General features: G+C 40.7%; 1 protein-coding gene across 2 annotated transcripts; it reads right to left on the bottom strand.

Annotated features, from left to right (window-relative positions):
• Nucleotides 1–28,472: 28,472 nt before the first annotated feature.
• On the bottom strand, nt 28,473–44,316 carry LOC148014871 (ribonucleoside-diphosphate reductase small chain-like). Of its 2 annotated transcripts, none has more exons than XM_087664941.1 (9): nt 44,059–44,316; nt 30,351–30,511; nt 30,192–30,240; nt 29,967–30,093; nt 29,669–29,734; nt 29,452–29,568; nt 29,267–29,342; nt 29,017–29,087; nt 28,473–28,914 (listed from the first exon to the last, which is right to left on the bottom strand). In XM_087664941.1, the coding sequence occupies exons 1-9, from the start codon at nt 44,177–44,179 to the stop codon at nt 28,800–28,802; spliced, it is 903 nt and encodes a 300-aa protein (XP_087521067.1). In that variant the 5' UTR covers nt 44,180–44,316; the 3' UTR covers nt 28,473–28,799. The 2 variants fall into 2 exon arrangements, with proteins under 2 accessions (XP_087521067.1, XP_087521066.1); XM_087664940.1 differs by having other exon boundaries at nt 29,180–29,342; nt 44,059–44,312.
• Nucleotides 44,317–72,089: the final 27,773 nt, after the last annotated feature.

Genomic DNA, 72,089 nt, shown 5'->3' with positions numbered 1-72,089 from the left:
CATATTCTTCAATAAAGCATCCATCTCTATTAAATCTCACCTACAGATTCTATTCTTCCATCTATCCAACTGACAAAAGATTCTTGGTTATTGTAGGTACATGCAATACATCATGCAGGCTCTTTTTCTTGCCATCAGGCATCAACAATAGAACAATTCATGGGTGCTGAATGTCATGTTGGGTGTCATCCCCAGTACACACATAACCATGTGAACCTACAACCATCTCATCAAACCATTCTCCATGGGGTGTCATATGATTTGAAGTCCCTGAATCAATGTACCATCTCTCATCTCTATTTTGTCTAGATGCATTCTTAGACACATGTTGCATGGCAAACAATCTGTCAACCTGCTCATCATGAGCACCACTAGAAGATGCATAGTGCCCATGTTGTTTGCCCTTTGCCTTCATATCTCCCTGCTTCTTGTAACAATCCTTTGCAATGTGTCCATATCTGCTGCAGTAGTGACAGTCTTTATCTCTGTTTGACTGATCATTTGACTGCCATGAACCAGATCCACCACCTTTATCATGGGGTGATCTCCCCCTACCTCTAAAGCCGCCAGATCCACGCTGGCCCTGTGTATTTGTGCCATGCCAGGCATTTTGCTTATGCTATCCATAAGCATTTCAAGTGTCTCCTCAACCTCGAAAAGAGCCACGGCCTCTGCCGCCTCTGCCATGCTGGCTAGAGTAAAGAACATCGTCTCTACTTTTTGAGACGTACTAGAACTTGTATTTAACCCAAGCTTAACTTCCTCATGCAGCAGCAAAGCAATTAGCTCATCCCAATTAGGGGATTCAGCTCTTATAGAAATAGATGTATCAAATGCTTTATACTCTTTGCCAAGTCCATTCAATGTCACTGCAATCATATCATCCTCAGACACTGAAGATCCAATGGTCCAAGCTGATCCACTATGTTCTTGATCTCTGTAGTGTAGGCCTGAAGGCTTCTGCCATTCCTAGACATGTTATTGAACTGTTGCTTTAGCTGAATCTTTCTTGCATGTGTTACATTTCCATAATTCTTCATGAGTATGTCCCATGCATCCTTTGGAAAATTACATCCAGTAATTTGTATAACCATAGCATCTGATATACATAAGAAAAACCAATGTAATGCCTTGCATGCTCTCTCAGTCCATAGCTTATGATCCCTATTCTATTGGATTCCTTTCATGTATTTCAGGTTCAGCCTCATCACATGTACATAAGTCCCAATAACCTCTGCCAACCAAAAAATTCTTCATACGGAACTTCCATAAAGTAAAATTTTTATTGTCCAACTTTTCTCCCACAATTTGAGTGATATTGTCAGTGCCTTGAGCATTTGCCATAGTTGTAGCTTAGGTATTCAGTGATGTATACAACCTGTAAGTATCTAACTCCTTTTCTTATAGTTCAGGACCAGTTTCTTGCTATTCAGGACAATTTCTTGCAATTCAAGGCAATTTTCATGACAACCTGCTTGTTGTAAACTGTATTCCAACAATGAAAAAACACAGTCAACTGAGCATAAACCAAGCTCAAATAAGTTCGAAACATTCTATGGTAGTGGCAAAACATCCCACCAACAAACTATGTCTATACAAGCATCAATGTTTGTACTGTATGCAAATAGCGGTGCCAAATACAACTAGCCCACTGCTATAACCAATAGTATTTTCTATGTTAAAACAAGAGTATTCAGACCTCAAAATAGTCCCAAAACATCTCATTCAGTTGCCACTCTATGCAGAGTCCAATCGGTCAGAATATATTGCATGTATGTTAAGTGAAGATGATAGGTATCCTTCTTGTAGACAATAACCAGTCAATACCCTACTATAACCAGCAACAAATCAATCCAAACTTTGGACTTTCAACACTCACAATATCACAAAAAGCATCTACTACTCAAGTGGTATGATTCAAGCATTTGTCAGTAGCAAATAAGCATCACAGATACTTCAACCTTATAGGTATATTGTTTTCAAATTCAGGACAGCAACCAGTTCACTATTTCCAGCCTGCAAATAAGCTCCAAAACTGAGCATTTAACACTCCAATATCATGCTTAATGCATGATAATAAGGGCAATCACCTGTTGTTTACTGTAGTAAACAGCCAGGCTGCACAGGTCTATGTTGAATATCTCCAAATCTGTGAGGAATTTGAAAAAACTTTCTTATGCAAAGTTATAGATCATGTTGAAACGATCAGGAATCGCAGGCCGTTTCTCCAAAAACCATTTCTGTAGCAAGACATAGCTTCTACAAAATAAAACGGGCTGCAGGCACGATCTCCTTTGATGATGTTTTCTTCAGATCTGATGTCTTGATGTCAACTGGCCATTGCCAAGCCTTCAAGTTTTGATACCATGTTGGAAGAGAGGGAGAGAGATAGAGTGGAGCGAAAGATGAGCCTTAGCTCATTGTTATTCTTCTTCCATTATTCTTTCATCATACTAACTGAAAGAAACTTACACACATAGGTATGACTAACCAAGACTAACTGTGGTTAAGTCACTAACTACACCGACTTATTGAATGTTACACACATGTACAACTGTATCCAACTAATGTTGGTCACACACATAAAGATAGACTGACTGAAGAGTAACAAGAGCTTGATATTCTAACATATGACCCCGCTTCCCATAATAATGACATGTTAGAGAGGACTTACAACTATAGGACTTATTGCAAGACTGCATATGAGATTGGGACCTCTATGAGTCTCTACCATGGTAATCATTATCATTCTTACCATCATGTCTACCCCTAACAAACAATGCATAAGAAGTATGGGAGGCATCTATATCCTTTTTGTTTATATTCCCTATGAGTAAAGCACACTCAACATCCTGGAGTTTCAAGCCATCCTTAGGTATATTAGCACACATGGCAATACAAAAAGTGTCCTATGACTTATGAAATATCATAAGCAAGAACAAGGGAGGTAGGTTACCCTTGAACTCAATGCCTTGAAAAGTCAATGGTTGAAAAAAAAAAATTATTCAAATATTTGGATATACCAGTCCCTTTCTTCATGTGAAGGTTCATAAGTTGTTTCAATCAATACATCTGTGATGCATGACTTTGCTTACCATAAAGATTACATATCATTTCCTATATCTATGAGGCATTATCCTCATATGCGACAACATTGAAGTAAACCTATTTAGACAATGATATTATAAGGGCGGACTTACATATCTCATCCAACTCATCCCAATCATCCTAATCCATGCCTTTGAGCTTTACACTCTTGGTTTTCAATGGCCCAACCTACTTCTTTTGAACTAGTAGTTGCCATATTTGCATCAAATCGAAGCTTGAGATAGGTAGGAGGTTTTGGGTTTTTAATCTTTGCAACAAGTAAGTAATTTGGTTTTTTGATGATTAGGCAAGTAGGAGGAACCATTTCAATGTATTACTTTCAATTTTTGTTGCATTTAAAGTAGGATAGGACCAAGAAAGCAAAGGAAAAAACTTTAGGGTTTCTGCTATGAAACAAGCCCAAAACAGGGCACAAACATGGACAAAATGAAAAAAAAGAGTGCTTAGACATGTTAGAATCACACGGGGAGTGACAGACTAGATTAAGGTTGGGTCTAACAAGGGATCCTGGGAAGCAAAAGGGAGACCTCATTTTCAGTTTTTGCACGAAGGAAGAGAGAGAGAGAGAGAGAGAGAGAGAGAGAGAGAGAGAGAGAGAGAGAGAGAGAGAGGGTGTGTGTGTGTGTGTGTCCCATGACTTATGAAATATCATAAGCAAGAACAAGGGAGGTAGGTTATCCTTGAACTCAATGCCTTGCAAAGTCGATGGTTGAAAACCAAATAAAATTCATTCAAATGTTTGGATATACTAGTCCCTTCCTTCATGTGAAGGTCCATAAGCTGTTTCAATCAATACATCTATGATGCATGACTTTGCTTACCATAAAGATTACATATCATTTCCTATATCTATGAGGCATTATCCTCAAATGTGACAACATTGAAGTAAACCTATTTAGACAAGGATATTATAAGGGCGGACTTACGTAGCTCATCCAACTCATCCCAATCATCCTAATCCATGCCTTTGAGCTTTACACTCTTGGTTTTCAATGGCCCAACCTACTTCTTTTGAACTAGTACTTGCCATATTTGCATTAAATCGAAGCTTGAGATAGGTAGGAGGTTTTGGGTTTTTAATCTTTGCAACAAGTAAGTAATTTGGTTTTTGATTATTAGGCAAGTAGGAGGAACCATTTCAATGTTTTACTTTATATTTTTGTTGCATTTAGAGTAGGATAGGACCAAGGCCCAAAACAGGGCACAAACTGGAAAAAACGAAAAAAAAGAGTGCTTAGACATATTAGAATCACACGGGGAGTGACATACTAGATTAAGGTTGGGTCTAACAAGGGTTTAAGATCCTGGGAAGCAAAGGGAGACCTCATTTTGAGTTTCTGCACACACACACACACACACACACACACACACACACACACACACACACACACACACACATATAGAGAGAGAGAAAGTGTCCTACGACTTATGAAATATCATAAGCAAGAACAAGGGAGGTAGGTTATCCTTGAACTCAATGCTTTGCAAAGTCAATGATTGAAAACCAAATAAAATTCATTCAAATGTTTGGATGTACTTGTCCCTTCCTTCATGTGAAGATCCATAAGTTGGTTCAATCAATACATCTGTGCTGCATGACTTTGCTGACCATAAAGATTACATATCATTTCCTATATCTATGAGGCATTATCCTCATATGCAACAACATTGAAGTAAACCTATTTAGACAATGATATTATAAGGGCGGACTTACATAGCTCATCCAACTCATCCCAATCCTAATCCATGCCTTTGAGCTTTACACTCTTGGTTTTCAATGGCCCAACCTACTTCTTTTGACTAGTACTTGCCATATTTGCATCAAATCGAAGCTTGAGATAGGTAGGAGGTTTTGGGTTTTTAATCTTTGCAACAAGTAAGTAATTTGGTTTTTTGATGATTAGGCAAGTAGGAGGAAGCATTTCAATGTTTTACTTTCGATTTTTGTTGCATTTAGAGTAGGATAGGACCAAGAAATCAAAGGAAAAAACTTTAGGGTTTTTGCTATGAAACAGGCCCAAACAGGGCACAAACATGGAAAAAATGAAAAAAAAGAGTGCTTAGACGTGTTAGAATCACATGGGGAGTGACAGATTAGATTAAGGTTGGGTCTAACAAGGGTTTAAGATCCTGGGAAGCAAAGGGAGACCTCATTTTCAGTTTCTGCACACACACACACACACACACACACACACACACACAGAAAGAGAGAGAAAGTGTCCTATGACTTATGAAATATCATAAGCATGAACAAGGGAGGTAGGTTATCCTTGAACTCAATGCCTTGCAAAGTCAATGGTTGAAAACCAAATAAAATTCATTGAAATGTTTGGATATACTAGTCCCTTCCTTCATGTGAAGGTCCATAAGTTGTTTCAATCAATACATCTGTGATGCATGACTTTGCTTACCATAAAGATTACATATCATTTCCTATATCTATGCGGCATTATCCTCATATGCAACAACATTGAAGTAAACCTATTTAGACAATGATATTATAAGGGCGGACTTATATAGCTCATCCCAATCATCCTAATCCATGCCTTTGAGCTTTACACTCTTGGTTTTCAATGGCTCAACCTACTTCTTTTGAACTAGTACTTGCCATATTTGCATCAAATCAAAGCTTGAGATAGGTAGGAGGTTTTTGGTTTTTAATCTTTGCAACAAGTAAGTAATTTGATTTTTTGATGATTAGGCAAGTAGGAGGAACCATTTCAACGTTTTACTTTCGATTTTTGTTGCATTTAGAGTAGGATAGGACCAAGAAATCAAAGGAAAAAACTTTAGGATTTCTGCTATGAAACAGGCCCAAACAGGGCACAAACATGGAAAAAATGAAAAAAAAGAGTGCTTAGACATGTTAGAATCACACGGGGAGTGACTGACTAGATTAAGGTTGGGTCTAACAAGGGTTTAAGATCTTGGGAAGCAAAGGGAGACCTCATTTTCAGTTTTTGCAAAGAGAGAGAGAGAGAGAGAGAGAGAGAGAGAGAGAGAGAGAGAGAGAGAGAGAGAGAGAGAGAACTTGAGAGCTTGTGAGAGACTTGGAGCTTCCAGTGCCATAAGAGTTGTTTCTTGGATCAGGTGTGTAGAAACTTTTTTGTGTATCCACCCTTGGATTTTGGAGAATCTTGCTTGTGGGCATAGCAAAAAATTATTGCAACGAAGCAATTTTCGTTGTCATTGTTTACATGCTGGTAGAATCAAACATGGTCCACACGAGTCCGCCAATTCCCAAAATTGGATGCTCGGACACCCTACACCTATCCAATTTTGAGAATTGGATGGACAACACTTAGAGAAACTTGACCTGTGTGATTGGACTCAGTGAAATCAGACTCGAACATGCCAAAATCGGACACCCCAACAATTGGACCACTACCACGCTTCTGATCTTGAGGATCGAACACTTGGACCAATGACCTTGTTCGATTTTGAAAATCGGACTCTTGGACCACCCTGTCTGATTTTGGCAATCGGACACACTCACATCAGACCAACCTATCTTGTTCGATCAGACATATCCTGTCCGATTTTGAGAATTAGACACTCCATAATCAAACCATTCATAATCGGACACATGTCAAATCGGACATTGTAGAATCGGATTCTATGGAATTAGACTAGATTTTGACATACCAAAATTGACAAATCTGGTGCGTTTGGGATAACAGAGAGTACAACCTGCAATAAGAGAATTCATCGAAAGCCTTATAGGAAAATTTAACCCTAGAAATCGTAGCCAAGTGAACAAGAATAGTGCTGACACTCATATCAGCATATTTAGCACACTTAGACCTGTAGGCTAACCAACAAACCCCATTTGACCCTAAGCAAGCTGAATGACAAGGGACAAACCCTAGAGACCAAAGGAAGCGGCTAGGAATTGAGCCTAGAGTCCCTTTAGACCGAATACGTAGACGAGAGTGCAAGAGCTGCAATTGTTACTTTATATCTGCACCCACATTGTTTTCCAACACTTGAAGTGCACTTAAGAAAAGTTGAAAGCCCGATTTCGCACAGTGCACGAAAGAGAACACACATACACACACTCCCCGAGTGAGTGTAACTTGAGGACTATCTGTAAATAATAAGGAATTCACTCCGACCTAACAATCTGAGCGAACCCACTAGTAGGAGAAGTCCTTGAAACGTAGTTGGGTGATTGAGAACCCCAAGTATTGGACCAAGTAGGGACACGACACAGGAGTCAGATGCTGCAAGGACCAACACCATTGGAGGAGTGGATCTACCCGACTTGATCAATCTCATCGACAACCTAGTCGAGCATGAGACCGCGAATACGATAGAGTTAAGCACTAACCACATACAAAGCGAAGCGATTAACCTAGGCAGTTTCCCGATAGAAATCCAACAGCTAGTCGCCAATTATGATCTACAGACTCGGACAAACCACCACGACTGATGAACGTCAAGTAGAAAGACAAGGAGGACATCAGAGACTATATCACCCATGTGCAGAGTCTCTTTAAGATAATCCCAACTGGTGAGTGACCCATTGAAAGAGCGGTCACCATAGTCTTCATCAACGGGATAAGAAGTGAGGAACTCTATAAGGTCTTGGCAAGCAATTCAACCTTGTAGCGAGATGCACTAGCTAGGGTCCTTTGACGAGGCGATTAGAGTGGATGACTAGCTCAAAGAGAGAAACTCTAAGAGCTCAACCCGAGAGGAGACTAACGCTAGAAACTCTAAGAGAGTTTCAACTTCAAGCGAAAAATTAGGCACAAGTACTCATGATAAAGGAAAGGGCACGGGACGCAAGAAGTTAGGAGCTAGCGGAGATGAAGACACAACTAGCCAAATTACAAGAAATGATGAGACGACCAACACGCCCTCACATCCAATGCGTGTATTGTGGTAGAAACCACTTGCTAGCCGAGTGTCAGGACCTGAGGTCCCGATCTTGCGCGAATTGTGGTAGGTCTTACCTAGTGAATAGACCGCAAAAGGTTTTCAGGAGGGAGCCCCATTGGCTCTCCTAGCACCTAATGATGCCAAAATGACCATTCCTGGGATGGAGATAAACCCCATAGGCATATCTAGACCACCTAGACCCTATGTAACCCACCTACCAAGCGACAATCCAGTCCACTATGTGGAGGAGCCGAAGGACAAAGAGCCTTACGTGCACCCCTATATATTGTATGATGAAGAGAGCAATGCAATCCTTATGGATTACCTACCTATACTGGTGATGGTGTTAGGTAGGGGTAGAGGGAGAGGCCTAGGGGGCAAACCCAAGAACTGATTTCTTATTGGAATTGTGGTCACCCACCAGGACACATCTCCTCATGCTGCCCCAAACAAGAGCAGACTAATCAAGAAGGACACACCCATCCTGTTGCATGTCATGACCCGCACACAAACAAAATAGGCTAGCCTAGACCCAATAACTTAGATGTAGCCTCAATCAGAAAGAAGAGCCATAGGCAAAGGAAAAAGAAAGCTGATGCAAAGGTCACGCTAAAAATCAAGAGTGCCACGATGCTACTTGCCGAAAAAAAGTGACAGATGCAGAAACAAAAACATTAGCTCCAAAGACAGTTGAGAAGGGGAGTGCAAAGGTCGTAGGGAGTATCCCAACATGAAGCACCAACTCAAGGCCATTTAAAAGGTCAAGGAGTGGGTGAAAGAAGACTAGGAGCACCTAAAGGATGCTGAGGCCATATTGGAAGATGAGATCGATGATCTCTCAGGTGGAAGCACACTAGCTTTGCCTCCACAACCAAAGTCGAGGGACGTGATTGTACCACAAGCAGTGCCACTTAAATAAATCCTACAGGCTTTGATTTTCTTCAACTATTAGAATGACCACTATTCACAAAGTACTTATAGTGGCCCCTCATAAGAAGTCATTGGTTTATCAAATGGATGCTAAATCAACATTCTTGAATGGAGACCTTAAGGAGGAGGTTTATATAGCTCAAGCACTAGGGTTTGAGACCCCCATACGGAGAACAAATTTTGTAAGTTGAAGAAAGCATTCTATGGGATAAAACAAGCCCCTAGAGCATGGTACTAGTAGATAGATAAATTCTTTTTAGGCATGAATTTCAAAAGATGTGCCTTAGATACTAATAACTGATAGTGATTGTCTTATATGTGGACAACCTTCTTATAGATGACTGTGAAGATACGATCCATTAGACTCGAAGAAAGGTTTTAAGCTCTAAGTTTGAAATGACAAACTTAGGGTAATTGCATTATTGTTTAGGGATTGAAGTCATGCAAAATCTTCAACTCTCAAACGAAGTATGCATGGGAGATCTTAAAAGCATTTTGTGTGATCAAGTGTAAGGAGATAGCTACACCTATGGAGGTCAATGTAAAGTTATCCATTGAGGATACATTAGCACTAGCAGACATTGGGAGGTACAAGCAATTGGTTGGCAGCCTCATCTACTTATGCAGCACCAAGCTAGATATCAATTTTGCTACTAGTGTTTTGAGCAAGTTCTCAAACAAACCATAAGAGAGTCATTGGAAAGTTAGGATGTGGGTACTTAGATACAAAGGAAACTCTTGACTATGGTTGAAGGGGATGCAATGGCAGTGGAGAAAAAGAAGAGGAAGATGCGGGAGAGAAGAGCACACACAATGTAGGTGTTTTCCAAAAGTATGTAGAAAACCTTATTGCACTATCATATATATATGAATAAAGAATATGGGTGGTCACTGTACACGGGTAGGCCCAAGGGCCTTTTACCCCAACAACCTCCCACTAAAACGCCAATGGGCTAGGTAGTGAAAAAACAAAGAAAAAAGAAAAGAGACAAGGTGAGGAATAATGACATCTCACCCAACTCACAATCGAAAAGTGAGCTGTGCAATAAGTAGGAACCTCTATGAAAGAAGAGTCAAGCATCCCCGAGTCCATGATATCCAGGAGATAAGCGATCCCGCAGCTCCATAAGCGGAGCAATCCAAGAATGCTTCTCATGAAGCAAGCACAACTCATGAGTGCAAGGCTGTGATGCATAAGAATCAAAGTAGCACATAGCATCAGCGTGGCACATAGGAGACAATTGAGAGCACATAGACTCTCCAAAGTCAATCATAGAAGAAGGGCCAGCATCCCGGTGGACACATGTCAAACAGGGTCTCAAGATAGTATGCGGCCTCAGTGAAGCGGAAGACTGACATACGGCTGTAGCATCAACCGCAAAGCACACTGAACGTACATCAAGAAGAGGCTTGAGAGATGTTTGCGTCTCATAAAAGAAAGCATGACGGCTGCAAATAACCTGTTGGGCATCCAAATCCCATAACCTGTAAGCCTGAAAGTCACCATCTCCATAACCAAGGAGGATACATCTGTGTGACATAGGCATATTTGGCATACATAAAAATGCATGGCAGCCAAACATCCTCAAGTAATCATAGGAGAGTCTCATTCTACTCCATGCCTCGTGTGGTGTAATACCATCCAAAGTCAAACAGGGTGTCCTATTAAGAAATTATATTGCCATCATAAGGGCCTCAACCCAAAAGCCATAAGATAACCCATCTGTGGTAAGCATAGAAGCAACCTTTCCTTGTAGAGTCAAGCACATGCCATGAGCAATTTGGTAATACTGTGGGCATAGGAAATCAATGCCAGATTGCTAACAATAGGATTGGAAGCTGGAGAGATAGCATGACTCTCATAATCCATCTACGCACCTAGAGCTACAACCAACAACATCCATAAACATGTCAAGCATAACTGCGACATCCTCAATCCGTACCAAGGGAAAAGCCCAAACACGGTGGGTAGCATGATCCACGAAGGTCATAAAATGCGAAGCTCCACCAAGTAACTGGGTAGGCATAGGTCCATAAACTGCACAATGGACAAGATCTAGAGGATCATGCCTCTTACGATTGCCATGAACCAAAGGGGCTTTGCAAGGACCATAAGTACAATCAGGAAAAGCATTAAGATCTGCATGTGACAAAGGAGGCAACATGGAGTCTGAATGAGACAAGATCTCCATCTCTTTGTGGTGCATATGGCCTAGGTGATAATGCCATAACAATGCATGTGGTATCCGGATAACTGCAGCCATAGAATCTCCCACATGAGAGACATGCATTGGGTAATGAGAACCAACCCTAGAACCTCTGGCCAAAACCAAGCAACCACAAAAGATCTTCCATGACCTATCCTAAAGAGAAATAGAGTAACCTAAACCATGCAACTAACGGATAGACATCTAGCTCTTACTAAGCATAGGAACATGTAATACATCATGGAGCACAAGAGAAGTCCCATCAGGCAAAGCTAGGTGTATGTCCCCTGTAAACAATAGCATAAGTCTACTCAATGCCCAAATCAATACATTTGTCAACCTCCCTATAAGAAGAGAACCACGCTCTATGAGGGGTAACATGACAAGAGGCTGAAGAATCCAACAGCCATTCAAAGACATAGGCCTGATCATTGAGCAAGTAAGCTGTAGGGAAACTAGACGAGAGGAGGACATGCTAAACTGCATCATCATGGGTAACTGCATGTACTTCACCACTAGAAAGAGTGGTGACACCTGCTACATCGCTGACTCTCTACTCATGTTGAGTCAGTCTCTGTCTCTATTGCTCTCTAATCCATCTAAAACATTTTCTTTTAGCATGCCTAATCTTTCCACAATAGAAGCATACAACATCTGTAACTGAAGAACCTGTAGAAGACGACAAGGAATGCAAGTCATCATGAATAGGTCTATCCATAGGATCCATGGAGCTCAAGGAGTCAAGGGCTGTCCCAATGGAGGGAACCTGCTCATGAACGCAATCATCTGTAAGTACATTAGTGGTAGAAGCATGCTGCAAAGGCTCACGAAACCTCAATGAATGGGAGGACACAAAGGCATCGACCAAGGATGCAAAAGCTCCCACATGAAGAAGAGTCGTAGCCAATTGCATGACATAACCAACCACAATACGGTAAAGCATAAGACATTTGTCATAAGAGCATACGGTATTCAGCCATGAAATCATCCCATAACCACACAGCTCTGTAGTACATCATGCCACCTAGGAACATCCAAGTCAAGTAAAGACCGACAAGTGGCAAAGCATCCTACAAGAGTCAAGCTCCAAGAGAAGCCCAAACATCTGTACAACAACATCCAAATAAGTGGCTATGTAAAGTACATGACAATAGACAAAGTGCATAGCAGGGTAAGCATCAAGAGCAACTGCTCTCTGACCTGTATGGGCAAAAGCAACCCAACTAGCGTAAAAGTTAGGCAACACAGAAGCAACAAAGCCATAACTACTAAACCCAAGCACTGTTAAGAAGTCCATTGATCAAGGTGTAACCCGCAAAGAACCAAGCATCAATGAGCAATGAAAGCTCAATAACCAACTGCCAAGACAATGGAGCAAGCACTGCTCAAACATGTATCTGCATCCAAGTAAATCCAAGATCCATAATCAGGTCATTAAGGGCCAAATAGCATCCAAGCTGCATAAGTGATAAGCTGATCAAATGCAAACTGCTCCACAAAATTTTCAAATGCAAGTTGATTCAAGCCCAAACATCTACCATACTGCAGCCAAATCCAAAAGCATCCACATCAGACATCAGTCCCATAATGGGTGGCACGGGGCATAAACCCTGTCAAGTGAAATGCCAGCTACAAAGAAAATGATAGTGAACCAAGAATTGAGCTCTACTCTTTGCTCAAGAAGCATTCGAGAGCATAAACATCAAAGTGGGATCATCCAAATACATCAGCATATCATCCTGAGTAGTCGGGAGCACCCATAGACCATAGGCATAACCAAACTAGAGGTAAAATAACCTATCAACCAAGGTAGCATAAATCCCAACCAACAACAAAGTGTTCGCATCAAAATCAAGGCTCAATAGCTCTCAAATAGCATATCCGGGCATAAACCATGATGACCAAGCATCAATACGTCCAATAAGACATTCGAATGTCAACAAAGAGCATTATGCATAAGCCATCCCTGATAAAACCTTGTTGCCCAAACAATGTACAGCAGTAAATCCCTACATAAATTGATCTATGGAAGCTCAAACCAAGTCCCAAAGCATCTCAAAACATTGAGCCAACATCCCCAAAGCATCTGGGCACATCAAATACCAAGCCTCGGGAGCATTACATAAGCTAAGAGCATGACATTTTTTTGCTATAAATCAATCCAGATCTATTGCAGAACATTTTGTGATCAGAATTTGGCAAATCTAACATCGCCATTGCGTCCGGAGTGTGCCAAAATCCCAAGTTAAATTCTTATCTTGCCTAAATCGGGTTCTAGATGCCCGAGATATGAGAAAAAATGGGGTTTTTGAGCAAGATTTTGATACAAGCGCAAAGAAAACGTGAGAGCTGCTACTGTGGGGCCTACAGGTTATGCTGAGGATAAGGGGCAAATGGGGGCATACAAGGTGTCCAATGAAGCCAAGGAACACCTGCAAAGAGCCTATGAGGGTCGTGGAGAGGCGGGAGATGAAATCTTACCTCGGGGGGGAAAAGCCATGGCTGGCATTGAAGCTCCAAGCTCTAGGTCTTCAATCCGTGCCGGGCCAAGCTCCACGATCAAGATCTGATCCAAAGATCTGATACCACTTGAAGGGGATGCAATAATAGTGGAGAAGGAGAAGAGGAAGATGCGAGAGAGAAGAGCGCACACAATGTAGGTGCTATCCAAAAGTGTGTAGATAGCCTTATTGCACTATCATATATATATGAATAAAGAATATGGGCAATCACTGTACACGGACAGGCCTAAGGGCCTTTTACCCCAACAATGGTATCACATACAATTTTGGAAGTGCTCTTATGGGGGATTGTGACTCAGATATTGGGCAGGTGACAGTGATTTTAGGAAATCACTTTCTAGATATTGTTTCTCTTTAAGTTCAAGAATATTCTCTTGAATCAATAAGAAGCAGCCAACCATGGCATTGTCGTCTTCTACCAAAGTAGAGTATAATGCAGTTTGTTTTGGTGCATGTGAAGAAGTATGGTTAAGAAGGATCCTATGGCATATGGTAGTACAGGATGAAGATCCAATAGTGCTAAGATGCAACAATCAGAATTGCATCGCAATTGGCAAAAATCTAGTTTTTCATGCACCACCAAAAACGTTGAGATCCAGTATCACTCTATATAACTTGATCTAGGATGGGATAGTAGAGCATCTACTGTCCAATGGAGAATATATATTCAACAAAGCTCTTACAAAAAATCTACTCTAAGTTCATCTTTAGAGACAAGTTGGCATTGGGCTAAGGATGGAGTTCACCTATGAGTGGATATTAGGGGGATATTAAATATGCTCAATACCCCACTCTTGTAAGGTGTCACCAATGATCCATGGTTCTCTAAGTTGTAAGGCCCCCATGATGAGGAGAAGCTATATATAAGCATGGACATTGGTTGGGTTCTGACTTGTATGTCAAATAAGGTTTATGTGACCAAATGAAAAAAATGTGACGTTTATGGATCTAGCCTTTGGGTTAGAAAGAGTGGTTATGTTTGTAGCAACTTGACGCACAATGCATTGAGTTGCAGAGTGTGGAAGTTATCAAGGATCCCTATTTTGGGATCTAGAGACTATGAAAGTAGCCCTTGGCATTGGACCCCTTGACGGGGGTCTAAGGGCAACACCTCCATCTTGAAGATAAAGAAAATATTTCCTAGAATATTCCTTAGCTGACTAAGAAAAGTTCATAATATAGTCGAATAGGCCAACTAGACTACCTTTCCAACCTATAAAAGGAAGATCCCTCCAAAGCCATCATCAATCTATCTTTCACCTACTCAAAGTTTTTCAAGCTAGTCTTAAGTTCTTTGCCTATCATTTGTCTAGATCGCCATCTGAGCTTCACTAGACAAAGCCATCTTTGTATTAATTGATTAAAATTAAAGTAGTTTCTATTTTTCTCATATTTGCTATATATTCTCTACTCTTTACTCAAATTTTGTCTACTGCACTGTGCAATTTCTATAGTATATGCTTTTTGTACGGAAGTATGAGGAGTTATCTCTTTTTGTTATGCCATTGCTCAATTTCATGGATAAACCTTGCTTTGAGAAGCTTGTTGATATCCTTTACCATATTTGTGTACTTAGGGCTCATTGGATATATTATTTCTTTAATTGGTATGGAATTAGGAGCCATTGGTATGGTATGAGTAACAATTTCAATGGTATTCTTTGATATCCTATCAAGATTAAAAAAACACATATAAGATTTCTCTAAGTTCAACATTTTGGTCTCCTCCTCCTCGATGAGGTCATCACCTAGGGATTAGAATATTCCATGGCTAACTAGGAAAGGTTCATAATATGGTTGGATAGGCTGACTAGACTACCTTCCTATACTATAAAAGGAAGACCCGTGCAAAGCCATCATCAATCTATCTTTTAATCATAATTCTTCTAGTTAGCCTTAAGCTCTTTGCATATTGTTTGTCTAGATTTCCATCTAAGCTTCACAATGAGCGCCAGGGGTGGATAGAGCCATCTTTGTATCAGTTTGTTTGAAAATTAAAGCAATTACTATAATCCTAGCCAAATTGCTTCATATCACTATACTCAATACATTGCATTTTATAGCATGAGACAACTAGCCCTTTAATAATGATGGTAGCCACTATCCATACGCAATACACTATAAACTAGCTACATGCATGCCCATTGCAATTTCAAGACAACGATTAGAACATTACAAAGGTATTTCATCCTCCTAGAGCTTCTTAATGCAAAGAATTATAAGTAAATAGATTCTCAATATAGATATTATGCACTATCTCAACTACCATTTACGTGAACAGGGGGTGTGTATTTGTGTGTGCATGCATGCATGTGTATGTTTGTATGTGTATGAATGAGTGAGGGCTAAAGATACTAAGGACATTCATGTTTAACAACTATAGCAAAGTGAAATAAGGTCCTACTCCATTGGTCTAGTAGGGAAGACTACTTATTATAGTAATAGTGAAGGCTTAAATGCAAAACTATAATGACATCCAAGGGATACACATATTCTTACTCCTATTGTTAATCCATGTACTATTCCAATTAAATATATTATGATTATAGGCTCATAATTTCAAAATTTTCTTCATTACTCATAACTACCACCTATGCACTATGTGAGGAATAATACGTTAGGGGGAATAGGGACTCAAAAGGGGCTCTTTAGCTTAAGAGTTAATGACTCTCCCAATGACAAAAGATTTCAGATAGACCAATGGAAGAGGGGTTGGTGTGCATATTTTATCCATTCCCTTTTTCTCCTTATCTTATAGTCTTGTCCCCTATGTCCCCTTTTAGCCCCGCCCCCTACATTTATCGCCCCATGTCAGGTGAGTCCCGCTCAGCATCCAAAAAGGTGACCCAAATTTTGAAAATTCCCCCTCCAAAAATGGCTTTCCCCTCCCAAGTCCTCTTCTTATGATATGTATAGTCAAAAAAATACATTTTTTGGTGTCTTTCTACAATACGTGCTTCTTGCTTGGTCATTCTCTTACCTCCATTCCACAAATCTTCTCACCTTTCTATGCTCCTATCTTCTCTCAGCCACACAACCCCCAACTTCTCTCAACCGACACAGCTATGCAGCACCTAGCTTTTCTCTTTCTTCTATGGTCATCCTCTTACCTCCATTCCAAAAATCTTCTCATATTTCTATCCTCACATAGCCATAGGCACACAGCCCCCAGCTTCTTCTAGCCATAGCCACATAGCAGCTAGCCTCTCTCTTTCTTCTAAGTATAGCCATAGCTACACAATCTCCATATTCTCCCACCCATAGCCACCCAACACCCAACTTCTCTCTTTCATCCATGGTAATTTTATTTCTTCCATTCCACAAAATTTCTCATCTCTCTGTGCTCACAAAACCATAGCTATATGGCCCTCCTTTCATTACCATTCCAATGGCATCTACATGTCAATAAAGGTGACCCCATGATTCCATATCTATTGTCTATGTACACTACAAAGGATGAGCATTGTAAGTGGGAAGGAGCATTGTTCAAGAAGGATTCATGGGTCTATATGTAGCCTTCATCAATAGGGCCTCATTGAGTTTGTTGTCGTGGTGTACTACCAAATCATTGGAAGGGCAAAGTGCTTAGGTTTCAAGAGGCTTGAGATGGTCGTCTTGTTGCATTAGTTCAACATATGTATGGTGTGAAGGACTTGAAGGTACCTCCTAGGGCTACTCAACAATTCTTTCCCTCAAATTGTAAGTCACTACTTTTACGTTCTTAATTTCTCATATATTTTTGAGATTTTTACTTTTTCTCTTGTATCAACTATTTTTCATTTGAATCTTATTGAGGATCAACCTTTAGGAAGCTTGTCCAGGACATACAAAGCTTTGCATATGGATATGGGTGAGATAATGATGATTGGAAAGTCATTGTAATACCTTTTACATCACAAGATTTTTTTTCTATAAGTACATGCATATAGTGACTACATCAATTGATTCATATGGTTTTCTTGAATTACTTTCTTGTCCACCTCTCAATTCTTTGGAATGACCCATTCTGGATGAGTGGATACTTCAGACATTTAAAAAAAAGATTGTACATGATATTCATAGTTCATTAAGATTTGGGAGAGCTTCAAGATCAATGGGTCTTTCATAATTTGTACCAATTCATATTTTTACATATATTTTCAAAAGCACTAGTGTGCATCGATGTCCCTCCATGTTCATTTGTAAGGACATGGTTGAGGACTTTCTTAATTCCAATTTTGAAGAAGGATAGAATGAGGTGCATGGGATGCACAAAGATGATATCTTTTCATGCAAAGTAGTTGTCTCTAGTGTTACATTTCATTTCTTGATTGCATGTTCATCATTGTACATGTGCTTCTATTACCAATGTTAGATAAAGAAAGCCAATGGATTCCCTTAGAGTCCACTAAAGACATGGGTCAAGCATTTGACATTCAAATTTATATGCCAAGTGAAATGATTGAGTCAATCATAGTGAGTGACTTTTGGAGTCTCCTTTATCTATGGGAGCATCTTGTCTTTATGGAAAGTGTTCATATGGAGAGCTTCAACTTTTGTATTGGTGGTAGAAAGGTGAGCTTGTTTGGTATTGGAATTTTTTTGTTTTGGTTGGAACATAGTGTTTCAAATTTAACTGTGGTTTTTTTTTTCTTTCAAATAGGCAAAAGAATGGAGGAGATATATATGTTATCGAGTGCTTGACAATAAGTCAGAATTTGTGTACAAAATGATGTGTTAGAAATTAACGATGAATAGATCAGTAAATTTGATTTTTTAAATTTTCATACATATTTTAGATTCTTTGATATTTTATTATTTGGATTGTTTTGTGATTTGTTTTTCCTTTTCAAAAATCTATTTAAAAAAATTAATGGATTTTTTAAAACTAAAGCTTTAAGTCCATGGCCTATAAAAACTATTCGCTTGGCCTCATTTTCATTTTCCAATTCTCTAACCACTCTTCCTTTCCCAAGCACCCTTGCACTTGCCTCATATAGCCCTTCTTCCATGATGGATTGCACTCTTAATAGCTTTATACAATTCATTTAGGGCACGGAATTCACCAAGAGATGAGATCTTTACAAGATTTTTTGTTCCAATATTAAGTACTATGATACATTATTGCGGCATAGTCCAAGCCTACAATACCCTATCAAGCACATGAACACATCCTTACGAGAGTGTACTGTTGGATTTGAGGATTTTCATGAGGAATGGCTGCCATGCAATCTCCTAAAGTACATCAATGGCACAAAGGCATTTCAAAAATGACTAGGTCATTTCTATGCAAATTTCACCCCCACCTTCTTCAAGCACCTCACTCCTCAGTAGGCCAAGGAGTACAAATTTTATCAGCATGGCACTAGCTGCCTCTTTTGTTTTGTTATTCAATGAAGGTGATGACCCCCTTGTAGTCACAATGGATGTTGAAGAGCATATGGGAGGCTTGCTAAAGGATGCCCCTGATCCAAAGCCTTCACCAAAGACCTATGAACAATGCCAAAGAGGAAGCAAAGACTGCAAAAGAGTGTGAATATCACCTTAGGAGGTGGCTCATGCGAGTAGAAAGCCACACCCTCTACTGTTAATGCAGATTGTTGCATAGATAGTACGAGTGAAGTCTTTGATGACAACAAAGAATTCGTATTTCTCCATGATGTGGAGAAATTTTTTGGAGTGAAGGAGGATGAGGTATCGTCAATGCTAGCAATCGCCAATGACTTCCCTCTCATATCTAATGATCTGCCTATGAAGTACAATGACCTGAAGCTAAAAGACATAGACACCATGGACTTGGTGGAGCACACCAAGAGTTTGAGGCAGTGCAAGCCATTTGTTAGCAAATATGTTAGCTCATGTGTGAGTTAGTGCATGCTTTAGCGCTATGCATTATTTAGATTTTTTTGGCATTTTTTATGATCTTCATTTTGGTCACATTTAGCATTTATTATTGGTTGAGTAGCATTAAATGCTAGCCAACATGATCATATTGAGGACATATTCTCATCCTATTTATTCAGGCTTTTTCTCCTTAGTTAGGCACTCACTCACCATCACACTTGTGGATCTTTGGGAAGAGGAGCTAGTGCCGATGCCCACAGCCAGTGACTCACTGTTGTATGCGACTATCTCATATTGGATATATGGATTCCATTTGCTGAGCATACATCTAGGTTATCATCTATATTGTGTTCTTCAGTGTTCCTTCTTTCCTTTCTCTTTTGTCTTGTATTCAGCACTTTATTTCAGCATATGTTTATGCTTTTATTGCTGCATCCACTTTTGACATGGTATCAAATTTTAGGTTATGTGCTCTTGCTGTGTTTTCTTTGTTGATTTCACAATTTTTTTAACCATTATTTATCAAGTGATTGCTATTCCAAATAGATGCCATGTTTACATGTGTTTTTGTTGACGTCAGCATCCGTATAGCCTCTTGCATCAGCAACTCTACTGCCTGCATGTCTATTCCAGCCTGCGTTTTGGTGTTAATGTATCTCCTTCTTGCTAGGAGATTGCTTTATCAAGCCATTTTTGCTGTTTTAGGAAAAGTTTTTGACTAATATTTTGACTTTTTGAAGCAAATTTCTTGTTTTGGCCAGATTTTGGTGAATACTGCATGTGAACTCTCAATTTTTATAATCTATGCTTGTGGTTTGCTATGTTTCCTCTCCAAATACTTTCTTTTCTCTCCTTATCTTCTTATCCTCTATAGATGGCTCCTCCATGCACATCCATTGATAATAAGTTACATGGACCCTTGACTATCTCACATGGAGTGCTATGATTTGTGTAGAAGCAATTATGATATGTCGTTTGTGGAGCTATTCCTTATCCTCAGCATCCTATTCTAACATCAAATGATTTTAATAAAAACAACCATGAGAAAGCAATGCTTACTTGGGATTCGGATGATGCCCATGCCTATTTGACCTTACTTTGGTGTATTTCTAAAGAAGTTCTCCTGGTGGTTCCCTCCTGTAGGACATCTTTTGAAGTATGGTCGAAGTTGCTCAATTGTTGTACATGGCACCTTCCCCCATGAGGGCAATCACTCTTTACAGACAACTCCAGCAAATTACGTTTGAGGCCAAAGATACTATCCATTCTTTTTTACTTCGTGTGACCCAAATCTAAGACTAGCTTCGACAAATGCAGTCTGCCCTTCTAGAGGCTCATCTTATTGGACTTGTACTCTCCAAACTCCCTCAAGGGTTTGATGGAGTGGAAAATGTTTTGAGGGTGCAGACATCATCCACTCTTGTCAGTTTCACACATATGACCTCGATGCTACTTGAGCATGAGGCATCTTTGTAGTTACAGGGGCAGCTTTCATTATGTTCTGGCAATTCCAATGAGGCTTTTGCAACTTCAGAGAGGGGTTCAAAGAAGAAGGCCCAGATTATGCTAACATTGTGGGAAGAAAGGTCATTTACGGAAGGGCTACAAAGAGTTAGTGGCTTCTAGGAAGCTGAAGGAGAAGAAGACAAAGTGGGATGCAGACTCCTCTAATGAGTCCTCATCTACCTCAAACTCAGACTTCAATCCTCCAACCAGGCCAAGGTGTGAAAAGGATTAGCTTCTTTGGCTCATAGGAAGGGATTGATGGCCCCTTCCTTTGTTGTTTACTTAGTGGTGGTGGTGGTGGTGGTGATGGCATCTTCATGACTCTCTAATGCTAGAGAGGGAGTGTGAGAGGGTGGATAGATGGGGCAACCACATCTCATCTATACATCTATACATATGCACAGGATCCAAAGAGTGACTTCCTTGATGCATCGATTGAAGTCTGGCATATTCAAATCCTAGAGTTGTGTATTGACATCCAAGTTCATGATGGGTTGTCTAACAAAGAACGGGATTGGTTCCTAGTCATGAGTTCACATGAGGGGACACTTTGGTGGTTTGGCCGAAGGTGGGGAGTCCATCGTCACGTATGTTCTAGAGGCATTTTTGATAGGGTGTTCATGTATACTACTAAGAGACATTGGGATAAACATAGAGATATGCTAACTCTTCTCCATTTTCAGGTGCTGGTATGATTGACATCGACATCAGGTTTTCACTAAGGCACCTTGTTGGTGGCTTGTGCACCCATTGCTTGGGTCTCCATGGGTGGTTCTACTTGGTGGTTCTATGTTGTATGGTTTATGATTCGTTATCATTGTAACATTGTATTGTATCAAATCACCCGTGATCTGCCATAACTGATGCAAGTATCTAGAGTTACAAGGTGTAGCTTTCATGGGCATCTGAAAGGAGCCAACCAAGGACATTTATCAAAGATCAAAAGAGATCCCATATAACTTAAGTCAAAGCAACATGCCATCATACATTTGAAAGGCAATGAGTTGATTAGACAAATTATCGAGCATTCGAATGTATATTTCCATTAAAGTGATCTCAATGATCATGTATCATGCCCATTGAAGAAGTCTTGTTTGAAATTTTGAATTCAAATGAGGCCTGATGAAAAGAACAAGCTTGGGGATAAAGTGGAGGTTCAGGAGATCACCGAACAAAGAGTAATAATAATAATTTAGTATAGATGAATGATCATCAAGTTGAGATTTCAATTATTTATTATTTACTCAAATGTATTTTGCTTTGTGGTACATTATCCAAGTGCTGTCTAGAGCACCCCTTCAAATAAGAAACAATAACAAACAAAATATTCACAATGCATCTAACCATTTTGCTTCATAAAAATCTAATCTAATGTTTTTACATTAAAATTAACTCAACTATCAACATTAAAATAGCCTCTTTTGAAGGAGTTCACATTTTTCCCCTTTTACTGACACATTCTAAATCTACTCACTGGTTAGTTTGGACTTTTAAGGACTCTAGGTTTAGATGTTCAAATGTTCAACTAATAACTTTAAAGGCAAAACCATGTAATGAGCTTGAAGAACGCAACACAATTTAAGCAAGTCAACATTTTTATTTATTTTTTCATTTCACTTTAAAGCAAATAATTATCCATTAAGAAAATAATTCTCTCTTTACGAATACCTTCACATTCTATATATTTTCAAAAATGCATTTAACATTTGTCTTTAATTTGAGGACTATAAAAGTGGGTATACAAGTTTAACATCAATTGTAGGAATCTTTCAAAAACAAGTCTGTGTAGAAATCCCACACCAATTCAATTCTCTTTAAAACTCAAATACCTTTCGAACTAAAAACATGGTGCTTCATCACTCTAGACTATTTCCATCTCATCGACTACCTAAACTAGTCATTGTCCAAAAAGCATCACCTTCCAATCAATGTGCATTTGATGATTACTATATTTTAGTTTGTGTTACCAAACTACAACAAGGTGGTTTAAGGTTGCAAATTAATCAAGACCAGGCTTGATAGAGGAGTCTTCATCAAGGCTATGCCAATACATAACACAACATCTATGCTAGCCCCACCATTCTTTGCTTCTATGTTAATAGAACAAATCATAATTTTATATGATTCAATCGAGCTCTATACAAGAATGTTCTTTTGAATCATAAGATTACGACAATATACAAAATAACTAGACTAACACAATCAAGGCAATCAAAAAATTGTCTGCAAAGAAGGAGACAATGCCTTTTAGACAAAGACAGGGCAATTAGAGTTCCGTTGGCCACACTATAGAGGGAGAAGGAGAGACATCTAGGGTGTTGATGGGTGATAGAGGATATATATTGCTAGAGCAAAGATCCCTGCCATGAAGAAAGCCACATCAAAGTACTGGTTTCATGTGAGAGCTTTTTGAACTTAGTCTAGAGGTACGGGTACCACATGGCCAACTACTCTAGACAGGGTGCATGGAGACTCAAAATCTAATGGACCCATTGCAAAAGGCTCTTTTGTAACATGTCTGGACCTTGACACATTTTAGTAGTCCATCGGAAATCTGATCTAAAAGACATTTCCTGGCACTCCCACAGAATGTCACACAATTTGTCAGTTAGCGACTTCCGAGTCTACTCTACAACGAAACGTATCGGCCAACTCTGTTAGGATCGACCTGAATCTTAATGGGTTTCTAATGGTCAAGTCATTCCACAGCCTTCTAGTCCTTTGCATAGAGTATTTGAACCAAAGCGAACTCATATCGCATTTGGTTCAAAGAGAATGGGAAACGAGAGGGATGCATCACTCGACCTCTCTACCCGTGGGGTAAAGTCCCATTCCGATCCCTTAAAATGATATGAGCCAATGATCTACTCTACATTAACTACGAACAGTATGTCATCGTGGTTTGAATGTTGAGAAGCCTCCCAGTTCTCTAGGACCACCCTGTTGTAGGACAAATCCGTCAAGGGTTCCACCTACCCACTTCCCTTGATAGCTTTAGTTTTCTACTTACCTAAGGGAACATTAGTGGTAACATATGCAAGAAGCTTCCTTAATTAACCCGTTAGTCACATATTCCTTTACGTAATTTTATGCGCTGACGCGAAAACAATTCAGAAAAATTTCTTGAAAAGTAAACTTTATATTAAAATTTCAACTAAGATACAAATCCCGTCCATGGGATGATTCCCGCAATCTGTAAGGATGCATCTTATTATCCTCCAAGTTTCCATCCTTGCACTAGTAACAAGGCCTCAAGAATCCATCTCGAGTCACGTAGACTGTTTGAGTAGAACTCGGAGGCAAGGGAGTTACAGCCAGAGCCCCCCCCACGTTGGCATCCAAGCATCCTCCTACGATCAAACTAATCCACGGAAAGACCTCTCGCAGCGGGTTCGGTCCACATTCCCATCATGGTTATTTAGAACTCCTTGGATAGGGTTGCCGGCCAACTAGGGGTGGCTTGGCGCACCCCTCCAAGAATTTAACCTGATCCATTATACAAGATTATTATGAGAGCCTTGGTCTAACAATCCTTTCACAAATAGTGCTTCTAAAAATTACAAGCATAAACAATAATGTGGGCGGGCGTTCAAAACCCCTGCTAAGGTGGAATTCCTTTTTGAATGCTTAGCATTCCACCTTCGGATTTTTCTTGCCTTGGTGAGATTTGCCATGATGTGTTTGCATCAAATCCTCGATGTTATCATCCATATCTCTCACGTGACAAAGGTATTCTAGGTACAAGTCCTCTTACTCTTGGATGAGTAATCTACGCTTCATCCCTTGATTATCCTTGCAATAGGAATTGCAATTTGCCTTTAATAGGTGTTACCATCCCCGTTATTATCCCCACGAAACCCTACCCAATCCTCTAGGATTAGAGTTGTCGCGTAAGTCAAATTAAGTCATCCTAGATCACTCTAGGCTCTATTTAGGGTCCCTCCTATTCTCATTATCTCACTCCTTTGATTTCCTTGCAGAAATCATTATCAACTACCTCATGTACGATAAGAATAACTCTACCGTAGTTTGGATGACCACCACTATAATGGGGTTTTATTTTCCCACGATAGAAAATCCTAGTTTGCTATGAATAGTCGCATGTTTGTGGGTAACTATGCTCTCACAAACGAGTGTGGAAAGAGAAATCAGTGGTCTCATGGGTCGTTCCTTAGACAATGTTTCCATCATCTTGATAGTTGGGTCACAACTATCACTCTAAGGTTTACCTATTGATCGGGAATCCTTGGGATAACCTAAGTGAGTTGCCCTTCTTACTTGGACAATTTTAAATAGTCTAATTATCCGCGTCATTATCTCAAGCAGATCGGAGCTTGTGTATCTTTCAAGTATTCATTTTTGTAGATACAATTTTTTATGCTTCAGTGAATGCAAGTAACCTAATTCATGCACATTGCAATCATGGGGTGTAAATGCAATTTTGTGGGGAAAAAAAAAAGAACACTTTTATCTCCTTCAATTCTTTCCTCTTTGCAAGTGAAGCGGAAATTGAATACACTACTTATGCAAGCAAAGAAGAATTTAACTCTTTTCACATGTAGTGAAGCAAGAATTTAATGTTTTTCATGGATGCATTTATTTCTTGCAAAAATGGATGCAAATATTTCTTTATTAACTAAGATGCTTAGGATCCTACCTTGCAATCATAAGATGCAACTTCCTAGATGCAAATCTCCTTCATGATATTTTTTATGTACAACGTCAATCCCCGACAGTCCATATCATTTTTTTACACACTCGAGTGCAAACATCTATCAATTCCTTTTATCTCTCATACATGCCAATGCTAGTGTAAATGCTCCATGAACAAAATCGAGTACAAAATCCCTCATTTCTGTGTGCACCAATGCGAAGTCTATTATGCAAATTGTTACATTCTATAACATGCCTTAAGTGCAATAAAATCCATAATTTTTGCTAAGGTGAATATAAATACAATCTCCAACATGATTTTTAATGCAACATAATTGGTGACTTGCTACCATGAATTTTAGCATGAATAAATTTTTCTACTAATGTAATCGATCTATGTTTATTGTTTCTTTAAGATGATTTCTACTAGAGTAAAATTTATTAAATGCACCTACTTACTAAGTGTTGTGGTTCCTTAACCCGTAGCTCCATCATTTAATGCGATTAGAATTCCTTGAACCTTCATTCGCTTTGGAGCCATTGTTTAGCTCAGGCCTTCTTTAACAGATGTACGCATGGACTATTATGGAAGCTTGTGCACGAACCTAAGGCAATCTTTGCCCCAACACACTACTGGCCTGGATTACAGAAAAATTCTGCAAAGCTATGCAGAATTTCCAACACTATGATGGCCCTTACGCACTCTTGGGTGAGTAGCACCTAATATCTATAGGTAAAATAGACTTGGAAGGAAGGCATGTGAAGGGTTGTTATGATAGGGATTCTTTGGAAGTTTCTAGAATTTTCTTGGCTTCCTTCTCTCTGATCAACGTCATGACCAATTTGGGGATGATCTTTTATAAAGAGGAGTGGTATGGAGGGTGACAGTGTCCCTCTCCCCACCCTCCACCTGGGCAGTCCAAAATTGCCGCCGCCATGTAAGCCATTGCTGCAATTTGGGGGAGGGATAGTGGAGGGGAGGGAGGTGGCACACGTATGCCCCTCCTCATCGTCGTCATCTACTTCCCATCCCTCCCGCCAATTGGTGGCATCGACGGGGCGGGGGGGGAGTCTATATGTCATTTATGGAAATACCATTTAGATCCTTGTGTAACAATTACATCATCCAAAAAATAATTAATGCATGAGCATCTTATTTGTGATTGTTCTTCAATGCAAAAATCACAACTACCTTATCATAGCTAAACATTGTGTTTCATGTGCCACATAACATCAATATCTAGGATGTTAAAAGAGTAACCTTAATGCATAATTGGGGGTTGTGTATTGTAAGTGTTGGACATGATCCAATGTGTCTCCTATCAACCACTTATTTCATGCCTCTTCCAATAAAAATGTGACATGTGCATATTCGTATGTGTGCATGCATTGCAACATTCTCAGCATGCCACTATGGTGGCAACTCTTTAGATACATGATCTTTTAGTGTTTAATCATGTAAGTACATAGCACACAACATGCAAGGGTTGTCATTGTATTCAAGCTAATCATTTATGTACTTTATTCCTAGGACCTTTCATTGTAATTTACCTTAATTTCACTCATCCTACTCCACAACATTATAAGTCAAATCAAACTACTTGTGCCATCTTCAAGTTTTGGCCATCTCAATTGGCCCCATCCGAATAAATACATGCATGTGTCATTAACATCTACAACTTTGAGACCACAATGATAAGTATCAATTATTCATAATATAACTTGACACGGATAGATAATATATGTAACACTACATACCTTCACACAATACATCTACAAATGTGATAAGAGTGAAATACCTTGGAATGCATAAATTGAAGAGAGTGCACATAGATAATGCTAGACAATTTTCGTGATAACCAATTGCAAATGCTCATTAGTTTAAGATTTTATGTTTTATTCTTTACTCAAGTGGATGTTCATTTGTAGTGCATTATCCAAAGTGCTATCCTACCCCTCTTAACTTGGAGCACCCCTTCAAATAAGAAACAATAGCAAACAAAATATTCACAATGCATCTAACCATTTTACTTCATAAACCCTAATCTAATGTTTCTACATTAAACGACTATCAACATAAAAATTCTCTCTTCTAAAGGAGTTAAGATTTTTTGCCTTATCGACACATTCTAAATCTACCCACTCGCTAGTTTGGACTTTTAAGGGCTCTAGGTTAAGATGTTCAAATGTTCAACTAATAATTTAGGCAAAGCATTGTCAACGATCCTGAAGAACACAACACGATTTAGGCAAATCAGCATTCTCATTTGTTTTTCCATTTCATTTTAAAGCAAATACAGCATCAAGAAAATAATTCTCTTAGGAATAACTTCACATTCTACACATTTTCAAAACTACATTTAACATTTCTCTTAATTTTGAGGACCATGTTCCACCAATTGCAGTATTCTTTCAGAACAAGTAGGCATAGAAATCCTGCACTAATTGCAATTCTCTTTAAACCTCAGATATGTTTGCTTTTACATTTGTAGTAATTTACTTATAAACAGACACCCAAATGTTATGCTTCCTTGATTGTTCACCGCCATGGGCTTCTGAAATTTAGTTAAGAATACTTTTCCAACTAAAACATGGTGCTTCATCACACTAGAATATTTCCATCTGAACAACCACCTGAACTAGTCATTGTCCAGAAAGCATCACCTCCAACCAATCTGCATTTGGTAACTAGTATATTGGCTTTCTGTTTGCCTTACCAAACTACCAACAAAGTGCTTTAAAGCTGTAAATTAATCAGGACCAATCTTGATAAAGGAGTCTTGATAAAGGCTATTCCGCTACATAACGCATCTATTGGCCACCTTTCTTTGCTTCTATAATAATAGAATAAATCATCATTTTATATGATTCAAACGGCTGTATACAAGAATATTCTTCTGAATCATAAGATTACATCAATATACGGAATAACTGGGCTAACGCACTGGCAGTCAAAAAATTGTCTCCAGAATAGGGATAATCTCCTAAAATCTTCATTACTGCCTCAGCTACAGGGCCAATCTGCCACCTGGACCTTCCTCTTCCACATCAAAATACACATTTCTCATCTCCACATCAAAGGAACATGCATGAGCACACCTGCCTTATCTGCAAAATGCTGATCCTACAACGTTTCGTAGGTACTCATGTGCATGCCAATAAGAATATCAGAAATCCTCATCTAGCCTGAACACACGATTGCTGTTTGTACTCTTCAAATCGGCCATTACTGATGCCTTTTGATATTCGCCCACTCTCCTCTCAAAAAAATTGGTTTTGCCCCTGTTCACATGCACATATTTAACAGCATAAATATGAAGAACATGGTAGCAGCATTTCCTGGACATAGTGGATATATCAAAACCAAGTGGTTTATATTCTTACTGAAGGGAAATGAGCTCCATCCAGTCAAAAGGATTCTCAACCCTATATACTTTCTCATAGCCAAGTTCTACCTGTTAACAAACAATCCAGCCAAAGCATTCAGCAATCCATCTGAGCTGATGGGAGAAGACAAGAACCTAGGCCAAAACGTTTTTCAACATACCATCAACCTGTCTGCAACAAATTCAATGTATTGACTCATCAGAATTGCATTCATGCCAATAAGGTCACAAGGTAGTGCCTCACATACAAACTCTTTTTCGATAGTCACTGCATCACACAAGATCCCTTTCACTCTCTCTTTGGACAGCTTATTTTCCAACAACCTGACAACATGGCAACAAGGATTATCATTATACATGGCAACAACAACGTAACATACATGCCAGATATGGCATGATAGATAGCAAAAGTAGAGTATACATGGGAGATTACCGGTACAATAGGCAAGCAAAATCGCAATGAAGCCCTTCGTCCCTTGATATGAGCTCATTAGAAAAGGTCAAGCCAGGCATCATTCCCCTCTTCTTCAGCCAGAAAATGGCACAAAAGCTACAAATAAAATTACCATATTCCCCTAAAGGTATAAGATGCTAACAACAATCAAGAGGAGCATGAAAATCACATGGGTTTTGTAAAGGCAATGCAGTACCTCCCAGAGAAGAAGATCCCTTCCACACATGCAAACGCAACGACTCTCTCAGCAAAGCAAGTGGAGCTGCTCATAATGAGAAACAAAGTCTTTTCAGACAAACAAGGCCAATTTCTTCTTTGTCTTTTATAACCACTGTTCAGGCACAGGAAACCAATACATGCTGCACATACATTTGAACATACATGCTATGTGCATGCACACATGCATGTCAGTACATCTGCAGATGCAGAAACATACAAAACTTGGGTCCATCAATGCCACCACACTGGAGAAACATTGACTACGGAATCTGTACCTGTTTATCCATCGCAAGGCCCAATCTGCTTTCTTGGTAACACAAGGAACAGTCTCAATGGCACGGAAAAGTCTTTGCTTCTCTCTCGAGTCACTTATGTATGTTTCCAGCAACAAGCTGTACATCTCTGGCAAAAAAAGCTGTGAAAAATGTTACCATTATTTAAGAAAGGTCCAGTGATCAAACATTACAGCCAGCAGCAGAAGTGATCATTTGGTATCTTACCAGAGTGGATGTTCTCCATAGCAATTTGAAAACCGTAGAAAGCTCGGGCCTGCAAACTGAAAGCCACATTTAGGGATGATAATAATGCAGGCAATCATACACATTGTCCTTAAGTTTGGCCCATAAAAGCATTTGCAGTAATTTGATTGGAAGTATTACCTCTGAAATCTGCACCTCATTCATGAAGCGAACAGCAAGGTTTTCAAGTACAATGCCATCAGAAGCTGCAAAGAATGCTAGAACATGACTAATAAAGTGCTTTTCACCATCAGTTAGTGTCTTCCAATGCACAAGATCATTCGATAGATCCACTTCATTAGCTGCATAAAACATGTTCTTTGTAAATATGAAATGTGAGATTCGTTAAGCTTAAAAAGATGTATTACACATTACATCTTCATTAGCTCTTTAAACAGCCACAAAACTTAAAGAATACCAAAGTTTTTGTGTCCCATAAGCCAAAACCCTAAGTTTCAAAGGATTCACATTTATAAATAGGAGGCTGCCCAACCATTCTATTCGTCTCTTTTTTTCACGTTCCAGCTATCAGCCCACGCCATTCAGTGGCTGTCCAGCCATCACAACCGCTACCACGTCTTCTCCAGCCCCTGGAGCCCTATCTACAGCTGCCACCTGCTAACTCCATTGGCTGGCAACCTGTTCTGGAGCCTCCTGACTGCCTCATTTGCTGTTGGACCAGTCTGCCCTGCTGTCATTCCTGGCCTGTTTTCAGCTTGTATTTGCAGTAGTGCACGTGCAGGCCCAAACTGCATCAGATAGACCTTCTTCAGCTGTCACCCAGCCCTCTACTACTGTGTGGGACTAGCTGTGCACTCCTTCCAGCAATGCATTGCTGCATTTACCAGTTCCAGCCCTCTAGATTGCTGCATTTTGGTTTCAAGCCCGCTGCCCTTCCAATTCCAGCATCATCTGAGCTCTAGCTGGTGGTGCAACCCTCTACATCTGTCTCAGGTGGACGTCACTCTCCGACTTTTGCGTCTTGCATTTTTTGTCTGATTTATTGTGTCTTAGTCATCTTCGTAGTCATCTTCGTAGTCATCTTGTGTTTTCTCCGCACAAACCCTAGCATATCTTCACATGGTATCAAAGCCGGTGCTCTTCTAAAGAGTATCCTGTAACTTTCGAGGAGCCCTGGTTTGTGCAAGATACATGAGCAACATGTAACCAATTCACAATGTGTGGGACTCCTTCCTCTTGGGATCCTACAATGTCTTTTCAAGCTTCTCCATCATTGGAGGCCTTGCAAATTTGCAAGATTATCCTCCATCTTGTACTAAACCACATCAATGGTCTCATCCAAGATCTTCTCCCAAATGAAATGGTATTGAATCTCAATATGCTTTGACCTAGCATGAAACACTAGGTTCCGTGCCAAAGCAATGCAACTCTCATTGTCGCAACGAAGTGTCGTAGGACCTATCTAAGTACAGCCAAGCTCTCATAGTAACCTCCGCCAGACCGTCTCACATGTGGTAGAAGATGCCACTCCACCTCGATGGAAGAAAGGGCAATAGTTGGCTGCTTCTTGCTACTCCACGAGATATCCTGTCGTTGACCTCTAGTGGTCAACATCTCTAGCCCAATCTGAATCTGTCCAACCTGTGAGAACCAAAGGGGAATCTCGAGTACTTGCTGGATAATGAATACCAAGACCATGGGTCCCCCTCTCACGAACCGCAAAATCTGCATAGCAGGCTGCCAATGTACCATCTTAGGTTCACTCATAAACCCAACCAACAAACCTACAGGAAAGCACAAATCAACCCAAGTGTTAAGAAGCCAAATCAAGAACCCAATCAACTGCTTGTAGCGATAGCATCCATTGCCAGAGAATTTGCATGGGCTGTAGTCAATGTCAAAAATAATAGGGATGCTTTGATACCATGTCAAAAATAACAAGTATGCTTTGATACAATGTCAAAATAAGCGTCAATGCAGAGAGATAGTAGGGCTTGCGAGGAGTAACACAAAGTGTGTACGGCAAACACTAAGAGAGAAGAGAAACTCAAAAACACAAGAACGCGGAGATGATGCACTGAATCATGCTATGAGAAGAAAAGCTAATACATCGGAGTCGAAGCTCAGAAGCTAATTGCATTGTTCCTGTTTGAATCAGGTGGCACCACCTATGGAAATCTGCACAGTGAAGGGAGGGGAACACAATCCTCCGAACAGTGGGCTATCTAAGTAATCACTTGAAGGTGAAGGACAGCTATTGAGGGAGCAAATTGCAACCCTCTAATGCCATCAAAGATGTGGAAGATGATCAGCAATTGTTGAGGGAGCCAACTACAATCCTCTTATGCCGAGGAGTAACCTAGGCAACAAAACACAAATCCCAAAGTGTCGGAGTTGTCAAACATAGGGAGAGTAGCCAAGATGCTGACGCCAGGTGGATAATGATTACGTCAAATGATGGAGGATGAGCTGGGCTGCAAAAACGCAGGTCCTAGCAACCTCAATGGCACATTAGTGACGCTAGGTGATGGAGGAGAAGCTAGGCTGTAAAAAATGCAAGTCCTAACAACCCCTGTGATAGACAAATAATAAAATCACTGATGCTAGGTGGTGTAGATTGTCACCAAAGACTAGGATATTGACGCCACGCTGGAGATGATAACACCAAGCAAGGAGAAGACCATACTAAAAAACGCAAGTGAAGGTGGAGCCTAAAGGAGAAGGGTGCTGATGCCAACCAAATGATGGTGATGCCACTTGAAAGATGCTCCAAACGCAAGGCCTTATACTAGAACAAGGCACCTGAAACAAAAGTGGAAGGGTGAAGGCAGCCACAAGCCACAAACCGCAATGTCCTCCTAAAGGGATGTGAGGGCAATGGAAGGGGCTAGGGAGAGAAGGGAAGTGGTGGTGACTAAAGAAGGTGGTGAAGAATGACTGAACAGAGAATGGGTAGAATGAATGAAGTGGCTGCCTATTTATAGGCATAAGCTGTCTAGATTAGCGCACCATTGTGTATTCACCCACTAAAAAAGTAACCAAAATGCGGACACCAACCCCTTGTTGGGACTGTCAGTGCAAAACCCTAAATAAAGTGTGTAAACTGAAAAAGTGGTTTCTCAACATCCCCTCTCAAGCCTAAAAAGGGTTGAAGAAAGAAGAGCGACGAGAGATACGATGAAGAAGAAGAGGATCCTAGAGATCCAAGATTTACACATGAAAGGTAATCTATAGTAAGGAACAATAGATGGGATTGTTAGCAGAGTATTTGTCAGCTCATGTGTGAGTCTGAGCTTTATCTGGGCTGGGCATTTTTATTAGGTATTTTAGGTTTTTTTCTGGTGTGGCATTTTATGCCAGTGGAGCATTTTTATGCACCAGTCGGCCAGCATTAATGCTGTCCGACCAGCATTATTGCTCCCCACTTTTTCAGTCTATATATACTCAGTGGCTCCTCCTCAGTCATTATCATCATCTTCACCATCTGCAGACTCTGTGGAGAGAGGAGCCAGTGCCAGTGCCCACGCAGCCAGTGACTCACTGTTGTATGCGACTGTCTCGTGTTCAGATATATGGATTCCATTTCCCGTGCATACATCTGAGTTCTCATCTGTATCGTGTTCTTTTCTTTTCTCTTTTTGTCTTGTGTTTCAGCAGTTTATTTCAGCACATGTTTATGCTTCCACCGCTGCTCCACTTCTGACATGGTATCAGTTTTCAGGATTTGTGTTTCTGCTGTGTTTTCTTGCTGATTTCAGGACTGTTTTGTACCCCTGCTGATCAGACGACTGCTGTCGCAGCCAGGCGACCTGTTTTGGGGCTGTTTTCAGCCTGCGTTTTTTGCAGTTTTGCCATCGCCTGCTGCCTCCGCACCCTCTGCTGCCTACGCACCCTCTGCTGCCTGCGTTTTTCATCTGCAGCTGCTGGCTACAGTTTTCTACCTGTTTTTCTCCAGTTTACAGCCTGCGTTTTGCTAATTCCGCATCTCTCATGGCTGGGTGGCTGTTCCTTCAGGCCGTTTTTGCTGTTTTTGGCAGTTTTTGACTGATTTTTTGACTTTCTGCAGCAGATTTTGTCTTCTATTGATCAGATTTTGGGTTATATTGCATGTGAACTCTCTTTTTCTGTAGTCTGTGCTTGTGTTTTGGCTGTGTTTCCTCTCTAAATTCCATCTCTTCTCTACTTCTCTTCTTATCCTCTCCATATGGCTCCTCCGTGCACTTCCACTGATGATAAGTTACATGGACCTCATTATCTCACATGGAGTGCTGTCATGAAAGCTTGGTTTGTGCAGAAGCGGCTATGGTACATCGTCTGTGGAGCTATTGCTCGACCTCTCCGTCCTTTTCCTCTTCCTGAAGACTTTGATGAGGACAACCATGAGGAAGCGGTGCTCACATGGGACTCGGACGATGCCCGTGCTTACTCGGCGTTGCTTTGGTGTATTTCTAAAGCGGTCTTACCAGCGGTTACCTCCTGTAGGACATCTCCTGAAGTATGGCAAAAGTTGCAGCAAATGTACGAGGCACCTTCCACCTTGCGGGTCGTCACACTTTATGGCCAGCTCCAGCAGATGAAGTTTGAGCCGAAAGATACTATTCAGTCTTTTCTTCTTCGTGTTACGCAGGTACAGGACCAGCTTCGGCACATGCAATCTGCTCTTCCCGAGGTGCATCTTGTCGGGACGGTCCTCTACAAGCTCCCCCCGGAGTTTGATGGAGTGGCCAATGCTTTGCGGGCGCAGCCATCATCGACTCCTGTCAGTTTTACACATATGACCTCGATGCTTCTTGAGCATGAGGCATCCTTGAGATTACAGGGGCGGCTTCTGGCACATTATGGAGGTGAGGCTTATGTAGCTTCAGAGAGGGGTGACGGGAAGAAGAAGTCGAAGGCCCAGTGTTACCACTGTGGCAAGAAGGGACATTTGCGGAAGGACTGCAAGAAGTTAGCGGCTTCCAGGAAGAAGGAGCAGAAGACGAAGCGGGATGCTGACTCTATCGATGAGTCCTCTCCTTCATCAGACTCCGACTCCGATCCTCCGACCAAGGTGAAGTCCAAGGCGCGGAAGGGATCCTCTTCTTTGGATCGCGGGAAGGGCTTGGTGGCCCCTTCCTCGGCTGCTTTCTAGTGGTGGTGATAAGGTCATCCCTCACGACTCTCTTGTGCCAGAGAGGGAGTGTGAGCGGGTGTTCAGATGGGGCAGCCGCGCCTCATCTATATTTTTATACAGGTGCACAGGTTCCAGAGAGGGACGTCCCTGACGCATCGACTTCAGTCTGGCGGAATCAAATCCTGGAGCTGGGATTGACATCCAGGTTCATGCTGAGCTGGTTATCTGACAGAGAGCGGGAGGCTTTCGTCTGGAGCTCACATGAGGGGACACTTTGGCGGTCTGGCCAATGGCAGGGACTCCATGGTCACCTATGTTCAGGGGCGTTTTTGACAGGATGGTCTTGTATGCTACTGCGAGACATTGGTGATGGACACAGAGACATTCTATGATCTTCTCTATTTTCAGGTGTTTGGTACAATCGACATCGACATCAGGTTCTCTCCGAGACACCTTGGTGGTGGCTTGATCACCCACTGCTTGGGTATCCATGGTTCTACTTGGTGATTCTATGTTGTATAATTTCTGATCCCTTTTCATTGTCCTATTGTATTGTATCAGATCACTCATGATCTGAGAGAGGGTGTTAGCAAAGTATTTGTCAGCTCATGTGTGGGTCTGAGCTTTATCTGGGCTGGGCATTTTTATTAGGTATTTTAGGTTTTTTTCTGGTGTGGCATTTTATGCCAGTGGAGCATTTTTATGCACCAGTCGGCCAGCATTAATACTGTCCGACCAGCATTATTGCTCCCCACTTTTTCAGTCTATATATACTCAGTGGCTCCTCCTCAGTCATTATCATCATCTTCACCATCTGCAGACTCTGTGGAGAGAGGAGCCAGTGCCAGTGCCCACGCAGCCAGTGACTCACTGTTGTATGCGACTGTCTCGTGTTCAGATATATGGATTCCATTTCCCGTGCATACATCTGAGTTCTCATCTGTATCGTGTTCTTTTCTTTTCTCTTTTTGTCTTGTGTTTCAGCAGTTTATTTCAGCACATGTTTATGCTTCCACCGCTGCTCCACTTCTGACAGGGATGAACTATAGAACCTGACTCCACCTCGGAAGAGAAGGCACTAGCTCCGTAAACCCATGCTGGAAGGAATTTGAAGGCATCGTCACGAAGTCGCGGCTGGACCTCCAAGGCCCTAATCTAGGTGGTCTCTGAAGATCCTGGGAATCAATAGGAGAAATGATTGCTCGAAGACAGCCATCTCCAAAGAGTAAATGGAGAGCGACCAACATCAAGATGAGTAGGTGTCTTCCCAGAGGGTGGAGACACAAGGGCCCCCTCTGAAGCCGAAGAAGTAGAAGCCCCCTCTAAGGGCAAAGAAAGTACATCCCACTCTGAAGCCCCCTCTACCAGAGAAAAAGGAATCTAAAAACTTATGGATCACGAACTTTGAATCATCTAATGTCGAAGGAAGTGCCGCCAACCATGCCAAAGAGGGTATCTAGGGTATCGAAGATATTGAAGAACTCCCACAGATAGCCTCTCGAACTTGAGTAGTTGAGTGTGGAAAAAAGGGAGGCTCAAGCTAGAGCCAAGGGTAAGCAACAGTCACTATCTCTCAGTGGAGTGAACGGCAGAGCCGAAGTAATAGAAGGTGTCGAACAATCACTCTCTTGAAGGAGCAAACTGCCAAGGGGACGGTATCTAACAATCACTGTCTCTCAGGTGAGCAAACTGCAAAACCGTGGGTTGTCGAGGTGACATTCCTAAAACCCTAGAAGAAGTAGAAGCAACCTCCATAGCACATTGTGGCCGTCGCAAGGAGACCGTGGTACCAGTCAATCCTCTTGTGGCTTGAAAGGGCTTAGTGCACATCGGATGCGTCTTATTGCCTTGAGCATAAAAATCAGAAAGCCAGTGCAAAATAAACTCTGTGGCCTAGAAGGGAGAGACGGCACAAGAAGTACTTGGGGTTAGACACATATATGCCAGCAAAAGTAGAGAGCATAGGCCCATGGCAACAAGCATCGGTGGGGGTTCCGATGATACCAAAAAAGGAGCACCCAATGGTTTGTCTATTTGCCTATGGAGAAGTCGTAGCACTAAAGTGCCAACATGTAAAAGGGAAGGTGGGTGGGAGAGAAAGAGAAAGGTACCTCTGTCTCCCGATAATGCAACGAAAATGAAAGGGAAAATCTATGCCTTCTCTGATGAACAAGGTCTTTAGTTCTTTGAGCTCCTACACTCTGATACCATATCAAAAAATAATAGGCATGCTCTGATACCATGTCAAAATAATCGACAGTGCAGAGACAGTAGGGTTTGTAAGAAGTAACACAAAGTGAGTACAGCAAACACAGAGAGAAGAGAAACTTAGAAGAATAAAAAATACGTGGAGATAATGTATTGAATCATGTTGTGAGAAGAAAAGCTCATACAACAAAGCCAAAGCTCAAAAGATAATTGCAGTGTCTTGTCTAGATCAAGCGGCAACACCAAGGAATCTGCATAGTGAAGAGACGGAAACGCAATCCTCCAGGCAGTGGGCTATCGAAGTAATCACTAGAAGGTGAAGGACAGCTGTTGAGGGAGCAAACTACAACCCTCTGATGCCATCAAAGATATGGAAGATGATCAACAACTGTTGAGGAAGCTAACTACAATCCTCTTTAGCCGAGGAGTAACCTCGGCAACAAAACACAAATCCCAAAGTGTCGAACTTGTCAAACGTAGGGAGAGCAACCAAGATGCTAACGCTAGGTGGATAATGATAACGCCAAATGATGGAGGATGAGCTGGGCTGCAAAAACGCAGGTCCTAGCAGCCTCAATGACAGATGAGTGACACTAGGTGATGGAGGAGAAGCTAGGCTATACAAAAATGCAAGTCCTAACAGCCCCCGTGATAGACAAATAATGAAATCACTGATACTAGGTGGTGTAGATTGTCGCCAGAGACTAGGATATTGACGCCAAGCTGGAGATGATGACACAGGCAAGGAGAAGACCTCCATATTGAAAAACGCAAGTGAAGGTGGAGCCTAAAGGAGAAGGGTGTTGATGCCAAGCAGATGATGGTGATGCTAGGTGAAAGATGCTCCAAACGCAAGGCCTTATACTAGAACAAGGCACCTGAAACAAAAGAGAAAGGGTGAAGGCAGCCACAAGCCACAAACCACAATGTCCTAAAGGGGTGTGAGGGCAATGGAAGGGGCTAGGGAGAGAAGGGAAGTGGTGGTGACCAAAGAAGGTGGTGAGGAATGATTGGAAAGAGAGTGGGTAGAATGAATGAAGTGACTACCTATTTATAGGCATAAGTTGTCTAGGGTAGTACATCATTGTGTGGTCGCCCACTAAAAAAGTGGCCAAATGTGGACATCAACCCTTTTTGGGGCTATGCGAAAGCCTAAATGAAGTATGCAAATTGGAGAAGTGGTTTCTCAACAACAGCAGCTCATACACATACTGCTGTTGGGAGATGAAAATGCCCCTCGGAGTCTAGTAAATCTTGTGGCCTAAAAAGAAATGAAAAAGGCCCATGTCCATCATCTTGAACACCTCGTCTAGTGCCGCCTTAGTCTCCTTGACCTTTTGGGCATGGTCACTTGTCAAAATAAGATCATCCACATAAAGCACAAACAACACATGCCCTCCAACTCACGTGTGGACATACAACTGGGGATCAAAAGAGGAATGTTAATACCCCAACTTCCCTTAGAGGAAGAAGTCAATCTTCTCGTTCCAAGCACGTGGAGTCTATTTGAGATTGTAAGGAGCCTTCTTCAACTTGTACACCTATCCATCTGATGAGGAAAAGCCAAGAGGCTGCTCAACATAGATCTCCTCCTTCAAATCACCATTTAGGAAGGTAGATTTCGCATCAAGTTGATAAACTAGCCATCTCCTATGGCTGGTTAAGGCAAGAATGGCCCTAATGGTAGCCATCTAAGCGATAGGTGCAAAGGTGTCACGGAAATCCACCCTTGGTCATTGTGCGAACTTCGAAGCCCTTTGCAAGGAGTTGCACCTTGTGCTTATCCGAAGTACCATCACTGTACTATTTGGTCTTAAAGACCCATTTTACACCAATCACCTTATTATGAACGGGCCGAGGCACCAAACATCAAGACCCATTCCACTCAATAGCATCCAAGTCTAGCTCCTCACCCCCCTCTGAGGCTAGAACTTCCACAAACCGAGCATCTCGACTCAAGAAAATACCCCATTTAATGGATCGTACAAACAGTAACCCTAGGACTACAAGCTGTGGCCCACAAACACTTGTCTTCGAGAGCTGCTTCAAATGTATCACACTGTGTCTTCGGAATGTGGACATAGGTGTCACACCCAAAAACCCTAAAATACACTTCATAGGGTGTCATACCAACAATGACCGAAGTGCAGGATCGATTTAGGATGTGGACTGCAATAGCCATAGCCTCGGCCCAAAGACACTAAGGTGTCTGTCGATGTTTCATCATGGTGCAAGCCAACTCAAATCACACTTTGGTTCTTTCACTCTAGTATGCCATTCTCTTGAAGGATATTTGTGATTGCAAACTCCTAGTGGATACCATGATTCCCACAAAAACTAGCAAGCTCATTAAAAACAAATTCACTGCCCTTATCCAATCAAAATGTCTTTAGTTTCTGACTTAATTGGTTTTCCTCAAAGAGCAACCAATCCTTGAAGTGAGAGAATGCCTCCGACTTCAACTGCAAAAAATAAGCCCATGTCATCCTGCTAAAATCATCCACAATCAATATGAAATACAAGCTCCCCTTAAGGGACTCTGTCCTCATAGGTCCACAAAAATTTGTAGATGCAAGCTCCAAGGCTACTGAAGACCGCCTCTCAAAGCCTTGCCAGAAACGGCATCACAATGTTGTTTTCCACAAATACACAATACACATGGCTGCTAGCTCACCACAATGTCTCCCATACCTCAAACAAGCTATCCCCTAGAAACCTTCCGAAGGAAATCATAATTTAGGTAGCCAAACCGAGCATGCCAAAGCTCGAACTGTGTTTGAGAGGTAAGAAAAATAGAAGTCAAGGCAAAAGGAGACCTTAGCTTGCAGACTCTGTTCTCCTCATAACCGGAAGTAAGCATCTATCTTGATCCATGATCAAGAATCTAAAAGGGATCCTCGTCAAACTCAACCAAGAGGCCCAGGGTACAAAATTTGTGTACAGAAAGCAAGCGGTAACCCAAGCCTGGCACATAAACCGCCTCTAAAGTATGAGCGCCACCCTGCCCATCTGGAAGAAGCTACATATTACCCCTCCCTTAAATAGGGACAAAAGAGCTATCGCCGATGAGAATCTGTCCATGCAAAGGCTACAAATGTACAACACTTATTGCAAGAGTCATGTGCTGAGAGGCACCACTGTCAACAATCCACTCATGAGAATGCGGGGTTGTCAATGCAACATCAAAAGCGCTAGGGATTGATGCCTCAATCATCTCCAAGTGGAGGAAGGTAGATAATGAGGAAGCAACCAATGCTCCTGAATCCTTTGAAGACTTCTCCCTCTTCTCCTTGTCCTTCTTCTCCTTGTGGGGGCAATCCTTCTTCTAGTGACTTGTCTTGCCATATATATAACAAGTAAAATCATTCTCTTCGTCCTTCTTTGATTTGTCCTCTTTAGTCTTCTAATGGTCCTTTCCCTTCTTCTGAGAGGATTGACCTATCAATGCCTCTAATTTGGAAACATTCTGTCCTTTTAATTGCTCCTCCTAGTCTAAAACCATAGGATTCAACTCTTCCCAACAACAAAGAGACTCTATCCGCCCTAAAGCAATCAAGGCAGACTAAAATGCACTAAATCACGACAATAACTGAGAAAAAAGAGTTATCACCATATCCTTTAAGACAATTGCCTTCCCTACATTTAGGACCTATATTTGTAATTACTGAAGCTTATTAATATGCTCCCACATAGAAAATGACTTTTTAGGACTTAAAGTCCTCATCTAAAAGCGAAGGACACCTACTTCATCACAATTATTTGATTGTACATCTAATCAAGCTCCAACCATATGTCCCGAGCTATAGTCAAGTGCTTAATGTGAGCAATGACAGCTAGAGTATAGGAGAGGAAGGAAAGAATGGATGTAGGCATTTAATTTGACCCAATGCACCTGTACTTTCATCAACTCGGCTTTCTCATCCAAAGCAAGCTTGGAGAAATCAAAAGTTATAGGATGGTCTATAGCCTCAATCACAAGCTCTACCTAATCATAGGACTCCAAGATAGCAAGCATCATTACACACCAAATGCAGTGATTCTCCCCATCAAGCTTTTGATTTATAGAAAGAGCCGGCAACACGAGGACCTTACAGTCCATAAGGCTAAAAGATGGAGAAGAAAGAATAAGAATAAGAATAAGAGATGGCTACAACCAAAATGGCCTAGCAATATGGTGCACAAATGACGAACTGCACTTGGATGGATTGGCAATGTGGTGACAGTCAAGGCACGAAACATTGAAGGGATAGGTATGAGAAAAGCAAGATGAAACGAGAAAAAGCAAGCAAAAACTCTCTGTAACCCTCCAGGATGTTTCATTAAAAAATGACCAAAGATCACGAGGTTTTTTCAATAAAAAATTCATGCCTCAAATGTTTCCTTTCATTTCACAAAAGGAAAAGTTTTGCCTATTTTGGGGTTTCATATTTTGCCCAGACGAAACGCATTTTTGGGATACTATGGGTAGGAGTGACGCAAGTCCATCCGCGGCTTAAGGTAACAAAACTCCCCTTAGACACATCCACATGGAAGGGATCATCAACACACATACGCACTGCCTCATGATTGACATTGGTGCAACTCTCAAAACCATGACTCCACAATTGGCAAAACAACTAGGAATCAAGGTGGAGAAGCCTAAGATGTTCATAGTGGACTTCGAGCAAGGACATGAATCCAACACTCGGATGGTCTATAATGTGCTAGTAATTTTTTCAATTACATCCTTGTTTTGGGTAATGGTATCCATACACCTGTACTTTGGGCTGATCTAGTTTGTATCTAAGTATAGATATTTTACACACTTGGTTAGATGGTGTCACCTCGACCGACTATTACTTTGGCCTTTCATAATCAATGTCCTCATTGCCACATCACGTGCAAGGCCTAATACTATATCCAAGCTCTTCATCATTATACAATCTCATTTCCATTATCCATAATTTTTGTACACTTCTACTTTGATCAACATCTTATATAGAGCAATAGCCATTATTGGGAACATTAAAGTGATTCCATTGTTTGTACAAAAAGTCAAATGCTTATGGTCCTATTGCCTTGAAAAAAAAACTTAACTAGGCACTTGAAGGCAAGGATAGTTTGAGCTATAGGCAAGGAACAATGCTTGAGCTAGGCCCTTGAAATTGTGTATTCCGTACTTTGACATGTTGAATTGCTGCAAACCCACAAGCATCTCATACTAGTCCTCAACTATCAGTCCTTAGGGATACTAATTTATTTTCTCCAATATCATGTATTCCTTGAGATTTAAGAGCCAGATACTATCCATCTAAACTCCTATATTAGCTCCATTGGTGGCTTAGACAACAAGTACTCATTAGTACCAATACATCTATGCTTGCTGACAAATTCTTTTGAGTGGTCTTTATGTGCAATATAGACATCATCCAACCTTATCTATCATCTACCTCGCGCATACCTCAAAACTAGGACCCCCATCCCACCTTCAACCATTATTTCTTAAGAGGCTTCAAGCTTCTCTTCTCCTACTTTTGCATATACAAGCAAATGATATAAATACAACTATGGACTTTAAACACCATTGCTATCCTCAATATGAGAACCTTTGTCAACCATAAAGAAAGTAATTTGCTACATATGGTCTTTGTCATCCTAAATGTTAGCACTATATTTGTGAAGGACTTTGCCTATGGCCTTTAAACACCATTGCCATCCTCAATACAAGCACCTCTATCAGCCATGAAGAAAGTAATTTACTATATTGTAAAGGTCTTTGTCATCCTAAAGTAATTTACTACATTTGTCAAGGTCTTTGCCTGCAGGGGTTTCCTGACGTAAAACTAAGGAGAAGAAGTTTGCTATAGTGGACATCCAATAAAGGTTGAGATTACGCCTTTTGAAAAATTCTTGCAGTTTGTGCTTATCTAGAGGAAGGCCATTTCCTAGCAAGATGGCATACTTAGTGAAGAAGTAGAAGAAATATACTACGAATTGCTTGTAAGCTTTGATGGTCCTTCAGCCTGGAGGCAACCATATCAATGATTCTATTGATGCCAGATGCACTATACAGCTGTTTACTGGGAATCGTTTGTAGGCTTGATGATGCTCCAGACTGGAGGCAACCGTATCAATGATTCTAATGATGCCAGATGCACCATATAGCTGTTTATCACAAATCGCTTGTAAGATTTGATGATGCTTCAGCCTGGAGGCAACCATATCAATGATTCTATCGATGCCAGGTGCACCATACAGCTGTTTACTAGGAATCGTTTGTAAGCTTGATGCTGCTCCAGCCTGGAGGCAACCATATCAATGATTCTATTGATGCCAGATGCACCATATAGCTGTGTACTACAAATCACTTCTAAACTTGATAATGCACCAGCCTGGAGGAAACCATATCAATGTTTCTGTTGATGCCAGATGCACCATATAGGTGTTGATGATGAGACAGATTGACCTCAAATGGCAGCAGTTTTCCTCCAATAAACGAGCAGTGTGCCAGGGTCCAGCCTGATGCAGAAACCAGAAACGTGATTCCATCCTAATGTATATTGATGCAGAACCATAAACGTCACTGACCTGTCCAGAAGCTTGCCTGTGCTTTCTTGTACATCTCCCATAGAGCAGGGTATTTGATCGGGAACATGCAGAATCTGTGCGGGTCCTCCACAAGGAGAGGCTCCTCAACAACGGCCGGCATGGTGACAGCAAAGCAATGTAGAGGAGACTCCACTAAACTACATCGTCATCCCAAGAAAAAGCAGTACCTATAAAGAAGACGAGGTGTATGGACGAGGTTTATAGGGTTTAAGAGAATACCAAGTTTTTTGGTTGTGGTGTTACTTATGATGTGGTATGAAACACCGTCTTTTATCTTTATTCTTTATTCTTTCAAGGCTTGCTTGGATGACTCCTAAACCACACAACTCCTAAACCAAGGTGAACTAGGTTGACAGGTGTAGCTAAGTAAAGGAGTATGAAGTTCGATATGCAAATCTCGCGAAGTACATTTGTAGATAAGTTTTAGTATTATTTAAATACATGAAGAATTTCGAAAGGAGAATCTGAATACATATATAGTTCGAGTCAATGATCATGAGTTTGAACATTCACATTTTTTGTTATGTTAAATGAGGTTTCTTCTCTTCAAAAAATAATAATTTTTACATCTTGTTGGGTGTCTGTATAGGTTATTGTACCTTGTCATGATTGCATTTTTCTTACAGCTGGTGGCTTGCTCAAGATTCCTAGCCTTGTCTGTCAACTATTGCTCCTATGTTAACCTCAAAGTTATCCTCGAACAGCTAGAATGTTTCTATGTTTTTTTTCATTTTTCTCTCTTCATTTTCTTGATGGGATTTCTTCAGTGTTGTTGGATTCTTTTCACGATGTTGTTGGTTTGTCCTACTTACTCTTTGCCGACCTTCTTACATCTTATGATGTAGATGAAGTACTTGCTTTTGTATCTCTGTGTTGGTGCTTCTAGAGACTGGCTCATGGTTTTTGGTTGTGGATGATGCCGGATGATATGGAAGAACTTGAGTTGGTGGTAGGACTTGCACTGGTTGAGGATGCAAGTTTGGTGCTTGCAGAAGTTTGCTTTTCTTCTTGGTTTGCTCATGTATGCATTTCTGTGAGAAAAAATGATATGATTATTATTATTATTATTATTATTAGAGAAGAAGTCGTGTTTGAGAACTTGCTTGTTACGTAGATTATATTGCTAAATGGATCAGGGTTGGACCCATGTTTCTAAGTGTAGACCTCTCGTTCAGTAGTATGTGACCTTCTCGATCGTTATTGTAGGATTGTCACGACCATGATTGTAATGGTTATTTTTCATATAATCTTCTAGTGTGTCTTTGCCTTCTTTTTTCGTGACTTCTACCAACTAGTTCAGCGAGATGTTAAATTTGTAGTGCAACAGCTCAATTGGATATATTTTGATGTCGTTTGTTCTTGTGTCCACATAAGCACTTAGGCCATGCTTATTTATAGCGGATTGTCAACCAAGTCTTCGTACTCAAGTTCAAATCTATCAACTATGTCTTTGAGGAATCCTACATGTTAAGGGCACATGACTTAGCATTTTTGTTTGAAGTAAAAGTGAAGGTTACATAGTTTGTAAGAGGTTGTGTACTAATTACAATCTTGTCATCTGATGTGAGACGTTGCTCATTGTTGAGAATTTGAATGCATCGCTACAACATATAGACCCAATAGCAACGTTTAAAGCGATGGAATTATTCATGGAAAAAATTACCCCCGTCATCGCTATTCGCGTCGCTATTAGCGACACGATCGATTCGTCGCTATTTGTGTTGCTATAAGCGCCGCTATTTGCGTCGTTATTAGCGTCGCTAATTGGGTTAGCGACGCCAATAGCGACACTTATAGCGACGGTTGTAGAGTAAATTTTTGATACAAATAGCGACAGTTACATAGGGGAAAAAAAAATTAGGTGGCAGGGCTGTACCATTGATCTTCTGCTCACTCCAGCTTATTCCAAACTTGTTCAAGTCTTTTTGGGGGAGCATTTGGACATCTGTAAGAGTTATACCATGGTGTTGGAGCCAGAAACACTTATATAGGGAGTGGTAGTGTCTTTAAGCTCTACTTCTTCCTTCTTGTTTTTACCTACGTCTAAGTCATCTTCTATCTCTTCTTTCTTGTCTTCACCCTCAATCTCAATGGATGGAGGTGTTTTAAGATCAAAAGAATCAAGCTCATCCTCCCCCTTCTCAAACTCCATTTCTTGAGCTTAGGCTAGTTGCTGTACTCCAAGTAGATCCCTGAAACGAACGAATTTCTCTTTACCAAGCGATTTGGTAAAGATATCAGCTACCTGGTCTTCTGTCTTCACATGAAGTAGATCAATCTATCTTGCAAGTACCATTTCTCTAATGAAATTGTAATGAATCTCTATGTGTTTGGATCTAGTATGATAGACAAGGTTGCTAGCTAGCATCTATATACACCTCAGGTTGTGTACATAACCCTCACTCTACTCCATGTATACCTCTTCAAGCAAGTCACCATTCAGGAATGCATTTTTGACATCCATTTTTCATAATTTTCAGCCCTTAGAAGCCGCTAATGCAATGGCTATCTTCACCATTTCCATCTTGGCAACCGAACTGAAAGTCTCCTCATAATCTAGGCCATATTGTTGTGCATATCCCTTTGCAACGAACCGGGCTTTATACCTTTCCAACGAACCATTCAACTTGCATTTCTCTTTATAAACCCATTTACTTAAAGACATCGAGTACCTCATCCTTGTACTTCCGAATGTACAGCCATGTGTATCAGTTGAAATCATCTATCCAACCGACATTAGATTCTTGTAAATTTTGTTCTAACATTTGTCGAATCAACAATAGATTCTTGGTAATAGAAGGTACATGTAGTACATCATGTAGGCTCTTCTTTCTATTGTCATAGCTGCAGCAGTCTACCTTCCTACTAGTGGGCCGTCCCGCACTCGTGCCCAAAATCTTTCCATTCCTTTCAGCTCTAAGTCTTGCATGACTTCTCGAACAATGTCCCTATGAAAAGACCTTTTCAGGATGAGAAGCTCGTATCCGCACTGCATTCTCCTTATCTCTCGAAGGGCGATAATGCCCGGTTTCTATCTCCTCTTCTTCTCTGGTGGTCGTTGTGCTCTATGGGGAGCACCTGTTACTGCACTAGAGGAGGCTCCATCTTGTGCTCTAGGTGGCGGGCTTTGGCATGAGGCCTTCCCATGGCCGAGAAACGAGGACATGCTTGCTTGGTGCCTACTATACAAGCTCGAGGAGGACAAGATGGAGAAGAGACAGGGGTTGGGGGTTCCCTCCTTCTCCTTTGTAGTTGTCCCCTCTCTTTTAGTGGATGCGGTGGCAGTGGCAATGGTAGTGGCAGTGGCAGCCTCTCTCTCTCTCTCTCTCTCTCTCTCTCTCTCTCTCTCTCTCTCTCTCTCGTGTTGATCTGTCTCCCTTCTTCTCTCTATACATCTCTTCATCAACAAAAAGAAAGAGAGAAGTAAAGAAAAGAGAAAAACAAAGAGAGAAGAGATAATGCATTTACCTCAAAGCTTGAAGAAAAATCCTTTCGCGCTTCTCTCCTTCTTCTTATTCTCCTTCACAGGTTCCCTCCTTTTTCTTTGCAGGTCCCCTCTCTTTTTGTGGTGGATTGGTGGTGGCAGTGATGTCTCTCTCTCTCTCTCTCCCTTGCGCACGTTGATCTCTCTCACTTCTTCTCTCTATACACTCTTCATCAACAAAAAGAAAGAGAGAAGTAAAGAAAAGAGAAAAACAAAGAGAGAAGAGATAATACACTTACCTCAAAGCTTGAAGAAAAATCCTTTCGTGCTTCTTTCCTTCTTCTTCTTCTCCTTCACGGGTTCCCTCCTTCTTCTTTGCAGTTGTCCCCTCTCTTTTTGTGGTGGATTGGTGGTGGCAGCGACCTCTCTCTCTATCTCTCTCAATCTCCCTTACGCACGTTGATCTCTCTCGCTTCTTCTCTCTATACACTCTTCATCAACAAAAAGAAAGAGAGAAGTAAAGAAAAGAGAAAAACAAAGAGAGAAGAGATAATGCACTTACCTCAAATCTTGAAGAAGAATCCTTTCGTGCTTCTCTCCTTCTTCTTCTTCTCCTTCACGAGTTCCCTCCTTCTTTGTAGTTGTCCCCTCTCTTTTTGTGGTGGATTGGCGGTGGCAGCGACTTCTCTCTCTCTCTCTTTCTCTCTCTCTCTCTCTCTCTCTCTCTCTCTCTCTCTCTCTCTCTCTCTCTCTCTCTCTCCCTTGCGCACGTTGATCTCTCTCACTTCTTCTCTCTATACACTCTTCATCAACAAAAAGAAAGAGAGAAGTAAAGAAAAGAGAAAAACAAAGAGAGAAGAGATAATGCACTTACCTCAAAGCTTGAAGAAGAATCCATTCGTACTTCTCTCATTTTTTTCCTCCTTTAGGAGTTCCTTCCTTCTCCTTTACACTTGTCTCCTCCCTCTTCGTGGATGATGGCAATGGCGGCGGCCTCTCTCTCTCTCTCTCTCTCTCTCTCTCTCTCTCTCTTGCTTGTTTACAAACCTGTAAAATGCTATGCTCGGGTTTTGACACTTTTTTATGAAGCCCCTCTCTCTCCCGTTTTTTATTTCTCTCCATCTCTCTCTTCCTTCCCCTCCCTTCTTCTCTCTATTTCTCTCCCTCTTTCCCTTCCCACTCTCACTCAACTTATATCGTTGCAAAGACAATCAAAGATAGAAAATAGAAAGCTTAAGAAACAAAGATATTGAAAGAAATGTTACACCACCTCTCTTTATCTCTCTCTCCCCCCTCTCCCTTTACTTTTCTTTCTTAACATTCTCTCTCATTCTCTCATTGTTTTCCTATTTCTCTCTCCCTCTCTCTCGCTCTCTATTTTTTCTCTCTATCTCTCTTTCTCCCTCTCTCTCTCTTCTTTTCACTCTCCTTCCTCTCTTTACCTCACCCTTCTTTTTTACCTCCTCCTCCTCTCTTCCTTCCCTCTCCCTCTCTCTATTTCTCTCCCCCTCTCTTTCTCTCTCTATTTCCCTTTCTTTGTTTCCTCTCTCTTTGTTTCTCCCCCCTCTCTCTCTCTTTGCTTCTCTCACTCATCCTCCTCTCTCCCTCCCTTCATCTGTCATTTCTCTCTTCCTCTTTCTCTTTGTTTCCTTTCTCTCCCTCTTTCTCTCTTCCTCTCCCTTCATTCTTCTCCCTCCCTTCCTCCCTCCCTTCCTCCCTCCCTCTCTTTCCATGTATCTCTTTGCAAAGAAAAACAAAAAAAGAAAACAAGAGAACAAAAAAAAAGAAGCAAGGAGAGGCAATGCACCTATCTCAAAGGCCTGAAGATGAAACCCTTTGTACCTTCTCTTTGCACTTTCCCTCCCTTCTCCCTTGCACACTTCTCTTTCTTCTTCATGTATAGCGGCGGTGGCGGTGATGATGGTGATGAGCTCCTCCCCCCCCTCTCTCTCTCTCTCTCTCTCTCTCTCTCTCTCTCTCTCTCTCTCTCTCTCTCTCTCTCTCTCTCTCTCTCTCTCTCTCTCTCTCTCTCTCTCTCTCTCTCTCTCTCTCTCTCTCTCTCTCTCTCTCTCTCTCTCTCTCTCTTCCTCTTCCTCTCTCCCTCTCTTCCTCTCAAAGCTTTAAGCTCTCTCGCTCTCTCTTTCATTCTTTCTCGCAAATGTTTTCTCGACAAATGTTACGCTCGGGTTTTCGAAACTTTTTCCTCAGACCAGCGTCACTATATGCGTCGTTATTAGCGTTGCTAAAAGTGTCGCTATTAGCATCGCTATAGAAATAGTAATGCTAATAGCGACACTTTTAGCGACACCGCTTTTTTGCGTCGCAAATGGCCGTCTTTATTGCCCCGTTCCCTTGTAGTGCATGTGGCCATCAGTTTCTTAACGTCATTGTATGTTGCAAAGCTATTGACATATGTTGATGGATTTTGCCCAACAACATTTGCCATTCTCATCCAATTTGTCGTTACATACCTATGTTTTTGTGTATTTGTAAGACGATTCTCGAGCGAGCATTGGGTCTCCCTATGGTTTTGAATGTATAGCTAAAATATTTGTACGCATAGGTGAATGTGGTTAAGTGTTATATATATATATATATATATATATATATATATATATATATATATATATATATATATATATATATATATATATATCCGATGGTAAAGGAAATATTCCCTGGCCGACTAGTGGAAGCTCATATGGTAGGTCATTCAGTAGGCTGACCTAACGACCTTTGCAGCCTATAAAAGCTAAACCCCTTCGCAGCCATCACTCACTCATCTTTCACCCAGTCAGAGTTGTTGTTCCAGCTAGCCTTAAGCTCTTCACCTATCTTCTGTCTAGATCGCCATCTAAGCTTCACACAGTGGAAGCGCACGGGTGGACAAAGCCATCTTTGTATCAGTTGTTTGAAGTTAAAGAATTTACTGATTCTCCTCTTATCTGTTGTGTACTCTCTATCTCTTTCTCAGATTCTGTTCGCTGCGCCGTGTAATATTTTACATGGTATCAGAGCCCAGGGGGCTCTAGAGATCCGAGAGCATGCAAGAGGCAAAGGCTTCAACAGCAAAGAGAAACTATGTTGACTTTCGGAAGCGGTGCAGGAGGTGGTGTTGCTTTACCGACTATTCAAACACTGAGGATTCATCCACCAACCTTCAGGGAAGGCAAGTTAGATGGTACAAACTACACCTTGTGGAAGTTCAAAATTACAACTATCCTTGATTCTTATGAGCTTCTGGAGACTGTGCTGGGGACTGACGCAGAACCACAGCCTACCCCCGACCCATCAAATCCTAGTGTGATGATTCCTCTGAATGCAGATCTTTTACGAGCTTGGAAACGAAGGAATGCAGATGCATTGTGTGCCTTAGTTACAAGCTGTTCTGATAGTGTTTTGACTCTGATTCAGCATATAACCAAAGCGTCAGAGGCTTGGAATGTACTAAGGAGTCAGTATGAAACACGAAACCAAACAAGGATTCAAAACTTGGAGAATCAACTAGCAGCGGAGAAGTTTGCTGAAGGAGAGACGGTTGAAGCATTCATCACTCAGATTAAGAATCTGCGCGACCAGATGGCTGGCGCTGGGATACAAAAGACTAGCGAAGAGCTAGCTCGGAGGTGTCTTCGGATTTGTCCACAAAAGTTTGATGGACTAGTAACTGCCCTTAATACTCAGGTGAGACCTCAAGCTTTGACTTTTGAGGAGTTTTGTGCATTATTAATGGAGGAGGAGTTGAGGCTGAAAGCCCGAGAAGGAAGCAACAATGGAGATGCTGCATTCTCTGCCAATGCAAAAGGCAAAGGTGTTTCCTCCACCAAAAATGATAGTGACAAAAAGAAGAAGGGCGGCAAGAAGAAGTTTCAAGGAGAGTGCTTCTACTGCAAGAAGAAAGGACATGCAATTGCAGATTGTCGTGTCAAGAAGGCAGATGAAAAGAATGGTACCCTTAAAAGTAAAGGGAAAGAGACATCCAATACGGCTGAAGCAAAGTTGGAATTATTCATGGCGACCATTGAGGAAGTGTGCTCCTCGGCGCAAGAAGAATCTACCACTGACTCATGGGTGTTGGATAGTGGGGCCTCCCGTCACATGACCAACAAGAAAGGTCTATACAGTTCTATGCAGCCTCTACAAGAATCCATCACTGTGACGGTTGGAAATGATGCTAAATGCCCTGCTGCGGGCACAGGTACTATTTCTTTTGTTGCTGCAAATGGTGAAGTCAAAAAGCTTTCAAATGTGTTATTTGTTCCCGAAATCAGGAGAAATCTCTTATCAGTTTGCTGCCATAACTGATCTTGGTCATGAAGTGAGGTTCAAGAAGACAGGTGCAGAAATTATTGATAGTGCTTGCACAATTGTTGGCAAAGGAGAAAGAAGGAACAACCTGTATGAGCTAAGTGCTCTTACAGCCACCGCTGGAGTGGGCACAAGTAAGCTTTGGCATGAAAGGTTTGGACACATCGGATTTGCAGTATTGAAGGAGATGCAAAAGCAAGGTATGGTTGCTCACCTACCTACAATAACTGAATTGAAGGAACCATGTGAAGCTTGTATGATGGGCAAGAAACACAGAAAGGCATTTCCACAAGAAAGCAAGAATAGAGCACAAGCTCCTCTAGAGTTGGTGCATGTTGACTTGTGTGGTAAGATGCCTACACAGGCCTTGGGGGGATCTTCTTATTTTATGTTGATTGTCGACGACTACAGTAGGAAGATGTGGGTGTACTTCCTTCGTGATAAGGCTCAAGCTTTTGGTAAGTTTAAAGAATGGCTAATACTTGTTGAGAATGAAACAGGGAAAAGTGTGAAGAAATTTAGAACAAATGGTGGTGGTGAGTTCAACTCAAAGGAGTTTAAAGGCTTTTGCAAGAGAAAAGGGATCAAGCGTCAATTGACGACGCCTCACACACCTCAGCAGAACGGTGTTGTGGAATGCAGGAATCGCACCATTGTGGAGATGGCAAGATGCATGCTAAAGGGCAAGGGATTGCCTAACCATTTTTGGGCTGAAGCTGTTAATACTGCAGTCTACATTCTAAATCGGAGCTATACAAAGGCTCTCAAGGGAAAAACACCTCATGAGGCTTACACTGGTAAGAAACCATCTGTCTCACATTTCAGAATTTTTGGATGTGAATGTTATGCACATGTTCCAGATGAGAAGAGAAACAAGTTACAACCAAAAAGCAGAAAATGTATCTTCTTGGGTTATAGTGATGAGCAGAAGGCTTACAAATTATATGACCAAGAGGCAAAGAAGATCATCGCAAGCCGTGATGTGGTGTTCAAGGAGGAGCCGCATACAGTGGAGGAGGAGAAGGCAAGTTTTTCCACTTTATCATCAAGTGAAGAAGTAGTCCACTATGAACCTGTCCCGAGAGTTATCCCTATCCTTAAGGAGGAGGAAGCATCATCTTCAGATGATGAGGAAAAAGTTCACCAACCTGACATCACCCCACCGGAAAACCACGCTGGGTGAAGCAGCTCTATGACCACAATAATCCTATGCCTGCATCTGTTGAGGAGAAGGCAGATGGACCAAGGAGGTCTCAGAGAATAGAGGAGCAAAGGAGGGCTTCTGCTCACATAGTCAATATGGCCTTGATGGTTGAGATTATGAGAGAAGTAAAGGAGCCAACTGACTTAGAAGAAGCACTTGCAGATCCATCATGAAAGGCTGCTATGCAGGCGGAGTATGACAGTATAATGAAGAATGACACTTGGGAGCTAGTGGATCGACCAGCAAAGCGGAAGGTTATTGGCACCAAGTGGATCTGGAAGGTAAAGTACAAGGCTGATGGTACCTTAGAAAAGTACAAAGCTAGACTAGTTGCCGAAGGATTTTCACAAGTTGAAGGGTTTGATTTTCAAGAGTCATTTGCCCCAACTGCTAGAATGACCACTATTCGCACGGTACTTGCAGTGGCTGCCCACAAGAAGTGGCCAGTGTACCAAATGGATGTTAAGTCAGCGTTCTTAAATGGTGACCTCAAGGAGAAGGTGTACGTGGCTCAGCCACCAGGGTTTGAGGCCCCCCATTTTGAGAACAAAGTGTGTAAACTGAAGAAGGCATTGTATGGGCTGAAACAAGCCCCCAGAGCATGGTACCAGCGGATAGATAGGTTCTTTTTAAACCTAAACTTCAAAAGATGTGCCTCGGATGCTAACTTGTATGTTTACAGGGATGGTAAAAAGTCTGTAGTGATTGTCCTATATGTGGACGACCTTCTTATTACAGGTGACTATGAAGATATGATCAACCAAACTCGAAAGGCTTTGAGTTCTGAGTTTGAAATGACAGACTTGGGCTTGCTGACTATTGTTTGGGGATTGAAGTCTGGCAAGAGCCAGGAAAGATCTTCATCTCTCAGAAGAAGTATGCATGGGAGATCTTGAAGGCATTTGGCATGACCGAGTGCAAGGAGATAGCTACACCTATGGAGGTGAATGCAAAGTTATCCGTCGAGGATACATCAGCACTAGCAGACATTGGGAGGTATAGGAGGTTGGTCGGCAGTCTGATCTACTTGTGTAACACCAGACCAGATATCAGTTTTGCTGTTGTTGTTTTGAGCAGGTTCTCAAACAAACCTCATGAGAGTCATTGGAAGGCTGGGATGCGGATGCTCAGATACTTGAAGAAAACTCTTGACTATGGTATCACATACAGTTTCGGAACTTCTCTTGTGGGGAACTGTGACTCAGATTGGGCAGGAGACAATGATTCTAGGAAGTCAGTTTCTGGTTATTGTTTCTCTTTGGGTTCAGGAATTTTCTATTGGATTAGTAAGAAGCAACCAACAGTGGCATTGTCTTCTACCGAAGCAGAGTACAAGGCAGCTTGTTTTGCTGCATGTGAGGCCATATGGTTGAGAAGGATTCTATGGCATATGGGAGTGCAGGATGAAGAACCAACTGTGCTGAGATGTGACAATCAGAGTTGCATCGCCATTGCCAAAAATCCAGTGTTTCATGCACGCACCAAACATATAGAGATCCAGTATCACAATGTGCGTGATTTGATAGAGGATGGGATAGTGGAACTGGTCTACTGTCCAACAGAGGAGAATGGAGCAGATATCTTCACCAAAGCACTTACGAAGGATCTGCTTCAAGTTCATCTTCAGAGACTCGGCATTGGGCCTAGGAGATAGTTCACCTATGGGTGGACATTGAGGGGGGGTGTTAGATATGATCAATGCCCCACCCTCATTAGGTGCTACTAATGATCCATGGTGCTCAAAGTTGTAAGGCCCCCATTATGAGGAGAAGCCAAGTGTGAGCCCGGACATTGGTGGAGTCCTGACTTGTATATCAGATGAGGTCTATGTGACCGGATGGCAAAAAGGTGACCATTGTGGGTCTAATCTTTGGGTTAGATGGAGAGGCTAAGTTGGTAGCAACTTGAGGCACATTGCACTGAGTTGCGTGGTAAGGGAGTTAAAAGGGGCTTCCGCGGCCCCTGGCGCTGGCCCCCCTGGCGGGGGTTCGGGGGCAGCGCCCCCGGCCCGATGGTAAAGGGAATATTCCCTGGCCGACTAGTAGAGGCTCATATGGTAGGTCAGTCAGCAGGCCGCCGACCTAACGACCTTCGCAGGCTATAAAAGCTAAACCCCTTCGCAGCCATCACTCACTCATCTTTCACCCAGTCAAAGTTGTTGTTCCAGCTAGCCTTAAGCTCTTCACCTATCTTCTGTCTAGATCGCCATCTAAGCTTCACACGGTGGAAGCGAACGGGTGGACAGAGCCATCTTTGTATCAGTTGTTTGAAGTTAAAGAATCTACTGATTCTCCTCTTATCTATTGTGTACTCTCTATCTCTTTCTCAGATTCTGTTCGCTGCGCCGTGTAATATTTTACAGAGTCATGGTGTCAAAAAAGGTGTCGATGTGAAGGCAAATCAATCTGAAAGGCCGATGATATGCAAATTTCTTCTTTCGATTACACGAGAGAGTATTACGTATACTAGTCTAGGTGTTGCAAACATGCTTTTTATGTGTAGAAATGCTTTTTGGTTCATTACGGCTCCTTGCTATTTGTGACCGGTGATTGCATATGTGAGTATCAAAGAGAATATGGATTTATGATACCACGTGCTATTTAGTGCCTTTGCATTTGTGCTTGCTGTGCTGTAGGGTGAGTCGTTGGTTTGTTGACTGGATTGTAACTTGGATTCCTGATATCATTTTGTCATTTGATGTTTTGATCTTACACATCGCATGGTTTGGTACACCTATGGTGAGGTCAATGTTTTCAGTTATCATTGTAGTCACACCAACTACTATCTTGTCTATCTCATGGAAGTTCTTATCATGTAGTCAAGTCTGCAATGTTGGCTTGTCATTTGCATTCATCTAAAATTTGATAGTTCGAATCTATTCAGTTATGTAGTATTTGTGTAGAATCTGCTTGTTATAGTTACAAATATCTTTCTTGTGTGTGCATACGATTATTGTTTTTTGGTCGATGAAATCTAAGACATCCTTCTTGTCAATCATGCACTGATGCAAGCATTTTTATATCTCTCGCTTTGTTGGACAATGATGCCTGCTCACTTGTAGAAACTGTAGGAATGGTAGGTCGCATGTGTACCAAATTGAGGTTTGGAGAGAGTGCTACTTTCCATGTGCTCAGTACGATGAGGAGGTGATGTGACATTGTTCCTAGAACTCGATTTGGCAGTTGTTGCAGATAGGCGATAACTATGCAAGATCGCCAAATAGTATTACGAGCTTCTTGCTGAATGGATTGAGCAATAAGCCTTGGCATACACTCACGATTTGGTGCACTATTATATCAAATGTTGTTCTTGTTAACATGGATATCTCATCAATGATGATTGTTTTAGATTCTCTTATTGCAATGTAGTGTTCATCTATCTCTTGCAATTGTATTGGATATTGTTGTGCACATACTAGCATCTTGAACTGGTAGTGGACCATGGTGGATAGGCTGGATAGTTTAGTTACAACTGCTCCTTAGCTTGCTCTCAGCAATATGCTCTTATTCCTACAATGAGGTTGTAACTATAATAGTGTATGAAGAAGCTCTTTCCACCACCTAGTGTGCCACTGATGATGTGTAGACCATATGTCACATTGATGAAGTGATTGTAGACAACTTGTTATTCTACTATCAGAATACTATTAGGAATTGTTCAGAACTCTTTCGTGAGTTGTATCATATTTATTAGTATCAATGCAATGCTACTTTCGTAGTCAAAGCTACTAGAGGTATTGTGAATGTTGTTGGGTTGTCTTTGATGAAAGCAATTTTTTGAATGATCATGTTCATCAGTTGGTGGGTTCAACAAGTTTCTTTGTGTGTAGTTCTGTGATGAACGTTTCGAGGTCTTTCTTATTGGACATGAGACCATGGAGTTGGCACTCAATGTAGTATGATTGTACCGAGTTCTCAATGCTTATTATTTCTCTATCTGACATGAAGGTTGTTTGTTACAGTAATGTGTTAAAGAAGAAACCTTCAATTTGGCAGTCTTAGTGAAAATGAATCATACCAGACTCATATGCTGCTTCACAATATTGCTATAAGCATTGCAAAGAGTGGATTCATGATCAGATACATTGGTGGTTTTGGTGATGCTATAGTTTTTATGGTAGTGATAGAATGTTACATACTCTAAGCTAAATGGCTGGGCATAGTAAAGGTCTACAGGGTGCATGATGATATTCCCTGCCGCCCTTGTTAGCTTTCGCTATCGTATTTGTGTAGGGGGGCTATCAATGTACTCGATAGTTATGCTTTGTGTGACTATTGGGATCTACATGCAATTTAATGTCACTTTAGTGGGTGACATTGGCTTGCACAATATTATGGTGGAAATTGCTTTTTGCTTATTTGATTCCAAGTCTTGTAGTCCCAGTCTCTTGGCATCTTCTATCTAGATGTTTAACTTCCCAATCGCTCCACCTTCATTGCGTACTTGAGTAGGTAGTAAGAGATGGAAGTGTTTGTTACTTCTTGAATATTCATGTGCACTCCCCTAAGTAGCAGTTACATTGGGTAATATGGCACAATATTTTGGAGCTCATCTCCATGACAATAGTAGATGTATCATTGAGTTTCAGGGTCTATTATTGGTTCCATATTATCATGTGAGGCATGTGAAAATCCATACTTACATTTATTGTGGCCATTAATTTTGCATATGTAGCAAACATGAAATCACCTATGAGTTTACTTTGCCATGACGAGAGATCTTAGTTTTCTTATCAAACTAGACCAGTCATTATTGGATGGAATGTATGTGCATATCTCATTTGTCGTATTCATAATGTCTGTGTCATATAACCATACGATCACATGTGCATATAAGGAGCCCCTATGTCAGATCTCATACATAATGACATGGTGCTAGACGTGCCCAACACAAGCAGCACTGCCAAGAATGCACTAGTTGAAGAAAAGGTGGAACATGGTGTGGAAGAGGATGGCACACTCAACAGGACAATCTTTCCATTTGAATTTAGGATTGAGTTCCTTTGCAATGCATTCCAACTTGTTGATCTCAACCCACCTTGTACTAGTGACCTCATCACTAGTGAGTGTAAGAAAGAAATGAGGCATGTCCCATACATTCCCGGGGGGTCCACTAGGGTTTTCCATATGGTACCATGTGAGTGTAAGGAAGGGGGGTTATTTAAGGGAAGGAAGGTACATTTTATAAGGTAAGGCCCCATAAATAGGGGGTAGATAAGGGGTATTTTCATATATTTCTTGCACGCAGGTGACATCTCCTTATTACTACTAGTGAATCCTCCATGCATACATTGACCGTTGTAATAAGGTCCTTCAAGTTACGTCTGTGTCAAGATGGGGATCCCGGTATCGAAGTGGGAATACTATACTGGAGGATGTGCCTAACAACCTCCTCATTGGAAATATTCTTGTTTGCGTGCATGTTGTTGTCGATGTCCCTTTGGAGGGAAGTCATGCTCAAGACAGTCTATTTTAACTAGTATGGAATCAGGATGTAAGGCTTGTGTAAGGTGTACATAGAGAATAGGGTTGATGCCCACATCTTGATGTATTCACTAAGATAGATGTTGCCATTGTAGGCACTATGGCCAAGTGGGAATAGGAATGGAAGCATTGCATTTTCCAAGGTGATATCTAGGTAGGGTGAGGTTCTTGCAAGCAATCCGTCTGCCCTAAATATCATTGTTCTTTCTACGAGATGGTTATTATTCTATAATATGATGCATGCAAACTTGCGTTGATTGGCTCTTTGGAATGCTTATCGTCAGCTTGACTCAACTATATTGTCGAGCAAACTATAACCTCTTTCATTCTTGTGTTATGCTTAGAGCATTGGGTCGAATGGAGAGCTTTCACGATGGAGCTCTATAATCCTTTTGATGGATTGTCTGCCAAGGATGTAAAGCCCTATCCTTGGATGTGAATGTTCTGCTATAGCCATGCATTTATGGATTAGTGGATTATGTAGCATATTGAAAGAGAACACATATGCAATATTGGATGTAATGAAGTCAATTCTAGTAGATGGCTGTGAAATCGATCCATCGTTTCAAGAGGCTAGAGGGTTGTCAAAAATAGATCGATGGTCCATGGTTCCATTTGCAATTGCTCTTGTTGTTTTAGAGACCGAAATGGAGGTATCAATGATACTTAATAGTTGAAGTTGTAGCAGTTTTGTAATGAGAATTCGTTTTGTATAGTTTAGTAACAGTGAGACCACATATTTGTTTCTGTCTTTATTCACAAGACATGGTCGGCATTTCGTTATCATCATATTGATTCCATGTTATTGGCATGCAAGGATGAGAATTCTGCTTGAAAAAGTTGTTGTTACTTGTATTTCTTATGTAGATGGATTGTTGTTTTGCAAGTTGGCAACATGATGTTGCATTGTGACTATACCATTGTATGTACACATTGTTAGTCTTACAATTCTGCTTTCACATATTGTTGCCCAAGATGATTCAAATTTGTCTATGTTGTACCAAGTTGCAGCAAAGTGTTTCCTTCTTCTAGAAGTCTTGAAGGATGCCATGTGACTTTGTTTTTGCATAGCGTCCATTGATGCTAATGAGAACAATACATTTTAATCATTCAATTACACTACACTTGATCATGAAAATAACATGCTATACTTCATAATTACGTATTTAAAAAAAAAAGCTAATTTATCTCTTTTATGTATGAGCATGAATATTTTCAATTTTTTTGCTTAATTGTAATTCAAAGTGAAAAATAAAATCAGTATAGATTTTAATGAATAAACATTAACAATACTTCAAAAACTAAATGAAATGAAAAAGCATGCTATACAACATGCTGTAGAGTTGGCACAGGTCTCTTCTATTTAAATAATTATGGGGGAAGGTGCCATTCTGCCGTCCATTTAAAATATGTCGTTTGTTCAAGATGTATGGTTTCGTTTTGTCAAGAATGTTTGAAAGATTGTTGAGCTTTCATTTTTTCCATACGTTCAAAAGATCATTTTCTTTTCCTTTCGTTTCACTACTAATTAAAATAGCTGCTACAAATGCTAACGATATTATATGAGTTGAACAAATTAATTGATAATACTACAACTACTAATACTATTAATAAGTCTAACTTCTAATAGTAGAACTAATAATTAACTATTAACCACTACAAACAATATTGATATTATATAAGTCTAACTAATTAACTAATTATACTACAACTACTAATACTACTAATAAGTCTAACTAACATAAGTCTAACTACTAATATTGCAACTAATAATCAACTATTAACTACTACTAATACTACATAAGACTAACTCATTAATTGATAATACTACAACTACTAATACTGCTAATAAGTCTAACTAATTAACTAACGGATAGCTCTTTCTTTCTCTCTCTGTATCTCTCTATCACTCTCTTGCATGAAACCATGACTAAATAATACTATAACTACTAATACTACTAATAAGTTTAACTAATTAACTAACATAGAGCTCTCTCTATCTCTCTTTCACATGAGACCATCGTTGGGCAACAGAGGGCTCTCTCTCTCTCTCTCTCTCTCTCTCTCTCTCTCCCTTGATTACTCGAGCACAAGACCATCACCATCATCATGTCCCTTTTATCAATCTCTCCTTCCTCCCTCAAACATATCCCCCTCCACCATCCAGCTATTCATCTTCACTTGCTTCTACATCTAGCATTCACTTTGCCTTCTCTTGTGCATCTCTCTCTCTCTCTCTCTCTCTCTCTCTCTCTCTCTCTCTCTCTCTCTCTCTCTCTCTCTCTCTCTCTCTCTCTCTCTCTCGTATATGTGTGCGTGTGTTCCACAAAAATCTAGAATGTAGTTTCACAAACATTGTTACAAAGTAAGAAAATATGATCAATACAACAATCTTTTGTAAAAAACATAAGAATGTAGAACCTACTAATGAATGACCACCATGTCATTTTAACATGGAGGGGGTGCAAGCTTGATAGATTCTATGCACCCAATGCTACTTGGTGGTTAAGTGGAGGAGCTAAATATGATATGCTGGAAGGCTACATTGCTTTTGACCATGTGCCCATGCTTACAACATTCAGACAACTGATTCTCTTAAATGGGAATCACCAAGGACCTCAAATGTTTCAAGAGTTAATGTCTCACTCCTAGAAGAGAAATCCTCTGTAGATAAAGTGCAAAGACGTTGGATGGATGCTAGAGATCCAAATGTCACTCTTGATTATAGATGGAAGAGATGTCTTCAGGGGATTATTGATTTGGCCAAGGTCCATGGTAGAAAAAAGGTAGCACACAAAAGGTCCACTAGCAAGATGTACTTCTATGCCCACATCTCCCTATCAAGATACCCTACTTGGAGATTGCTCATAGCCTAGCAAAATAGTGGTAAAAAGTGTTAATGAATGCAGATTGGAAATTGAGGAGGGTAGCAAAGGGTGACTCATCTTAGAGCAAGAGTATTTGGCTTATGACCCAGTATATGCCTTGGTTCACATGAACCCAAGGCTATCCAAAGCAATGCACAGTAAAGGACTTGCTACTTGAGGTGCTACATGGGACCTACACAATAATGTTGTCATGCAGCCTCAAGACTTAGCAAGGGAATATGGTCTAAACTAATAGGAATTGGAATGGTTAGAAGAAGTCTGGATGTTGTTCAAAGAAGATTGGCCAGATTTTGTAGTGAAGAAGACTAACACGGTTCTTCTTGACTTGGTAAGTCCAATTGGGAAACCACTCACTCACAACACTCGAGCAAAGGACTTTAAAGTAGTTTCTCCTATAATCGTGCTAGCCCAAAATGTCTGGAAAGCCACTCCATAATTTAGAATCAATGTGTTACGCTGGAGAATTTTGTTAAAGAAATTACCTCTTTGCACCAGGCTTACTAAAAGAAATAGAGTTTCACCTCTGTGCATTTTCTGTGGCAAGGCTGAAGATACAGAAAAGCATGTTTTTTGGCATTGCATGCATGTAAGGTCAATGTGGTCCAGGCTTAAAAAACGATTTAAAAAGGCTAACATGGGAAGTGACTTTGGTATGTCAAATGCCTTCTTCGCTAATCATTCAGGCTTAGATGGCAGCACTTGGAACTTAGCTAGCTTTATCTCTAGCATCACTTTGAAGTTTCTTTAGCTCAAGAGAAACAACATGGTGTTTAGGAAGAATGAGGGTGAATAGCTTGATAAGAACCTTGATTAGTTGAGGTTTGAAAATTTGTTTGTCCTAGGTGCTTGCAAGATGAGATGTTGGATTTTTATACTTTCTTGGAATAAACTTAGTCTATTGGCCTAAAGCCAGCCAACAAGCTCCATCTTTTAGATGTTGTAACTGTTTTTGCTACTTGTTGTTGAATAATAAAGTGTGTATTACCCAAAAAAAAAAGTTCAAAAGTTATGACACAAAAGTTAAGTACAATTAAGTAAACTATCCAAACATTATTAAACTTAACTACATGGAATCATGGAAGTAGAATTTACCTAGGTGTGTCTCGGCTCTAAGAGCCCAAGTTATCATAATGAAAACTGTTTCTAAGTCGATGGGGTCATAGCTCGATTGTATTGATGGCGGGTTGTAAAATATTTTTGCAAGTGCGTGAGTTTCATCTCTAGGTTGCGCAAGTACATTCGTCCTGGTGGCACCAATCTATTCTAGTCTAAAGCAAAGTGCTTCTATACATTAAAAAACAAGCGAAACAAAAAGTCAGAATTGCATGTGTATTATCATTAATTTATGGATTACAAAATTACTAGTAACCATTACCAGTAAGAGAAATAGGTCACTTTATCTTTTATTAGTTTGTTAGCATTTAGTAAAGGCTTGGGTTAAGGTCCCAACTTCATAATTAATATTCGGAAAAAACATGATGAGGGGAGGGAATCCCTAGTTAACAAAAAACCATTGTTTCACAGAAAGCTACCAATGTTTTTAATATTGACAAGACCATTGTTGGTGATCACAGGTTCGAAGAACAATACATCTCAAAAAGACTCGAGAGATCAAACCACCACAAAAAGACTCGAGAGATCTATTTGCTTTAGAGCAGGGGCTCAATTTGCTCTAAAAATTTACAAAAAAGTGAGAAAGCCAAAGATGTGAAGCGTATCATCTTAGGTGGGGTTCAAACGAGTGGCGGTGCAGATATATCAAAGGGGAGTGCCTTTGATGTGGCATCTCCTAAATGGTTGAGACTTCCCTTCTCTTTCCCCCGGACCTACCCTCTCTCTATTGACCCCTCCCCTTCGGAAGAGCCTTGGCACTGAGAAAAAACCTCTCTTTACCTTCTTGTAGCACATTGTGCCTCCTGGTTTATTGTTCACACAAAAGAGACGAAAGGTTGGTCATTGTTTGCAGTGCTGCCGCCTCCGTCTGAACCTAGCCTTAGTACAAATATCATCTTTACCTTGTGCTGGCGAGACGATGAGTAAAATCAGCCGGACGGAGATCGATCGATCGATGCAGAAGCAAAAATTTGAAAAGAACCATGACAACCAACACAAACAAACATAACACGACAGTCTACCATTCGTTTTAAACATAAGATTTGTAAAAAGGAAACAGAAACATTTTTTAAAAAGCTTAAAAAAAAGCTCAACGCAAGCTCAAGCCTCAATGGGAGCGGAGCCTGGAGGTCAACGACGGCACAGTTGACGGGACGGGGAGGACGACTGAATAATGGGTAGTAGCTGATGAGCATCTGTAAAAACCCCATAGGACATCTCTCCTAGCAAGCACGAGACTATAGGACGTCTCTAAAACGGTGGTATTTGAAACCTCTCCTCTCTCTCTCTCTCTCTCTCTCATTCCAATTAGCTAGATCCAAATTATCTATACTACCTCTAACACTAGTGCAAGAGAAAAAACAACACCTCATCTTCACATAATGCATGGTCAAGAAGGGAAAAAATACAATGAAATATCAGTGTAGTATGCCCATACATAAAAGCAATAAAGAAACATCCAAATTATCATTTATTCTTCAAATAGTTTTCTTTTACAAGCATTGCTATCAATGATAGCAAGTGTCCTCATTTCCACATGCACATGCAATGAAAGTTTAGTTGATGCATCACATGTGGACTTCTCTTCTTTATAAAACATGTTATGTGTTGCAACAACACAACACAACATTAGCAAGAGAACATCTTATGTACACACTAAACAACAAAACTAATTACTACATCGAATGCAAGCAAATACCTTTGTTGATATCAATATTCAACTAATGTAGCACAAGCAAGCAACATAGATCATGAATCTCCCATCATTGCCACCAAGGAGGAATCCTCCTTGAGTGTGACCGTGAAACAATGTGGCTCTGTAGACATGGGACATTGTATAATAACACTACACAAACCCCTCGTAAATAATCTCAAACAATAAGTCTTCAAACCTCTGAACAAAGTTAAGATTCTCAAGGTGCTCAATTACATGCGTAAAGAGATCTAAACATTTTAGGTTCTTATGTAAGAATTTTTCTTGCAACATCATCTAAGTTTGAGATGCATGGTAATAGCCAAACATTACTACCATCATTTTTTTACAAATCCAAATAGAAAAAGTTAAATAAATAAAGACAAAAGATGATTTTAGAAATGGCAATAATGCTTGAAACAATCAAGCATCACACACATTACACTCTCTACAATAGTTGTTTATATAGTATATTAATAGTGGAATCTGCACAATGATCATGGCCCTACAATAGGATTTTTAGCCCTACATATGATTTCACTCGAGAAAACACTACATATATGTGACCATGTGTGAAGATCATGCCCTTAAGATATAGACCAATGGAAGTCAAAGTTTGTCCTTGAGCCTTATTGATAGTCACAGTGAATGCTAGGTGAACAGGAAATTGTCATGACCGCATAGAGAAGGGAAAGTGCAAGGTTGTGGGAATGAATGTGATTCTTAGAATGAACACCATGGAACTAATGTTTGTATCTGTAATTATCTCAACTTCCAAAACCTTGCTATTGAAAAGCTTGCATATACTTCTCATCCCATTACATAGTCATCTCGCATGATTCAAGTTTTGAAGCAATATAATAGGTACATTTACCTTCAAGAGCAACAAATGTGACGAAAACCCACCTCCAAGATCAAGAGAAATCAAATATTCTATAGAGTATAAAAACACATTATCAACTATGTTATTAACACTATAATAATGCCTCACATCTCTTAGCATCAAACACAATGCTTCTAGATTGAGCTATTTCACCTCGACATTCCTCGAAGTAAGAATTGCCCTTTCAAGAAAGAAAATTGATCATGCACATTGGAAAAGTCATTATATATACATGCAATGAGATCCCCAACTAATCCACAATGTGTAAAAAAAATAACTCTATATAGTAGCATCTACTAAGGCAATACCATCTCCAATACCTTGAAGCCACCCAATGAATTCTGTACCCATGGAGTCATCATCATGTTGCACTCACATGTTCTGTGACAACTTTAGAATTTTCACATGTTGTCACAAAGTTGAGCAACAAAGGGACACACTTACAATGTTTGCATGACTTCTCTTAATCACAACAAGTAAGATTTGTCTAAATCACTCCAAACAACACAACTTTTCCACCAAATGGTCTATTGCAAGACATAATATCTCTTAAACTCATATCCAAGGCTTCAATTGCATAACAATGCATCATTCCACAAAATGAGGTAGGTTTCCCCTCATAATCCTACTAGATCCCTTCTCATGGGTACGTTGCATGTAGAGTAATTGCAACAAGATCTTGAATCTCAAGTGCATTATATGACCATTTGGCAATAGCAATGCACCAATTCATGATGATGCAATCACCAAAGCAAAACAACCTTGTGCATGCAGTGTCACTAAAATACATTTGTAAAGAAATATCTTGCTTGACCCCCCAAGTCCTCACCAACATGCAAGGTACCAAGAACACCATGAAATGTGGTAACATGACCTTCATTGAGATATGATTTCATCAATTCAACTGTCTGTGCCTCCTCACATCGATCATATTCAAATTCCTCAAGAATAAGAGCATTCCCTTGCAACACTACTAAAATTTTTGGCATCCCAAGAATATCAAACAAAGTAGGACCATGCAAGCTTTGTTTCAAGGCTTCTCTTTTTGCCTCTGAATGTAGTCAATCACCATCCGCGCAAACCATTTTAGATTTGTAAGCGATATCCTTAATGAGTAGAACTTCAAATCTTTTCCATGACTACCTTGGAGAGGCTAGTTTGCAAAAGACCAATATTACCATAAGCAAATTCCTTAGCTACACACCCAACTGCATGTGTGAAGCATCCTACAATTAATCAAACCATTTGTCATCGCTCTCTAACATACCATCATTTCACGAGCCTATACAAGTCCTTGAATGATGTGCTCCCCTTGCAAGCCATTAAGAGCATTCATAGATAGTTATGTTCACCACATGTAGGAGAAACAAAGAATGTATAGCCAATGGTATTACCTTTTTTCCTTTTTGTTCAAACCCTTCTTCTTGCATTCCGAACCCATCAAGTAGAGAAATCTTGGTACGATAATGTCATCACTTTTGGATATTGTTGATTGCAAGACAACCACTCAATAAGAGTGGTTTTCCTAGCATTTTCATTTGCAACCACATCTTGCACATCATCACCATCATCAAACACCACCATGTTTTCTCCTGGCAAATGAGCCTACAACCTTTAAACATCAGGCTTCTCGTTGTGCAGCTAGAAATCCAAAATATGCCAATATGCCTCAAAGGCAAAGACATAGCAAGCATCAAGATATGTGTCAATCTTGTCAATTAGTTGAACCATGCTCTTTGAATTGTCATCCTTTGGTCTCATACATCCACACCTACTTGTGGCTCTATCATGTCCTTTGTAAATGTACTTGTAAAGTTGCTTCATTGTTATGATTGTGAAACATATATCAATATTGACGTTTGCATCATAATTTTTTGAAAGGTATGGATTGTAGGGCACAATCCAACAATTATCAATGACAATATACCTAATGTTCACACTTTTGCCGTCCCTTGTTTCTTGTAAATAAGATAACCAATATAATTTAAGAGTGGTACTTCTTCAAATACTGCTTTGTACACTTTCCTTTAGTCATGCATGGACTTTGTGAATTAAGCAACCCACATTGTCCATGTATGTTATATCACACCATTGTCTCATGCAATGTAAGGAATTCTTCTTTATTTGGTAGGTATGTGCAAATGATTAGGTGATAATGCTCTATCCATATGCTTTGCATGGAAGATGCGAGTAGTAAAGTTGGGGTGGTCATGTGCTAATTGTCCTTGTAGTAATGCTTTGCGAATCTTTGGCCATTTTGGATTGCATGTACAAGTTATAAAAAGGTCAAGCTTCCCCTTTGTGCACACAATCCCCATAGTGTCCTACTACAATTGATGCATGAACCTTGGACCACCAGTAAAAGAGGATGGCAAAACAATTGTCTTACCGACATTTGCTTCCATGACTTGATTGTTGGCATTGTTGGCATCATGCACCATGTTTGCCAAGCCCTAATAAAGTTTTGCATGCAATGTTTGCTAATTTGACAACACCATGTGAGCTTGCATTACTCAATACTATAGTATGCGTCCACCATGAATTGATGCAATCGTCTTTCTCCTCTCAAAAGCATGCATTTGAGTCATTGTGCACTTAAAGACGGTAAGTATAGAATTGCATCTGTGTGACACAAACCTTATGTTGAGAATAGCAAATGATACTTAACATGAATGCCCATAGAGGCTGGATGTGTGCCCAAAAGAGGCTTGCCCATCAATGGCTTTGTATGAGAGAGAGACAACGATGAATGCTCTAGGAAGAGATGTCCAAAATCCCATAAGCGCGCGGTGAAGAATAGTGGTACTTGACACTCATTTCAAAGTAATGGGACTATCAATTTGAGTTACTCAAGATTGTCTTTATGAGTCCAAGCTAATCTATCGGAACCTAATTCACTTGAGTTACAATATCTCATTTTGATAATGTATCGTGTGTTTGATTTGCATCCACCATAGCTAACTAGATCTAGATCCATGTTTCTCAACAACTTATTCATCAATTGCTCCATAAGAATGTCATTTGCCACATTATTGTATAGAATCCTTGTATGCTATTCATCCTCTCCATTTGAAAAAAGCAAGACATACAACATTGGCATGTACACTTGATGTAAATTTAACATTCACACACCAACCCTCTCGGGTGAAGAAGTGGACATCACAATGGTTGGGCTCATCCTCATCACCATTACTAGGCATAATTGCAGCAACCTCATTTCTAACATGTGTTGCATACTACCTTGACATAGAATGACTCTTTGTAATCGTCATCCTTAGCTCCATAAATTGTGTTGACAAAGATCTCCCACAAAGTGAAAAGCTTAAGCATATATATTGTAATTGTGCATTCTCACTTGAAGCTCCCCCAATAATTTTGATATCAAGCCAGGCATCACATGAAATCGATTGGCTAATTCATGCTCTATATCATACACATATGGTTGCATAAATAAAGGTCTTCATTCAAACTCAACATCAAGAAACATTGGACCAATGCAATGATATATGGAACCATGTACACGATAAGTATACCCATTTCCAATAGTCCTTGTAAGCTCATCTACATGTATCCTGATTGAAACAAATGAAAGGGAGCTATTATATCCTTGATTGTTATTTTTCAACTCATGACTATATCTATGAAGACCTTATAATGGATTACATAAAAGTTGAGGCGGTTCTCATAAAGACAGTAGTTTGATCTTGCCATTCTTGGAACAATGTTTGCCAAACACATGAGAACACACAATCCTTATCTCGACACTCCACATCAATATAGAGCAATGCATGCACTACATCTTGAGATCCCCAATGGAAGTTTATAACCACCAATAAATTCATCAAAGGATGGTTGTCTAACTCAGGTAGGTCATGCAAAATAGAGCACAATCCTCCATTCTATGGAAAGGAGGGATTATGCTACATTATCTCTTCCAAGGCATGCATGCACTCATCCACAATGACTTGATCTTCCTAAACCATGTTTCCCCTCAATGAAGGATGTTCCACATCTTGTACTTGCACTTCATCCTCCATGATATGACAATGATCTCCTTTAGGCTTTTATCCACACATGCAACCATAGGATGTCACTTCCACATGCTCATTTTGCAACACCATCCAATGCATGAACATTTTGCAAGTTAAAATTTTGTGGTTGTTGTCCTATTTGCAATGCACACTAACCAACATGCAAAGCATTGATTGGGCCTAAATTATTAAAAGAGATTTGTTGGTGAAAAGGTAATGGCATAGAAAATCATACATTCCAAAATCAAACCATTTCTTGCATGGCAATCCTTTTTGTGACTACTCTTTGGTTTCCCAAAAACCTCTATAGCCGTATTTAACATTGCATATCTCAGATCAACCCATGTGCTCCTAAGATGATTGCTCATAAGACTATCCAAGTGACCAGCATATGCTTGTTTCTTGTCTACATCAATACGGAATGCACCGGCACCTACTCTGTCCCCTGCATGTCCTACATGGTGGCAAATATCAAGTGTCAAGCCTAAAGCTATATGATCTGATTCTGGATGTTTTTCACCTAACGAGAACTCTCTGATCATGCATAAATCATTTATGTGTACCATTGCATAGTCTACCACACTAGAACCTCCACTAGCTAAGTAGCATGTGTATCCTTCAGTATCGGGGAAACAATTCATACCATTCAATATGGGCATGTGCAAACCATTAACCATATCCATCAAAGCACGTCCATGAGCATTAATGTCGGTATCCTCAGACTATCTACACCAATGTGCATCAACATCCACAACCTCTTCCTTGTCTAGCTCATCATGCGCTATGGGCTGAAATTGCATATGTCCAATACGCGCATTTAAGTGACCTAAGACTATCACATGTCCTTGTTGCATATACGTGCATGCATCCATACTCAAATATTCAAAAGGTTATTGCAAATCCACTTCATGTCGTGCATAGAAGGGGGACTCCTTATGTGGAATGTAACATCCCGCAATGTACATCAGTGTAGTGTGCTTGAGCATAATCCAATATCGGTCTACTTTACATACATCAATCATTCCTTCCAAATGACATTTGTATATGCATGCAATTCCTCCTTGCCCTCTTTTTCCTACATGTGGCTGATATGCGCTATGAATTATGTACCCTGGGATATCCGGAATTCTACATGTCTCCTGCTCCCATGTCTCGACGAGGAACACAATGTCAACATCACCAACCATAGCATTAATGCTTTCACCTTTATGCCATGGAAACCCTCTGCAATTCCAAAACAACATCTTCACAAGCGTGCAGCTCCCATGGGTCGCGCATCCTTATGCATCCTTTGAAGTGTTATCACTAGATTTCTTTCGCTTATTATATTGCTTTCGACGTTCCTCCTGTTGTATGGGGGTGAGATCCTCATTTACATAAAAATCTGTTCCCTTGAGGTATACTCGACTATTGTCTAAAAGTATAGTTCTCTTACGTGCATCCAATAGTGTGCGTACAATGACTCTTGCCTTCCCATCGTCTTTCTTCTTGCCCATACATCGAGCACCAAAGACAGGTACATCTACCATGGCAAAATGCTTACCAAAAAGCTCCGTGACTTCCGTAGTAAGAGACAGTGCAGTCTCATCATCTGTTTTAGGCAATCCCCAAATAACCAGATTTTGGGCCCGCTTTTCTCTATCTTTATGTTCATGTGCATTCACATCATCTACCACTGCATCACGACCCTTTGCATGAAGTATATGCATGTCTCCATTTGGGGGAGTATGTGCTACTACTCCGGCCCATGTTTTTGGTGTTTCCATGCATGTGCGTGTTGTGATACTCTTTTCCAAGTCTGTGATTCTCTTGGCATGTTCATCCACAGTCTGTTCCAACTATGTGTTCTTGCTTTCCAACACTTGACACTTGAGAGCCAAGCATGTGATTTCTTGATTCTGTGCATTGATTGATGCTTGAAGTGTCGCCAAAAAATTCCGTATCCCATCTTGTGATATTTCTCTAACACATGGCTGCTCCAACATGCTAGTAGAGAGAGGTGAACCTATGGTTGTCAAGTTGGCTTTGCTGCGTGCGATAGATCATCCACTTCGAGAAAGGCACTCATTAGTATCTCCAACTGTAGTCATGTGTCTTGGTTCTCAGCTTCTACAACAATAAGCAGGGGACATGGGAATAAGCAGAGAGAGAGAGAGAGAGAGAGAGAGAGAGAGAGAGAGAGAGAGAGAGAGAGAGAGAGAGAGAGAGAGGAGAGAGAGAGAGAGAGAGAGAGAGAGAGAGAGAGAGAGAGAGAGAAAGAGAGAGAGAGAGAGAGAGAGAGAAAGAAAAGAAAGAAAGAAAGTTATATTAACGTCTTCTAAAGACCAAAACTGGCCTATGAGACAAACTGTGATACAACTGATGAGGTCCAGCTATCCAAAATAAAAGTGCTGAATGAAAAGCTAAAAACTGGAAACTGAAAATACGGTGCTGTGAGTGTGATAAGTGTCGTATATGTGTATGTGCGTATGTAGCTCTGGTACTCCAGACAATGGCTATAAAAGGGAAACAAATGTCGCCTGTGATAGGGGAACAACTGTCGGCTGTGATAAAGTGGTGCGATGTGTATATGTAACAGATGCAGGGAGATATACTATCCTGGGATGTAGTAGCAGTCGTCAAAGTCGCTAATAGCAGGTGATCCCTCCTGGATGCAGGATGTGGTACATCAACGGTGGAGAAAGAGCAAACTGGAGATCTGAGATCCAATGTGTCGAGTGTCGTCGGATCTCAGTCTGCTGTCGATGTAGATCAAGAATCCTCCGGATCTCATGTCGGTGTGGCTGTGGGGTTCGAAACCCCCGGATCCTCGTGCGGCGTCGGGTACACTGGTCCTCAGCCTGCTGTAGTGTGAGCCCGGAGGTCTGGCTGGAGGCTGGTATAGTAGCTCTCACTCTGTCTGTCTGAAAGAACTGTGTAATAGTCGTCTGGGTGGGCCCCTCTCTGACTGGGACCCGCTGTGTGCTCTGCTCTCTGATGTGCC

The sequence above is a fragment of the Lygodium microphyllum genome, chromosome 24, assembly GCF_053477565.2.
Source record: "Lygodium microphyllum isolate KBCC chromosome 24, Lygodium_microphyllum_v1.1.10, whole genome shotgun sequence".
NCBI classification, from domain to species: Eukaryota; Viridiplantae; Streptophyta; class Polypodiopsida; order Schizaeales; family Lygodiaceae; genus Lygodium; species Lygodium microphyllum.
Note: the sequence above shows the minus strand (reverse complement) of the source record. Positions and strands in the feature narration are given on the sequence as shown.

Coding starts and splice junctions, on each gene's coding strand:
- LOC148014871 (XM_087664940.1), bottom strand. CDS start 44,179: ATGCCGGCCGTTGTTGAGGAGCCTCTCCTTGTGGAGGACCCGCACAGA. Junction 29,088..29,179: donor TTGTTGCAGACAGGTTGATG/GTATGTTGAAAA, acceptor GTTTGTTAACAG/GTAGAACTTGGCTATGAGAA. Junction 28,915..29,016: donor ATGGAGCTCATTTCCCTTCA/GTAAGAATATAA, acceptor GCATGTGAACAG/GGGCAAAACCAATTTTTTTG.